Consider the following 72089-nt stretch of genomic DNA (forward strand, 5'->3'; position numbering starts at 1 on the left):
TGTTCCCTTTGCTCCATATCCTCTCCAACCAAGACTGTCATTAGTGTTTTTTGTTTTTTTTTTTTTTTTCTAGAGAAATACGTTTATTGAAAACTTACATTTAGACAATTAGTAACTTGAACACGAGCAAGATAGTTTCAGGAACATAAACATAATATCTCAGAGTGTTCTAAATACTACATCTCCTCTAACATGAAGGGAGATAATATTGTATCTTGCACAGGGGCCTGGGTGCCACTAGCCAAAAAAAAAAAAAAAAAAAAAAAGGTTTATAAACCAAATACTTATTTCACAAATAACACAACTAACCTCAGCCCATTGATGGTAAAATCTTCAAACACCTAGCAAGTACTGTGTTTCACAGGTGCAGGGAGCAGGAGGGGTAACTGATTAACAAGTGCTTCAAGGTACCACACTCCTTAGCAAGGGTCACAGAGCAAGCCAAAAGCTCTGTGAGGGTTACAGTGAGCAGTAATTTGGCTAAGTAAAGTCCTTGCAGCAAATGACTATTTTGTAAAGCTACTGCCATTGTATTACAACTCTCAGGAATTGTTTGGTTTTCAATGACCAGAACATATGCTGTAAGTATAACAAAATGGACTTTCCTTAAGAAAATAACAACGGAGTGATGAGCCGTGCTAAAATGTTTGATGGCTAAGAACAGACTGAATTGTTGCTCAAATATTCTAGGCTTGAAGCACCGTATTTCTCTAGTGTAGGAAGAATATTTGTTTCACAACACCATATATGTTCAAAGACATGAAATGTGACTAACATACCCTTTGCATGTAAGCTTAGTTCGGAAGGTACCAGAAAGAGGTCCTATATACTTTATTAGACCGAGTAGCTAAAATATGTAACACAGCTCCAGTCTACTTATAGTGTTGACACTGGAATCAGGAAGCAGAAAAGGAATATTTCAAACACACCACATGCTAAAGTCAGAGGGGGAAAAGTGTGCACAAGAACTTGCCTACCAGCTATGATGGGATTGGAACACAAAAATGTTCTCTGGCTTTTCAGACTGAGGGTCTGTATTTTAAAAGCTCAGTAATTTAAAGAATTTTTGGTCTCAGATATACTACACACAACTAGGTAACCAAAACATAACTGATGTCAGTTAATCTTAAGTGTTCTTAGCAAAAATGTTACTTTGAACTGGCACAGAGAAGCAAAGCTCTCAGGACACACAGACTAATCATGCAAGTGATGCTCGCTTAAACCCTAAGCTCACGACTGACATTCTCAGTCTAAAGGTAGATAGGAAGGCCCATTAGGATGTGGAAGCAGCCTTACTCAGAGTAATGAATGGACAGTCATTACTTTTCGGTATAATTGAGTCCTCTCTTCCCAACAAAGACAAATAAAAGCACTAAAATAAAGGTTCACTTGAATACATTTAAGCTTTTTAAAAGCTATGTTTTTTTAAACTGTATTCATAATAGAAATTTCATTTACAAAGAGCCATATTAGACTTGTACAATTATCATTATAAATACTGTTATGTCCAGTTTAAAACTTCAGAATGTCAGCCTTGAACAGATTTAAGCAAATCTGGTTTCTTTCCTTCCTAACAAGTTAGTTAGAGTATTTAGGAGACACATGTTAAGGTGGTGAAGCCACACACGTGAATTCACATATGAAAATTAGAAACTTGGTAGTCAGGAAAACCTGCACACCATCATGCAAGGAAGGACTTACCCCTTCATTCAGCCAGGGCCTAGGCTGCCTGCTGAGTCAAAAAAAACAGTGGTTTCAATCAAGTTTTTAAAACCAGATTATACCTAAATCTTAGGAGTTATATTGTCTGCCAAAAGATAGGGGGCGAAAAAAAAAGACAAAAAGATGGCCCTATTAACAACTTCGTGGCGACAGTCCCAAAATACAATTCTGGGACCAAAAAGCCAAAATTAAAATACATGACATTCTCTTGGAGAAAGCTGACTTCCTGAAGAAATACTAAATGACTTGCTTGAACAGTCAGAGACAAAGGCAAGCTTCCTTCAATAAGCTTCAAGGCTATTAGCTGCACAGACTTCTTACAACTAAGGAGTGCTTCTCAGAATCCAAAGGCTTTTGTTATTAAGGTAACTACAAAAAGGGCTGGGAAGCAACCCAGTTGGTAGAGTGTTTCCCTAGCATATGCAAGGCCCTGCGTTCAGCTCCCAGCACTATAAAACCAACCAATTGGATAGAAATTGAGAAAAAGTGAAGGGAAAGGGGGAGGATAATAATAGATCCTTTATGTGGAAAGGACTTGTGGTTCCCAGACTCACTCTACATTAAATGGTTTTAAAGCAGATTTCCAAAATAGTTATTAACGCGTGTCCTGGGCAAGAACACTAATTTGGAAACTTCAAGAAAATTATCAGTACAGAATCCAAGAACATTAAGTGTTATAGCAAATAGCCTAAATTTCTGGTTGTGCTTCTGATATTTATCACACAATAAAAATAAAAAGTTAACTCTGATGCAATGGGGGAAGCATAGATCACTGTTCTTGGACTTTTCTGGAATGATACTCCAGAATGTGTGAGAAAGCAAAGACATTTTTTTTTTTTTTTTTTTTTTTTTTGGTTTTTTGAGACAGGGTTTCTCTGTGTAGCTTTGCGCCTTTCCTGGAGCTCACTTGGTAGCCCAGGCTGGCCTTGAACTCACAGAGATCCTCCTGGCTCTGCCTCCCGAGTGCCGGGATTAAAGGCATGCACCACCACCGCCCGGTGTAAAGACATTCTTAAAGAAACTGAAGAAAATAATGGATTTACAGTACAAACCATCAGGAGTCTTATTTTATACTAGTTATGTACTGTTGCTATCAGTGACTCTTTTGTTGTTGGCTGGTTTGAGGGAGGGTCTCACTATGTGCCCTAACTAGGCTGGTCTTCCTGCCTTTGCTTCCCAAGGGTTCAGATGACAGGTGAGCACTGCCATACCCAACTTCAATAAGAGCCTTTTTGAAATTTTTCTTTTTTTTTTTTTTGGAGCTGAGGCATTAGTGTTTTTGATCATAGCCATTCTGACAGGTGTAAGGTGGTATCCCAGAGTCGTCTTGATTTACATTTCTCTGATGAATAAGCATGTTGAGCATTTCTTTAAATGTCTTTCAGCCATGTGAGATTCTTCTTTTGGGAATTCTCTGTTTGGCTCTGTAGCCCATTTTTAAATTGGATTGTTTGTTATTTTGATATCTAGTTTCTTGAGTTCTTTATATACTTTGGAGATCAGTCCTCTGTCAGATGTGGGGTTGGTGAAGATCTTTTCCCATTCTGTAGACTGTCTTTTTGTCTTATTGACCGTGTCTTTGCCCTACAAAAGAGTCTCAGTTTCAAGAGGTCCCATTTATTAATTGTTGCTCTCAGTGTCTGTGCTACTGGTGTTATATTTAGGAAGTGGTCTCCTGTGCCAATGCATTCAAGAGTACTTCCTACTTTCTCTTCTATCAAATTCAGTGTAACTAGATTTATGTTGAGGTCTTTGATGCACTTCGACTTGAGTTTTGTGCATGGTGACAGATATAGATCTATTCACCATCTTTTACTATGTTGACATCCAGTTATGCCAACACCTTTTGTTGAAGATACTTTTTTTCCATTGTATAGTTTTAGCTTCTCTGTCCAAAATCAGGTTTTCACATGTGTGTGGATTAATGTCAGAATCTTCAATTCGATTCCATTGGTCAATATGTCAGTTTTTATGCCAGTACCAAGCTGTTTTTATTACTCTAGGTCTATAGTACATCTTGAGGTCAAGGATGGTGATGCTTCCAGAGGTAACTTTATTGTACAGAATTCTTTTAGCTATCCTGGGTTTTCTGTTTACCATTTAAAGTAGAGTATTGTTCTTTTGAGGTCTGTGAAGAATTTTGTTGGAATTTTGATGGGGATTACATTGTACCTGTAGATTGCTTTTGGTAAGATTGCCATTTTTTTCTTTTTTTACTTTTTTAATTCTACCTATTCATGAGCATGGGAGTTCTTTCCATTTTCTGATATCTTCTCCAATTTCTTTCTTCAGAGACCTATAGTTCTTGTCTTACAGGTCTTTTACTTGCTTAGTTAGTGTTACCCCCAAGTTATTTTATACCATTTGTGGCTGTTGTGATGTATCATGATTTCTTTCTCAGCCCTTTTATCATTTGTGTATAGGAGGGCTACTGATTTTTTTTTTTTTGGTTGATCTTGTATCCGGCCACTTTCCTGAAGGAGTTTATCAGCTGGAGGTGTTCCCTTATAGAATTTAGTGAAAGATTGACTGCTTCCTTTCCAATTTCTATTCCATTGATCTCCTGCTGTTGTCTTATTGCTCTATGTAGAACTTCAAGTACTATATTGAATAAATATGGGGAGAGTGGACTATTGGTGAAATTATTAAGGCAACTCCACGTAGTTAAAAGGGAGGTTTATTCTGTGGGGTAACTCACAAATGAAGGGATAGGTAATAGGGCCTGGGAAAGGTGTAGTGCAGTCCAGTGGTGTTCTCTGGAGAACTCTGCTCAGGTCTACCTGCAGCATCCAGGGTCCAGGAACCAAGAGAGGTAGCCCATCTGGATCCTGGGTCTTCAAGGGTCTCTCTTGGCTCTGCCATGTAGGTGTGACTATTACCAAGCCTCAATGCGGGTTGGAACTTCCAGATCAAAGCTGGAATGGATACCCACTAAAGTGGACAGCCTTGTCTTGTTCCTGTTTTTAGTAGAATCGCTTTGAGTTTCTCTCCATTTAATTTGATGTTGGCTGTTGGCTTGCTGTAAATTGCCTTTATTTTGTTTAGGTATGTTCCTTATATTCCTCATCTCTCTAGGACTTTTTTCATGAAGGGTTATTAGATTTTGTCAAGGGCTGTTTCAGCATCCAATGAAAAAAATCATATTTTTTTTCAGTTTGTTTATATGGTGTATTACATTGACAGACTTTCTTATGTTGAACCATTTTTGCATCCCTGGGATGAAGCCTACTTGATCATGTTGGAAATTTTTTTTGATATGTTCTTGGATTCAGTTTGCCAATATTTTGTTGAGTATTTTTGCATCAATGTTCATGAGGGAGATTGGTCTGTGTGTGGTTTGGGAATCAGGGTAACTGTAGCCTCATAAGAAGAACTTGGTAAAGTTCCTTCTGTTTCTATTGTGTGGAACAAGGTGAAGCGTATTAAAATTAGCTCTTCTTTGTAATTCTGGTAGAATTCTGCACTGAAACCATCTGGTCCTGGGCTTTCTTTGGATGGGAGACTTTTAATGACTGTTTCTGTTTCCTTAGGGGTTTATTGGTCTATTTAAATTATTTATCTGGTCTTGATTTAACTTTGGTATGTGGTACCTATCCAGAAAACTGTCCATTTATTCCAGATTTTCCATTTTTGTGGACTACAGGTTTTTGAAGTATGACCTGATGATTCTCTGGATTTCCTCCTGTTGCTGTTGTTATGTCTCCCTTTTCATTTCTGATTTTGCTAATTTGGATGATCTCTCTCTTCCTTTTGATTAATTTGGCTAGGGGTTTGTCTATCTTGTTGATTTTTTTCAAAGAACCAACTCTTTGTTTCATTGATTCTTTACATTGTTCTCTTTGTTTCTGTTTCATTGATTTCAGCTCTCAATTTATTTCCTGGCATCTATTCCTCCTGGGTGAATTTGTTTCTTTTTGTTCTAGAGCTTTGAGGTGTGCTGTTAAGTCATTAGTGTGAGATTTCTCCTACTTCTTTATGTGTGCATTTAGTGCTATGTGTTTTCCTCTTAGCACTGCTTTCATAGTGTCCCATTAGTTTGGGTATGTTGTACTTTCATTGTCATTGAATTCTAGGAAAACTTTGATTTCTTTATTTCTTCCTTGACCCATTGGTTCTTCAGTTGAGCATTATTCAGTTTCCAGGAGATTGTAGGCTTTCTGTAGTTTTTGTTGTTGAAATCTAGCATTAAGCCATGGTGGTCTGATAAAATACAGGAGGTTATTCCAATGTTTTTGTATCTGTTGAGATTTGCTTTGTGACCAAGCATGTGTTTGAAATGTTCCATGGGGTGCTGAGAAGAAGGTATAATCTTTTGTGTTAGGGTGGAATGTTCTGTAGATATCTATTAAATCCATGTGAGTAATAATATCTAGTAGGTACTTTATTTCTCTGTTAAGTTTCAGTCTGGTAGATCTGTCCATTGGTGAGAGTTGGGTGTTGAAAACTCCCACTACTAGTGTGTGGGGTTTGATATGTGATTTAAGCTTTAATAATATTTCTTTTACAAATGTGGGTGCCCTTGTATTTGGGGCATAAATGTTTAGAATTGAAACTTCATCTTGGTGGATTTTCCCTGTGATAAATAGGTAATGTCCTTCCTGATCTCTTTCAATTGATTTTAGTTTGAAGTCTATTTTACTAGATATTAGGATAGCTACACCAGCTTGTTTTTTAAGTCCATTTGATTGGAAATTCTTTTCCCAAGTAGTGTCTTTCTTTGAAGTTTAGGTGTGTTTCTTGTATGCAGTAGAAGGATGGATTCTGCTTTTGTATTCATTCTGTTAGCCTGTGTATTTTTGGAGGTGAGTTGAGACCATTGATATTGATGGATATTAATGACCAGTGATTGTTAGTTAATTCCTGTTATTTTTTGGTGGTAATGTTTTGTTTCCCTTCTTTGGTATTTTTTTTTTTTTTTTTGGTGTGGGGATTATCTATTGCCTGAGTTTTCATGGGTGTGATAAATTTCCTTAGGTTGGATTTTTCCTTCTAGTGCTTTCTATAGGGTTGGATTCATGGATAGGTATTGTTTAAATCTGGTTTTATCATGGAATATTTTGCTACTCAGTCTATGGTGATTTGGAGTTTTGCTGGGTAAAATAGACTGGGTTGTCAACCGTGGTCTATAATGTCTGCATAATATTTGTCCAGGACCTTCCTAGTCTCCACTGAGATGTCTGGTGTTACTCTGATGGGTCTGCCTTTATATGTTCCTTGACCTTTTTTCTTTGCTTCTCTTAATATTTTTTTCTTTTTTCTGTATGTTTAGTGGTTTGATTATTACATGGTTAGGGGACTTTTTTAAATTTATTTGGATCCAACCTATTTGTTGTTCAGTAAGCTTCTTTTATCTTCATAGGTATTTCTTTCTTTATATTGGGAAAGTTTTCTATGATTTTGTTGAATATATTTTCTGTGCCATTGAGTTGGTATTCTTCTCCTTCTTCTATCCTTATTATTCATACATTTGGTCTTTTCATGGTGTTTCAAATTTCCTGGACATTTTTGTCCACTTTTTAAAATTTTATAATTAATTTAATTTTGCATATCAGCCACGTATCCCCCTGTCCTCCCTCCTCCCACCTCCCAGCCTTCCTCCCCAATCCTCCTCCCATTCCCACCTCCTCCAAGGCAAGATCTCCCCTGGGGATTCAGCTCAGCCTGATAGATTCAGTAGACTTTTTTGCCTTTAGTGTTTTCTTTGACTGACAAATCTATATGGATTGACTACACTCCTGTAGACTCAATCCTCAGGAGGTGGAAGCAGGAAAATCAGAAATTCAAGGACATTCTCTATAACACTGAGAGCTTGAGACCAGACCATAACTTTAAAAAATCAATTAAGTAAAAATAGCCAAAGGAGATGGGTAAGCTCTTTTATCTCAGCACAGAGATGTAGATCTTTGTGAGTGCCAGGACAGCCAGGGCTACACAGTAAGATTATTAAAAAAATAAAACAAAAACAAATACACACATTAAACAAAGCATAAAGAAACTCCCAGAAACCAAACCAAATCAAAGGGGGCTTGGTAGCCCAAGCCTTTAATCCTGGAGTTGACAATCAGGCATGATGTCCTAAGGCCTCTGGAAGGTGGATCTCTCTGAGTTCTAGATAAACCAGGTGTTCATAAACAGTTCCAGAACAACCTCCCTCCCCACCCCATAAACAAGCTAAATAAAATAAATAACTATCGACAAAACAATACACACAGAGAGAAACTGAAACAGTAAGCTAATTTCTAGCTTTTCAGACACCTACGTCCAGAGATTATTTAACGTCTTAAGTCTGTGGAACACCTGTTGGAACATGGAGCCCATGAAGGTGGATCTCATTTAAAGCAATTAACTCAGTCAAAGGGCCAGGGATCCGATCTCTCAGGTGGCAGCTTGCAGATTCTTGAAATGACTTAGACTATCCTTTGTAGAAAACCTGGTGCTACAATAGCAATAGAAACAATTTAGGGAACTGGTTAATCTTTAAACAGGTAAAGGAAAGAGTGGCCCTTGGGGAACCACTTGGTAGGAGGAAAAGAGAACAGAGATCTGTCTACCTCTGTTCTTCTGGGGGGGGGCATACCTGGAGCACACACATATCTGAAATGAGCTTTTGCAAAGCTCTAATACTAATTTTGCCTTTATCCCATTTAAGATTATCAGAAAAATTGAATAGACAAACAGTATTCTGAATCTTAATTTACTTAAACTAAATCACCTCAGCCAGCAAGGACGGCTCCTGATAAAGGTGCCTGCTGCCCTGCAGAAAAAAACTGAGTTAAACTTTTAGGACCAATACAGTTGGTGGAAGGAGAGAGAGAGTCAGCTCACACAAGTTGTCTCCTTGCCTACACATACAAATTAAATATGTAGTAAACCAAGTTGACTGTCTTATGTCCGGCAAAAGTCTTCCACTAGTCTTAATGGCCTCTAGAGCCACTTCTGTTCGAACACCAAAACTGATCAATTCTAGTAGCTCAGGCCTTTAATCCCATCACATGTGGGACAGAAACAGATGGACCTCTGTGAGTTTGAGGCCATCCTGATCTTTGCAGTTATTTCAGGCCAGCTAGGGGTGAAGCAAATATCTAAGTCGATTCCTCTTGAAGACCCGTGACTTTGATGGTGGACTCAGTGTCCCCCTTGCCCTTACTGACTCTAATGTGATCAGCTTCAAGGCTTTGGTACACTCATCAGGAACAGACTTCAACAAGTTTAACGACCTACCAACAAATGTGAAACAATCTGTGATCTAGAGCTTGAATCAAACATTTCTTTACTTCTTTGGGGCTGAGGAGCCAACCCAGGGCTTTCAATATAATGAGTCTATTCATCAACACTCAGCTTTATGCAAAGCCACTTTTTTCAAGCCAAATTGTACAGTACCATGCCAGCTGATATAAAATGGGCAATATATATCAGTAATCCTTCCCCTAGATTCAGGCCACATAATTCAGTAGACACTTCCCTAAGATGCTCAAACAAGACTCTATCTGAAAAATGGCAATGGACACCCAATTACTGAAGTAAAGACAGTAGAGAGCTTGGAACTGAAATACTGTCCTCAGAAAGAACACATGCTCTTAACCACAAGGCCATCTCTCCTCCTCGTAAATTCAGAGTGTTTTAATTAAACAAAATTAGGTTTTGTTTATTATTTTGGGGTATGCATGTATGTGAACATGCCATAGGAAACGGAGGTCTGCAGACAACTTTAAAGAATTAGTCTTCTAGTAGTGGTGGCACACCCCTTTAATCCTAGAATTCAGGAAGCAGAAGCAGGAGGATCTCTAAATTCAAGGCCAGCCTGGTCTACAGAGTGAGTTCCAGGACTATCAGAGCTATACAAAGAAACCATGTTGGGAAAATCAAAAACAAATAAACAACAAAAAAGAGTCAGTCTTCTCATTCCTCACACAAAAGTCAGGTCCTGGTCCTGATGCACACAGCAAATTTATTTGCTGAGCCATCTCAAACATACTCCATGACTTTTTTGTTTGAATTGTCATACCCATCTGTGAGATGCATGTTGGTCATTCCAGGAAACTCTGAGAAGGAGACCTTAAACTTTACTGCACATGAAGTTTGAGAGTCTCATGTATGAACTTGACATGAGGAACCAGGTAACAGTGGTTCCTTTTCTCTGCAGATGGATTGATGTAGGGCTGACTGAATTGAATTAGGAAATATTTCAATACTTGGAGTTGAGCTATGGAAAGTTCTCTTCTTAGACAACCTATAATGGGTTCTGGATGTATGGAGAGATATGTATTTTGTCATCCATCCATGTCCTCAATGGGATATTCGATCCCTGAGCATTGATATGCTGTAAATAACTTCAAATGTGACTTCCAACAAGGGTTAAATATGGGAGCATTGTGTGTGAAATATCCCTGTCTTGGTATTCACTTTTTACTTCTTGTTTAGTATACTTCCTGAAGATTCCTTTATGCTTCCTGACAGTCAGCACACAACCACAATGATTTCTCATCTCTATTTTTAATTTTAAAAAAGTGAATCCTAGCTTGACCAGCCTCCAGTGACTATACGAACAAAACAAATAGAGCTTGTTGTTTCTTTCATTTTCTATCCTTTGGGGCAGTGGGAAGCCACAAGGTAGGGTAGACCTGGGAGGACCAGGAATTAAGGATGACTGGAGTACACGATGAGAATTTCCCATTTAATCAATAAAAATATGTTTGAAAAAGTGACGAAGGTAAAATAGTGTGATAGCAAAGTCTTTTATTACCATACAGGCAAAAGGGAACGTAAAGGAGTAGCTTCAGAGATAGCAATGCTACAATGCAGACAAATGACAATTCCATGGTTAAGATAGAGTTCTTAGGTTGATTGGGTTCTAGAGGCCAAGAATATGAAACTTATCCATCTATTATAGCTTTTTACTTGAAGGTTACCAGCTCAAAGGGAAATGCTTAAAGAATAAGGCCCCATAGTGAGATGATCCTGTTGTTAAATATTAGTGATCTCAGCACTCAGGAGGACCAGAATTAAAGGTCAGAAGTTCAAAGGAAAGTATGGGTTATGAGGCTATTAAGAAAAAGAAAAATGAAAGAAAAAAAGAGTAGTGTGGAGAGACTCCATTCCCTTTGTTCTATGTTTTAATTTTCCTTCAGCCAACTTTATGATCCAACTGAACATCTTAGCATGAACCACTCATGTACATCTTTGTTTGGGAGAAATACACCCAGGATAATGTAAGAGTATTGGCCTTTATCTGGAATATAAATAAACAGATTTGATAAGTTTACTTATTAGAAGTAGATTTAAAACTAGAAGTATCCAGTGTCACAGGAATGACCCTGTCTCAGAGTTCAAGCTTTCTAGGTGTTCTGAGTGTACTTGTGTGGCTCTATCATGTATGAAAGTTTATGTCCTTTGCACACTGGCTTTGAGACAGTGACTTCAACCCTGTTGTCTTAAGCTAACAGTTTTGCTTCCTCAGCCGTTAAATGGTGCAGTGGGTGAGTACCACCAAACTAAGAGGCAAACTTTGAGAGTAATAAGTGACGACACACTGGGAAGAGACAGCTCGTGGTCCTACTGTGCCCTTCTTACTGTGATATTAGGTTTGAGTGTTGATAACTGCCAAGTCCTACTTCCATCAAGGGCTGCTTACATTGGCATTGTGTCTGAAATGTCCTTGTCTTAGAAATCATGACAGTCTGCACACAACCACAATGATGATGATCAAGTACAAGACTTCTGATCTCTACTTCTTTTTGTTTTATTTTATTGATTTTGTAACCCAACTTCATTTTTCCTTTCACTTCTCTTCCTAGCACCCCAATACCCACTTCTCCATTTCTCTTCAGAAAAAGAGAGGCCTCCCATGGATCTCTAATATCCATGCTATATCAAGTAGAAGTGACACTAGGCACCTCTTCTCTTATTAAGGCTGAGAGACAAAGCAGGAGAAAAGGGTCCAAACTATCTTATACCTGTAGGAATGGCATAGATAAAAAAATCACAAGTGACAGCTCATGCTGGTGAGTATGTGGAGCAAGGGGAACACTCCTCAACTGATGCTGAGAATATAAAATTGTAAAGCCATTATGGTATCAATATGGTGGTTTCTCAGAAAAATGGAAATTGATCTATCTCAAGACCCAGTTATACTACTACTGGGCATATACCCAAAGAATGCTCCATCCTACCACAAGGACATTTGCTCAACTATGTTCACAACATTTTTATTTGTAATAGCCAGAAACTGGAAATAACCTAGATGTGCCTCAACTGAAGAATGAATAAAGAAAATGTGGTACATTTACCCAATAGAGTATTACTCAGCTGTTAAAAACAAATGGATGAAACTAGAAAAGATCATCCTGAGAGAGATAACTCAGACCCAGAAAGACAAACATGGTATGTAAGCATGCTACAATATAGACCCAGAGAAACTAAATAAGAAGAAAGGATCAAGGGGTAATGCATGGATCTCACTGTGAAGGAGAAATAGAAAAGACAACACCAGTGAACAGGGTGAGACATCTGGATAGGGGTGTGAGGATGAGAACAGGAGGGTCATGAGGATGGCAGGGGATGGAGGGAAAGAGTACTGGGAGAAACATTTCTGGGAAGAGCTAGAAATCTAGTGCAATGGAAACTCTCTTGTCTCTATTTTGAATAAACAATTTGAGGAAGAAATATTTGGATACCAATTCTCTTGTTATCTAAATGTACAGGCAAAAGAGAACATATGTTGGTTGGAAAGATGGCCTAGAGGTTAAGAGCACTGGCTGCTCTTCCAAAGGTCCTGAGTTTAATTCCCAGCAACCACATGGTGGCTCACAACCATCTGTAATGAGATCTAGTGTTCTCGTCTGGCCTTCAGGGATGCATGCAGACAGAATACTGTATACATAATAAATAAATGAATCTTTAAAGAGAGAGAGAGAGAGAGACAGAGACAGAGACAGAGACAGAGAAGATATGTCACAGCTTCAGGGACAGCCACACCAATATACAGACAGAAATCACAATTACAGGTTTAAGATTACAGGTTTAAGATCCAGAACTAAGTTTGGAGAGAGTTTTGAGGTCAAGAGTATGACATTTGTTCAAATATTGGAGGGTTTTGTTTGAAGGTGTTCCCTTGTAAGGGCCCCACTCAAGTCTCAGTGGATATCATAATCTGCAATGAATAAAAACTCAGTGCATATTTGACTTTGTCAACCTGGATCAGACTTTGGGGAGTCTATTGCCAGACTGTTCACTGGCAGCCCATTGAAAGCATAGTACAATTTAGGCAAGTGTTCCAGGCAGCAACCAGTCCAATCTGTCCAATTCCAGATGCAAAATAAAGCTCAGGGTGTGACTATATAGAAACTTTCTTACAAAGTACACATGACAATGATGATGGCTTCTATAGCTAAAAGGCCCATATCTGGTGTGATCTTGGACCAATAGCATAGAGGTTAGCAGGCCGTAAAGTATATGTGACCTGTAGTCTGGGATAATCATTCTGAGGAATTTGGGTGAAGTCTGCCTCTATAGCTAAAGCTCTCCAGGTCCTAAACAAAATCCACTCTGGGTTTTCGAGATGGAATGTAGGTGTTTTTTGTTTTTTTTTTTTTTTTATCTCCACTGAGGAGACATCCCTGCATGATTAAAATTCCTGGTATTTGCCGGGCAGTGGTGGTGCACACCTTTAACCCCAGCACTCGGGAGGCAGAGGCAGGCAGATATCTGTGAGTTCGAGGCCAGCCTAGACTACAGAGTTCCAGAAAAGGCTCAAAGCTACACAGAGAAACCCTGTCACGAAAAAAAATATTCCTGGTATTCTTAATGCACTGTGTCCTGAAAAATCACTAACTGTGAAGAACACCAGACAATACTCCTCCAGGTTACTGGGGTCCCACACTACCTTTAAAAGCTACCAGAACAACATGTACAAGTATTAATTATTTCTCTGATGCCAAATCATCACTTAGAAATGCATATAATTTTATCTCTGACTTTACCAGTCTCCTGTCCCTTCATCCCATTGTTCTTCATGTCAACCTGAGTCCCTGTGATCTGAACCATTTGCACTCCATTTTCGTTCCAATATATTAAGCACTGTGAAGCCATATGCTATAGAACCCCTTGATGAGAGACATGTCTGTCACATGCCATGACTTGGTTATGGCGATGGGGAAAGAAACAGATATTGAAATGCTGGGAATAAGTGGGCTGTGCACTCCGATGAATACACACTAGCAACCCATAAAACTCAGCACATTTTATTATAGGCAATCGAGGATGTCCAAAGTATACATACACTCCCAACACTAGGCTTCCATTTTTAGTACCAGAAGAAACCTTATCCTACCTATGGACAAAGGCAAAAAAGTCTGTCCTCCAGGCTATAGAAACAGCAGTGAAAACAGTTCAAGCAGGTTCTTGTAGAGAAGGAGACTTTCTTGGGCTGCCTTTCAGCCCTGAGTATATCCACCAGCTCAGGACAAAGTAGCATAAATTTGTCTTGAAGTATTCTCAGTTCCTCATAGCATTCCAGAGGTGCGGGGTACTTCTCATGGGTCAGCTTGCTCAGCTTGGCTGTGTGACGTAGAAGGTTCTTCAGGACAAGCAGAGAGATGTTATTATTACAAAAATTGACCATAGTAAGCTGGGAGCATTGGCTCAGGGAAGGCAAGATAGCATTGAAATGACAGTCCCTCATCTCACACTCCTCCAATTCCAGGGTTTGCAGGGTACTCGAGATTCTCTCAAGGAGAAGCCCAAGAAGCTTAGGGCATGAATCAGATAGCTCTACACCTATCAGGTACAGATGTTTGAGCTCCTGGATGTTCAGGCACTGGCTCAGGTAGTCCAAGTCTGAATGGGAGAGCCAGCAGTCACCGATTGACAGGGTCTTCATGGGGTTCTTCAGGCACCTAGGGAGACATCAAGAGATTAGTTATGCCAAATAGTATTGAAGGGGATTGGTGGGAATGAAAGCAAGGCATATGATGTTTTCCCCAAATTCAGTCTGTCTATATGATGGAATTATTCAGCTTCATCCTAGCAGTGTCTTTAAGAATCCTCTGATATGGGCCCTGGGGCACAGCCAGTCCCCAGGAACCCCCACCCAACTCTAGCCCAGTTTCTGGCCAGCAGGGAAAACCTCTGAGGCCAGGCTCCTCCTACCAAACCCCCATCAGACCCTGCAATCCACAAGACCACACCCTACCCAAATACCCATCTGCCTGCGACCCCAGTAATTTCCTGAGACAAGGAAACCAATCTGCTAGCTCTCACTGGATCAAGAGTTGAGTGACTCTTCTCCCACCCAGAGAGTCCTGCCTCTAGGACCCAGATCCTGGGGAACAACCAGTCCTTAGGAACCCCCATCCACCTCTGCCCCAATTGCTGATCTACAGTGAAAACTCCTGTGGCCAGGCTCTCCCCACCAAAAACCCCCATCAAACCCTGCAATCTAAAAGACACACACACTACTCCAATACCCACCTGCTCGAGACCCCAGTAACTTCCTGAGTCAAGGAATCCACCAGTTCTCATGTGGATTCCTGAGACACAGGATCTACTAGCTCTCATTGGACCAAGAGAGGCTTCATGAGAAAAAGAATCCACCAGCTCTGACTAGACCAAGAGCCCTGAGAAGACCAAGAAGGACTGAGCCACAGAATCAGCTAGCTTGGATTGGAATAGGAGTAGTTCCCTGATATACAGAATCTGCCAGCTCCAATTAAACCAAGAGCTAAGATTGAGATATAGACACAACCAGCACAGAGTGTACCAATAGCAGCTCATTCTGACACAGGCACCTCTTGCACCTAATAGAGGAAGAGATGAGTAGACATCAGGGCAAAAATACATACAACAACATAAAGAGCAATACGGTATCACCAGAACCTAGCCTCCTATAACAGCAAGACCTGAACATCACAAGGTAGAAGAAGCAGAAGAAAGCAACCTTAAAAATGAAGATGTTAGAGGCCTTTAAAGAAAAAATGCAAAATTCCCTTAAAGAAATTGAGGAAAAGGTAAACAAAAAATTGGAAGAAATCAATAAATCCCTTAAAGAAGGCCAAAAAAAAAACATTAAAAAGCAATTAAACATGTGAAGGAAACAGTCCAAGATCTGAAAATTGAAATAGAAATAATGAAGAAGACACAAACAGAGGAAATGATGGACATAGAAAATCCCGGTAAACAAACAGGAAGCACAGATGCATGCAAAACCAACAGAATGCAAGAGATAGAAGACAGAATCTCTGGTGTAGAGGTACAATAGAGGAAATAATTTGTCAGTCAAAGAAAACACCAAAGCCAAAAAAGTCATAACACAAAATGTCCAGGAAATCTGGGACACCATGAAATGGTGAAACCTAAGAATAATAGGGATAGAAGAAGGGGAAGAATACCAACTCAAAGGCACAGAAAATATATTCAACAAAATCATGGAAGAAAACATTCCCAACTTAAAGAAGGAAATATCTATGAAGATACAAGAAACTAATAAAACACCAAATAGACTAGACTGTCCAAAGAAGTTCCCTTCTCACATAATAATTAAACCACTAAAACACAGAATAAAAAAAGAATAGTAAGAAGAGCAAAGGAAAAAGTCAAGTCACTTATAAAGGGAGACCCATCAAATAAAACCCAACTTCTCAATGGAGACTTTGAAACCCAGAAGGTCCTAAACAGATGTAATGGAGACACTAAGAGACCATGGATGCCAGCCTAGACTAATACACCCAGCAAAACTTCCAACCACCATAGATAGAGTGAACAAGACATTCAAAGACAATACCAGATTTAAACAATACCTATCCCCAAATTCAGCCCTATAAAAAGCACTAGAAGGAAAATTCCAACATAAGGAAGTCAGATACACCCATGAAAACACAGGCAATAGATAACCCCACAGTAGTAAATCCCAAAGAAGAGAAATGAACACAACACTACCACCAAAAAATAACAGGAATTAATCACTGGTCATTAATATCCTTTAATATCAATGGACTTAATTCACCTATAAAAAGACACAGGCTAACAGAGTGGATACAGAGTAGGACTCATCTTTCTGCTGCATATAAGAAACATGCCTTGCCCAGTGGTGGTGGTGGTGTACATCTTTAATTCCAAAACTCAGGAGGCAGAGGCAGGTGGATCTCTGTGAGTTCAAGGCCAGCCTGGTCTACAGAGTGATTTCCAAGACAGGCTCCAAAGCTACACAGAGAAACCCTGTCTCAAAAAACCTAATAAAAAAAGAAAAGAAAAAAGGAAAAAAAGAAAAAGAAAAAGAAACACACTTCAAGTTAAAAGCCAGACACTACCTCAGTATAAAAGGCTGAGAAAAGTCTTTCCAATCAAATGGACTTAAGAAACAAGCTGATGTAGCTATCCTAGTATCCAACAAAATAGACTTCAAACTAAAAATCAAAAGAGAACAAGAAGGACATTATATACTCATCACAGGAGAGATCTACCAAGATGAAGTTTCAATTCTGAACATGTATGCCCCAAATACAAGAGCACTCACATATGTAAAAGAAACATTACTAAAGTTAAACCACACATCAAACCCCACACATTAATAGTGGGAAACTTCAACACCCTACTCTCATCACTGTACAGATCTGCCAGATGGAAACTTAAGAGAGAAATAAGGGACCTGACTGATGTTATGACTCAAATGGACTTAATAGATATCTACAGAACATTCCACCCTAACACAAAAGAATATACCTTCTTCTCAGCACCTCATGAAACCTTGTATAAAATCATCCACATATTCAGTCACAAAACAAATCTCAACAGATACAAAAACTAAAATAAACCTCCTATATTCTTTCAGACCATCATGGCTTATAGTTAGATTTCAACAACAACAAAATTACAGAAAGTGTACAATCTAATGAGAACTGAAGAATGCTCAACTTAAGCACCAATGGGTCAAGGAAGAAATAAAGAAATTAAAGACTTCCTAGAGTTCAACGAAAATGAATTTACTACAGAGACAAACTTATGGGACACTATGAAAACAGTGCAAAGAGGAAAATTCATAGCACTAAATGCCCACATAAAGAAGTTGGAGAAATCTCACACTAATGACTTAACAGCACAACTGAAAGCTCTAGAACAAAAAGAGACAAACTTACCCAGGACAAATAGACACCAGGTAATAATAAAATTGAGAGCTGAAATCAATGAAATAGAAACAAAGAGAACAATATAAAGAATCAATGAAACAAAGAGTTGGTTCTTTGAAAAAAGTCAACAAGATAGACAAGCCCTTATCCATCCTAACCAAAGGCAGAGAGAGAGAGAGAGAGAGAGAGAGAGAGAGAGAACATCCAAATTAACAAAATCAGAAATGAAAAGGGAGATATAACAACTGACAATGAAAAGATCCAGAGAATCATCAGGTCATACTTCAAAAAACCTGTAGTCCACAAAATTGGAAAATCTGAAAGAAATGGACAATTTTCTGGATAGGTATCACATACCAAAGTTAAATCCAGATCAGATAAACTATTTAAATTGACCTACAACCCCTAAGGAAATCGATACAGTCACCTAAAAGTCCAACCAAGAAAAGTCCAGGACCAGAAGATTTCAACAAATAATTCTACTAGATTTTCAAAGAAGAGTTAATTCCAATACTCTTCAAATTGTTCCACGCAATAGAAGTGAAGGAACATTACCAAACTCCTTTTATGAGGCTACAGTTACTGATTCCCAAGTCACACAAAGATGCAACAAAGAAAGAGAATTACAGACCAATCTACCTCATGAACATTAATGCAAAAATATTCAATAAAATACTGGCAAACATACTCCAAGGACACATCAAAAAATTATCCACAATGACTAAGTAGGTTTCATCCCAGGGATGCAAGCATGGTTCAACATACAAAAATCTGTCAAAGTAATACACCATATAAACAAACTGAAAGAAAAAAAAACACATGATCGTCTCATTAGATGCTGAAGAAGCCTTTGACAAAATCCAACACCCCTTCGTGATAAAGGTCATGGAGAGACCAGAAGTAAGGGAAAAAACCTAAATATAATAAAGGCAATTTACAGCAAGTCAACAGCCAACATCAAAAACAATGGAGAGAAACCCAAAGTGATTCCACTAAATTCAGGAACAAGACAAGGGTGACCACTCTCCCCATATTTATTCAATATTGTACTTGAAGTTCTAGCTAGAGAAATAAGACAATAAAAGGAGATCAAGGGGATACAAATTGGAAAGGAAGAAGTCAAAATTTCACTATTTGCAGACAATATGATAGTATATATAAGTGACCCCAAAAAATTCTACCAGGGAACTCATACAGCTGATTAACGCCTTCAGAAAAGTGGCAGGATACAAGATCAACTCAAAAAAAAAAAATCAACTATATACAAATGATAAAAGGGCTGAGAAAGAAATCAGAGAACCATCACCCTTTACAATAGCCACAAATAATATAAAATACCTTGGTGTAACTCTAACTAAGCAAATGAAAGACCTGTATGACAAGAACTTTAAGTCTCTGAAGAAAGAAATTGAAGAAGATATCAGAAAATGGAAAGATCTCCCATGCTCATGGATAGGTAGGATTAACAAAGTAAAAATGGCAATCTTACCAAAAGCAGTCTACATATTCAATGCAATCCCCATCAAAATTCAAACACAATTCTTCACTGTCCAGGAAAGGACAAAACTCAATTTCATTTGGAAAAAAGAAAAACCAGGATACCTAAAAGAATCCCGTACAACCAAACTACTTCTGGAGGCACCATTATCCCTGACATCAAGCTCTACTATAGACCTATAGTATAAAAACCAGCCTGGTATTAGCATAAAAACAGACATATGGACCAATGGAATCAAATTGAAGATTCTGACATTAATCCACATACATTTGATCACCTGATTTTTGTTTGACAAAGAAGCCAAAACTTTACAATGGAAAAAAGAAAGTATCTTCACCAAAGGGTGCTGGCATAACTGGATATCAACATGGTAAAAGATGGCAAATAGATCCATATCTGTCACCATGCACAAAACTCAAGTCCAAGTGGATCAAAGACCTTAACATAAATCCAGTTACACTGAACTTGATAGAGGAAAAAGTAGAAATACTCTTGAATGCATTGGCACAGGAGACCACTTCCTAAATATAACTCAAGTAGCACAGACACTGAGAGCAACAATTAATAAATGGGACCTCTTGAAACTGAGACTCTTTTGTAGGGCAAAAGACATGGTCAAGAAGACAAAAAGAGCCTACAGAATGGGAAAAGATCTTCACCAACCCCACAGCTGACAGAAGACTGATCTCCAAAATATATAAAGAACTCAACAAACTAGACATCAAATTAAGGAACAATTCAATTAAAATATGGATATAGTGGTGGTGGTGGTACACACCTTCAATTCTAGCACTTGGGAGGCAGAGCCAGATGGATCTTTGTGAGTTCAAGGCCAGCCTGGTCTACAGAGTGAGATCCAGGACAAGTACTAAAACTACACAGAGAAACTTGTCTTGACACAAAACACAAAACAAAAACAAAAACAAACAAACAGACAAAAGAGGACTACATAGCTAAACAGAAAATTCTCAAAAGAATAATTTCAAATGACCAAAAGGAATTTCAAATTTAAGGAATTGCTCAGCATCCTTAATCATCAGGTAGATGCAAATCAAAACAACTCTGAGATACCATCTTACACCTGTCAGAATGGCTAAGATCAAAAGCATTGCACACAGCTTATCTTGGAGAGGATGTGGAGCAAAGGGGACACTCCACTGTTGGTGGGAGTGCAAACTGGTACAGCCACTTTGGAAATCAGTATGGCAGTTTCTCAGAAAATAGGGAATCAATCTACCTGGAGATTATAAAATAAAATAAATATTTTATTTTATATCCTAAATAATTAATAGAATCTCTTCTTTGTATTTTTTTAGGAGCAATTTGTAATCCCCAACAAGGCAAATTTTTTTTTACTTCTTTAAACATTTTTTTAAAGTATCTGTATTTGAGTTAGCTAGTAAAATATCATCTATATAATGATAAATTATAGATTTAGGAAATTTTTTACGTATCACTTCTAATGGCTGTTGTACAAAATATTGACACAGAGTTGGGCTATTTAACATTCCCTGTGGGAGGACCCTCCATTGAAATCTTTTAACCGGTTGAGAATTATTATAAGTAGGCACTGTGAAAGCAAATCTTTTTTTGTTTTTTTCTTGTAAGGGTATTGAAAAGAAACAGTCTTTTAAACCAATAACTATGAGAGGTCATTCTTTTGGTAACAGAGTAGGCAAAGGAATTCCAGATTGTAGAGAGCCCATTGGCTGAATTACTTTGTTAATTGCTCTAAGGTCTGTTACCATTTTTTATTTACCAGATTTTTTTTTAATAACAAATACAGGAGAATTCCAAGGGCTGGTTGACTGTTTAATATGTTGAGCATTTAGCTGTTTTTTTATCAGCTCTTCTAAAGCCTGGAGTTTCTCTGTTGTTAAAGGCCATTGTTGAACCCATATAGGCTTGTCTGTTAACCATTTTAAAGGTAGAGCTGTTGGTATTTTTGGAGGATTATCAGTTGTTGTGTCCTGTTTTTGTATAATATGGATGGCTGGTGACCACTCAAAATAATGTCTTTTAATATTTTTCTCAGAAACATGTGTTAGTTTATGATTTGTTTCTGAGATTGGAGGGATTTTAATCTGAGTATTTTATTGTTGCAACAAGTCTCGACCCCACAGGTTTATAGCTATGTTAGCGACATATGGTTTTAATTTTCCTCTCTGTCCTTCTGGACCTATACATTTTAGCCATCTTGCACTCTGTTTCACTCTAGATAATGTCCCAATTTCTAACAGTTGAACGTTTACCTCCTGAAGAGGCCAAGCTGGATGCCAAAATTTTGGTGTAATTATGGTAATGTCCGTACCTGTGTCTACCAGACCAGACAACAAAACACTATTTATTTTTATCGTTAATTTTGGTCTCTGTTTATTAATAGAAGTTTGTCAAAAAAATTTTTTTATGTTTTTTTTTGAATTTTTTATTTTTTCTTTTTTATCATCTTGACCAGCATGATTTATTTTAATAGTCATTTGGTTATTTAATCGCTCAGAGCAGGGATTTCCTCTACAGCTGCAGGAAAGGTTTGAACTGGTTTTGTTATGGGGGCCTGTATGAGGCCCCTCCGGGAGTTTCCCGAAAACTGAGGCAAAGGATTACCCTGTCTGTCCTTTGTTGATCTACATTCGTTGGTCCAGTGTTTTTCCTTACCACACCTTTTGTATACTCCAGAAGGAAGGGGCCTTTTGTTGTCATTGTTTCTTGAAGAAACATTGCTTTTAGGAATGACCTGTTTACAGTCCCTTTTAAAATGTCTTTGCTTTCCACACCCAAAACATCTAACACTCCTCAAACCTTTTGAAATTACTTCTCCTACGCACGTATCATTATGCTCATCAGCCTCAACATTGTTTTTCTAATCTAATCTTTCAAAGGTGTAGATCTTGTCTTTAATGGCCTGATTATTTTTTTGTATGTTGTATTTGCATTCTCAAATGTCAAAGCTTTAATTATTGTCTTACTAGCTTTTGATCCTGAGACCATTTTGTTTACTGCTGAAGCCAGTCTTTCTAAAAAATCTGTGAAAGATTCTTTTGGGCCTTGTATAACCTTTGTGAATGACTCAGGTTTTTTTTTTGGTTCCTCAACTCTGTCCCATGCATTCAAGGCTGTCATTTGACATAAAATTACGGTTTGAACATCATATAAACATTGTGTTTGTATTGAAGCATATTGGCCTTCTCCAATAAGCTGATCCTGACAAACTTGTATTTTTTTATCCGTTCATTGTTTTTTTACGTTTCTAGTTTCATCCTTAAACCACGTTAGAAATTGAATTCTCTGGCTGGGTTCCAGAACAGCTTGTGCAAGGTCCCGCCAGTCCTGTGGTATAATCTTATTATATGTTGACCAAGAGTTTAACATTTGTTTTACATATGGGGAATGCATGTCATAAGATACTATTGTCTCTTTAAACCTTTTAAAATCTATCAGTTTAATTGGAGCCCAGATATTTTGTGTAGCCATTTGATCAGGCATCTGCTGTACGGTTACAGGATAAATTAAGGGTGACTGTGTGAAAACAGGCTTTCTTTCTGTAACCTTATGATCCAAACTTGAACCAACTTTACTGTTAATTTTTCCTGTCTGAATTTTTACAGGTTTAACTGGTTTTTCTAAAGCTGTTATCCTGGCACTTAAATCGACTATCTTTTTAAATAGTAAAATGAGAATAAGCATGGTGATAAACTGCATAATTTTCATAATACTAATCTTTTTATATAGTTGTTCCATTGTCAGACTGCCTAAAATTTTAAACAAAACCCAATTTTTTTTTAATGTACACAGGAAACCCATTTTTTTAAATGTGGAAAAAATTTGTCTTTTAAATAGTTTCCTTTATGACTTACCAAATCTGTGTAGAACAGTAGAAATCCGAGCGAATTTCAAAACAGCCACCTAGAGTCCTAGGTGTAAATCCAGAGAGAGAGAGAGAGAGAGAGAGACAGAGACAGAGACAGAGAGACAGAGAGACAGAGAGACAGAAACAGAGAGACAGAGAGACATTGGGTAATAAAAAAAACTACAGAATTAAATCAGCCTATATACTTTAAGGATGTGCTGACCTCAAAATGGAAACCAGGTATGTATTACGTTGGGGACGAGGTTTTGCTTTTGTTTCTACAGGAGAAGATAAGCTGTGGGTACCATCAAAATTGATAAAGGTCCGATTTGAACAAGAAAAACCTCTTAATTAGAGGAGGTGATAGTTCATCAACCAGCATGAACATCCAATTTAAACTAACTTGTACCTGTAACACATGTCTTTTCATTTAATCAGATAATAACTTGCCAAAAAGAAACATCCCCAAAATTAGTCTTGGGGGAAGGTTTTTGTTTTTGTCTTTTAGGAGAATGAAGGTTAAGGAATCTAAAGAACACAAGACAAATGAGACAACTAAAAAAAAGGGACAAATCATCTATCCCAGGAAACAGAGTGAAACGGTGTATGGGTATATATTATCTAAAAAATTTTATGTCTTCTTAAATGTTTGTTTCTGCTTTTCTCTAAAGATTTAACACTATTGGTTTTCTAATAGTCCCAGTTCAATTAAAATTTAAAGATGACTTTGGAGTTGGAGAATGGCTCTCTCCTTCTTTAAACTCAAACATGTTGTTAAAATAAAAATACAAACTCCCTGTATCATGCCAGAATAAAAGAGCCATTTTCTGCTATGGGACAGGACAAAAGCCAAATTAATTAGAGGACTATTCTATTACTAATCTCAACTCTTTGATTCTATTCTGATTCTTTAACTTTTCTTAAAGTATAAATTTTATATCAAAATTTACAAGATTAATATATATATATATATATATATATATATATATATATATATACATTTTAAACTTTGTTAAGATATAAATGGTCATATAGAGTACTAACTAATTCTAAAAAAAAGGCTTCAATTAGCTACATATATATGTCTTTGTGTTCGAGTCTCTTATCAGTTTTCTGCAGGAAATCACGGCCAGGCCTAACATCAACTGAAGTCTCCGGAAAGAAGATGGGGCCCCACAACAACAACAATTCCACGTAGACAATAATAATATCACTAAACTGACAAACATCATCTACAGATCAGCTTTGAACTACAAGGTGCTCAGAGCAATTTTGAGATGACTAGCTGAGATGATCCAGTCTCAAAGACTACTTAAATAAGGACTTGAGATAAACCCTAAACATTGGCTTTATACACAGACTGGATAATAATAAAGGATATAGTTACCTTTCCTAGAATTTGACAATTAACCTAAATTTTTCTTTCAGGATAAAGATAACTTCGCCCATACCCAACAGGAAACAATTTTAAGAATATGACACCCACATTGCCAAAGAAGTGGTGTGGGGCAGGTGGTTTTTTGGTTCTTTTAATGGGTTTTGGGTCTGGGATAATTTTCATTGTTTAGGGGGGTTGGTTACAAGTTGTTGTCAAGGGTTAAGAAAAAGGCTAAGCAAAGGAGATTAGATTTAAGGTTCTTGTTTAAAAAAAAAAGGGAAAGAAAAAAAAAAGAAAAAGATAATTACTACTTTTAAATACTTTACATTATTACCAACTATTAGGATATAAAAAAATAAAAGTTAGTAGTTATAGACATTACAATAGAAATTGTAGTCATATTAGATATGTTTTAAAAAATTGAACAGATATATTTTAGACAGGTCATCTTCAAACCCTTCAGAGATCTACAGAATATGGCATTTAAAATGTTTTAATAACTTAAAAATTTTTCTTTTTTGAGACATGTCGGCTCCTGGCAGTACCAATCTACTTCAGAGAAAATATGGGCATTAAAGAAACTGCATATGGAGTTAACTTTCATTGTGGCAAAAGTTAGCCACTGGACAACAAAGTATCCTCAAATCAACAGGACAAAATGGACAGACAGAACACAAAACAAAGGACTACCGATTCCTGCCAAAACAAGTGTGGTTATGGCTTTATCAGAAGGCATCTTCTGAGGCCAGGACAATATGGCACCATCCCTAAAGTGGACTTCACAATCTGGAAAAGGTACAGTGTCCTTTTCTTTGAAGGCAGCTGAACAGGCAGTGGGCCGATGGCTTCTGTTGTGCAATGGAACAACAACTGAAAGCTCATGCCTCTCACTAGTAGACTGGCATTTAATAGAGGGATGTGGAGAAGAAGGGGATGCTGAGATGAAGCCATATATACACAGCCAAGAAGAATGGACAGCTGAATTAAAAAACTGTCAACAATTTCCAAAATTTAAAATCCTGAATCATGACAGGACACTAGTGAAATTCAGGTGTTTCTGGTACATGGACTGCTCTCACCCAATGTGAGGTTGAACTGTTGACCTTGTGTACAGCCTACTTCACAGATGAGTCTGTCGGATACGATAGGCCTATAGGCTGAAGATGATGCCCCAGCGCTGTGAAGAAACCTCAGGTGACTGTCCAGGCAGCTGGCTGTTTCTGTCAACTCACAAAATTTTTGGAAGTTGCTTTTGTGCACTTCCTGTTTTTATTTTTGTTAGCTAATATTATTTCCTTCTTGGGTCTCTGAGGGAGTTGAAGATTAGTTAGTTATAGTTAAAGATTAATTAGGATAGAAAGTGAATTAGATACATTTTAAACTTACTAAAATAGGATAGATAAGGAAATTATTTTCTCTGATTTGTCAAATACAAATGGACTAGACATCGTTTAGGTATTTGTTACTTGTATATATTGTATATAGTTATTGTACTTTTGTATATAGTTTTTCTTTTGTTAGTTATAACCTTTTGCCTTTTTTCTTTTTATTAAAATAAAAAAGGGGAAATATGGTGATATTTTATTTGTACTGAAATGTGATTTTAATTTTATATTAATAAATAAAGTTGCCCTGGGGTCAGAGCTATTAGAGCCATAGCAAGAGCGTGGTGGTTAGAAGAGCTAGGTAGATTTCTGTGTGTTCAGGGATACAGCCAGTATTGGAGACATACTCCTTTAAGACCTGGAGGGCGGTACTTACAGGCAGTGATGAGGCAGTCATGTGGTTGGGTTTACAACCAATGAGAAGGCAGAACAGAAAGAATATTTAAACACGGAAAAACAGGAAGTAGCTCTCTCTCGGGGAAGCTAGGAGCACTGCAGGAGGTAAGATTTTATCTCTGAGCTCTGACCTCTCGGCTTTCTCTTTTACCTTGGCTCTGTGTTTCTTATTTTAATAAGACGATTGGTTACATCTACACCCAGCTATACCACTCTTCGGCATATACCCTAGGAATGCTCAAACATACCACAAGGAAACATGCTCAACTATGTTCATATCACCATTATTTGTAATAACTAGAACCTGGAAACAACCTAGATGCCCCTCAAGTGAAGAGTGGATTAAGAAAATGTGGTATGTATACACAATGGAGTACTACTTAGCACAGAGAAACAATGACATCTTTAGTGGGTAGCTGTTCCAGCTCTGTCCAGGAATTACTACCCCAAATGATGCTTCTGGTAACTGTCACGCCTACAAGGTAGGGCCAAGACAGGAGGCTGAAGACCTGAGATCTGGAAGTGCAGGCTCTCTTGGTTCCTGGATCCTGGATGCTGGAGGTAGACCGAGCAGAGTTCTCCAGAGAACACAGCTGGATTGTGCTTCACCTTTCCTGGAACCTGTAACCTATCCCTTCACTTGTAAGTTACCCCACAAAATAAACCTCCCTTTTAACTAGGTGGAGTTGCCTTAATATTTCAACCAATAGACATCATGAAATTTGCAGGCAAATGGATGGAACTAGAAAATATCATCCTGAGTGAGGTAACCCAAACTGAGAAGGACAAACTTGGTATGTACTCACTCATAAGTGGATACTAGATGTAAAGCAAAGGATAATTAGACAACAATCCACAAATACAGAGTAGCTAACTAACAAGGAAGACCCAAAGAGGGATGCATGGATCGCCCTGAGAAGGGGAAATATATATTTCCATGAGTAAAATGGGGATGAGGAGTGGGCAATGGAGGTTAGGAGATAGGGGATGAGAACAAAAAGGAATGGGATGGATGAGCTGGAACAGGGATGGATGGGGAAAGCAATGAAGAAATACCATGATAGAGAGATATCATGGGGATATAGAGAAATCCAGTGATGGGAAAGTTGCCTAGAATCCCCAAGAATGATCCCAGATGGGACTTCTAGAAATAGTGGAGAGGGTGCCCGAACTAAACTGGCTTTCTCCAGTGATCAGATGGGTGAAAACCCTAACTGTCATCATAGAGCTTTTCTCCAATGACTGATGGAAGCATATGCAGAGATTCACTGCCAAACACCAGGCAGAGCTCCAGGAGTCCAGTCAAAGAGAAAGAAGAGGGATTCTATGAGCAAATGCATCAGGACCATGGTAGGGAAACATGCAGAGACAACCAAACCAAACCAGTGGGAAATCATGAAAGGTGGATCAACAGCTGTGGAGCCTGCATGGGACTGAACTAGGCCCCCTGCATGGTGAGACAGTTGCATAGCTTGATCTGCTTGGGGGGCCCCCTGGCGGTAGGATCAGAATCCATGTCTGGAGAATGAGCAGGCTTTTTATATCACCCTACCTATGATGGGACACCTTGTACAGCCTAGAGGCAGGGGAAGGGCTTGGAATTGCTTCTACTGGATGTGCCTCCCCATGGGAGGCCTTGCCTTCTTGTGGGTGGGAGTGGAGGGTGGGTTGGGAAGGGGTGCTGAGGTGAGGAGAGGAGGGAAGAGGGGGGTCTTTGATTTGTGTGTAAAATGAATGAAAAATTTTTCTTAATACATAAAAAAAGAGTCACCTGATATGTGTGTTCCCCACCACTGCTGTGTCCAGTTTCCCCAACTTCAAACCCAATACCACCTTTTTCCCATCTACTCAACCCCTTTTTGGACCCTAAACAACCTTTTATGCATGAACAATTACAGGTGTGCTAGTGCCTGTTCACACATGTCTGAGCATAGGGCTCATCTGCCGGGTTAACCTATGTCTCCACCACTGCTAGGTTCACAGTGGTCAGACCATCAAGGACCCACTAATCTGTAGAGAAAAGGCTATGGTTACTATGTTCTGGAGGAAGCTCTCCATCCTTCCTTACCTGAGCCACTTTTCAAGGCAGCCTGTTAAAAAGTAGATATTAGATACAGAGAGATTCTGGAGACAAGGGAATCTGGAGATCTGAGAAAGCAACATGCTTATCCATTCTTGTTCTGCAGAAGCAGCAGATCTTAAGGGCTTCTGAATTCCCTTTAGCTCAAGGGTATGAAGATTTCTCATCTGCTCCAAGTAAGGAAAAAGCTGTACCATGAATTCAAGTGACCACTGGGTCAGTTCCAGCTTCAGGATACAGTCTAGATTTATCAATTTGAAGATCTGTACAGCAGCAAGGACCGGTGAATCCCAAATCTTCAGCTTTCTACAGCATAGATGAATGGAATCGTTTCGCTGCTGGGCCCACCGTAACAAGTACCAGTCACATTGATTGAACCTGGCCTTTATGAGTTCAAGATCAGTTACTACCTTAAAACGTTTCTTCACCTCAGAGTTAGGACTGATTTCCACTGGTTGCTCCTGCCCCTCGGCTTGTGGTGAGCAGTCACCTTCATGGGTTCCTGCCCTAATGCTCCAGAAGTCATGGTCCACATCCGTCAAATCAAGCACTCTGAGTTTTGACCTCCTGTTGGTAAAACAGGTAGAATTCCCAGAAGACAAGACAAGATACATCTTACAGTCTACTTCTTGTCCACATCTCATATCAGCTTCCCTTCCAAATCTTTGCTTTCTCAAAATCAAGCCTCATGCTCAGTGAAAATGGATATTTGCCAGCAAGGCATCTATCTCACCTCCCTCCATTCCATTCCCATTAACCCCAGCCTCATTCCATTTTTAACTGTGGAGCTGGCAGGGAGAGGCCTATTCCTCAATGGCTGTCTACTCTTGTGCCCTCCACATTTGCCATTAATTGCCCAGACGCCTGAGACCTGGCCCAATCCTCTGCAGTTCTCTACGCTGATGCTATAAGAATCCTCTGATCCACCTTTGGCCAAGTTCTCCCTGTCCCCAGTTGTTCCTTCTCTGCACCCCCACAGCCTTCCTCCACCCTAGCTGGGCCCTGATTACCTGGGATGAACCTTGTCTGCAATCAGCACATCTAGTCCAGCAAGCAGAGCTTTCAAATTCTCCAGGTGGGGGTTCTTTATCAGGGCTCCTACAGAAAGGTCTGGGAATGGCCATATAGGGACCATGGCCCTCACAATGTTTGTACGTCTGTCATTGAAGGCCTCCTCAAACATCTCCGGGAGCAGCCCCACAGGCAGGTCCTCCAGAATAGAAATGGTCAAGTCCTCCTCCCTCAGCATCCTTTGTCTTGCCAGCTGCTTGAGTGTGGGTGGGGCCTGGTCTCCCATCATGACTGGTTTTCAGGGATAATAATGCTGAGGAAGCATGAAAGAAAAAACACCATTCAGAAAACTTAGGAGGCCCTTCTTCCCACACAAGAACCTCTCTGTGGTGATGGTGGACATCTCAGTTTTCACATTTTGTTCACCATGTGATGGTTTTAAAGCCACACTTCTCCTGTCTGCAGTGTGAAGCCTCTCAAAAGCATGCTCTTTCCCAAACACCCCATCCTATTCCAACCACATTTCAGGTGAGTCCATTTCCACTAAGGGCTCTCCAGGAAGCCTGAAGGCTCACCCATGTGGTCAGTTCTCCAGGACCTCAAAGAAAGCAAAGGAAACATCCAGTTTCCAACCTTGCCAGTCTCTGTTCACCTGGCTGACCCAGCCTGGAATAATTGAGGGAATCTGTGAGATGGACATCGTTAGTTATCGAATTCACTTGTTGGTTATCACTTGTCCTGATGTTTCAGGAGGCTTGCAAGCTTGTGTTCTCTGTGCTACAGAGCTGAACAGAGTAAGAAAGAAACAGCCTGCCAGTGGTGGCCCATGTCTTTAATCCCAGCACTTGGGAGACAGAGCCAGGTAGATCTCTATGAGATGGAGGCCAGCCTACTCTACAGTGCAAGTTCCAGGACAGGCTCCAAAGCTACACAGAGAAACCCTGTCTTGAAAAACCAAAACAAAACAAAAAACCACTAAAAAGTAAAAAGTTGGTCAATAAACCTTCAGTAGCTACTGCCTAGGTCTGTAATGTTTGTAAAGCATCTGGGAAGGACTCTGGAATGGAAATGATAATTTACATGTCACAGTCAAGAAACTCACTAGTCCAATATCATGGTTACTTACTCCTAGAGTTCTAGAACATCCTACTTGAGGTCTCCCAAAACTAATGGAACATTATAATTTGAACATTGAGACCAGGGAAGCAGGCTGCTTCCTGCAAGATTCAGAACATCCTAGTCTCCATGATGGGACCATGGATCAACCAGCAGAGAAAAAGGACTTCTTGCTATTGTGGTTGTTGTTACAGGATCTCAGCCTAGGCTGTCCTTGAACTCAGAGAGCTCTGCCTGCCTCTGCCTCCCAAGTGCTGGGATTAAAGGTATACACAACCATTTCTAATTTAAATTGACCTAAACATCAGCACAAGCTGGGCGTTCGTGGCACATGCTTTTAATCTCATCACTTGGAGACAATTTCTATGAGTTCAAGTCAGCCTGTTCTACAGAGAGATTCTGTGACATGTCAAAATACCAAAAAGAAAGAGAGAAAGAGAAAGGAAAAGAGAAAGAAAGAAAGAAAGAAAGAAAGAAAGAAAGAAAGAAAGAAAGAAAGAAAGAAAGAAAGAGAGAGAGAAAGAAAGAGAAAGAGGAAGAGGAAGAGGAAGAGGAAGAGAAAGAAAGAAAGAGGAAGAAAGAAAGAGAAAGAGGGAAAGAAAGAAAGAGAAAGAGGGAAAGAAAGAAAGGATGAAAGAAAGAAAGGAAGGAAGGAAGGAAGAAAGAAAGAAAGAAAGAAAGAAAGAAAGAAAGAAAGAAAGAAAGAAAGAAAGAAAGAAAGAAAGAAAGAAAGAAAGAAAATGAAAAAGACTAGCAGTCAAATCTTTTGACTGATTCGTGTGTAACTACCCCCCAGAATTTCCTGGAGTTCAGGTTCACCCTGATATTCACAGTGGAACTGCCTCTAAACAGAGACACTACAAACAGACTCAAATAATGACTTTGACATAAACAAAACTTGCTGGCTCTGATTATTATCCAGCAGAATCTCTGAGAACTTGAGGCCAGGCAGAGTTATATAGGAAGTTCTTGTCATAAAAACAAAAAAATTAGCAACTAAAAGAGATAGAAATAATACATTGAGGTGAACCTAAGGCTAGACTCTGGGTGAGACAGGGTGACTTGATGGAGGTAAAGGACTTACTTACCTGATCTGAACACTGGTAACAGATTTCCAGATCCTAGCCCTGGGAGACGATGACTCCAAGAGGCTCCTGGCTCCAAGACTGAGGATATCTGATGGTTCTGACCCTTATACACCTTTCGACACACCTCCCAGATGAAATCTGAAGTCTGATTGAATGACTGAGGCTCCACCCACTTCTTTTGGAATTTTGATGTTGTCTGTGTGGAGTGGATCAGATCTTCACCCATGAAAAGACTTAGACTAACTAAGGCAAAAGTTACTTACCAATTCATTGACCCAACTAAGGCACAGTGACTTGTTAGTTATGGTTTGATGGACTTAGTTTCTGAATCGTTTGAGATGGGGTTTTACAGTGTACCTAAGTTTAGCTGGAACTCAGTATGGTGTTAGTATGGTGCCTAGACTGGATTCCAACACTCAGCAACTATTCTGTATCTTACTGCCCTGTGATATGTGTGGGAGCCCATTTTCAGGTTCCTCCTGGCTTTACCCAACAGGTCCTCATAGAGGGGATGATCAGGACCATGGGCCTGAGTGCAGGTGTCTGAGATGGTCTGCCCTTGGCTGTGCTGGGGGGAGGTTCTTTGCTCCACACCTTGGCGTCTCTATAAATACCCTGGGGCAGAAACAGTCGGCCATTGGGAAAGGTTCCAGGCCCTACTCAAGGCTAGCCTTTATTTTCCATCTGTTTATCTTCACAATCTAAACCTTCTATCTAATATTTCCTGCTGCTCACACTCAAGAAAACACTGGGCATCTGTGGGGTTGGTGGGTAAACGTCCCACTTAATGGCGCCATGAACGGGGACTAAAGAAAAAAGAAAAGAAAGGGGAAGGACTACAGACAAAAGTGGGGGACTACAGACAAATCAACAAGGACTAAAGACAAAGTAATGGGGACTAAAGAAAAAGGAAAATAATAGTTTCATTACAGAGTTTTTGACGAAAGTATATATATTATTGTGGGGCAGGGGTTTTATCCTTGAGAGAAAAGGAAAATGGACTGGAAGGATATCCAATGCTGCAGCGCAAAATTCTCTTCTGTCAAAATTTTCTATCTTCTGTGATACCTCAGTAAAACCCCCCACTCTATCCCCTACAGACAAAGAGAAGCTTAAACCAGGATTCCTAAGTGTAGATAAGAACTTAGACCCCTTTTCCCCAGGTGGCTGTATCTGCTAGAGGGACTTTGGAAAACACAGTCAGGATATTCAACCAAAAGACTAAAACGGGAGGCAGGTTAAAATAAATTATATGGTCTGTGCCTTTAAGAACTAGCCTCACAAAGAAAGGGGAGAGCTCCTTCCAACCTCCCTGCTGTGAGTGAGAGATTTGGAAGAGCCTCCCTGGAGGCTTGTAAACTTAGAATACACCTTACTTTTGCATTCTGTACCTAAAGTCTCCAGTGGCAGCTTTGGGGATGCTATCTAGGCACAACAAGACCCTCAAAAAGGGGGCCTTAGACAACGATATCTCTATAGATAGACCCAGGCCAGTTTCAAGTCCCCAGAAATGATGGTGCCAGCCCCAGGAACTCAAAAGAACAGAGTCAGGATGTCTGATGGTAACCAATTAACCACAAGATGCCCCTCTCCGGAGACAACATGACCAGACCCCAGAGAGGTAAAACTCCTGACAGGGCAAGCAGATAAGCTAGAATAAGATAAAGTCCAGGCCAGGGAAAAGCTGGACCATTCAAGGATGGACCCCTACTAACCCCCTCCCCTCTAAGAAATTTTATGGGTTTCACCTATAAAAACTGACTTCCCCCCAAAAGAGTTACTCTTCCCTGCCTCACTTGAGATGGTTTGAGATGAATTTCCTGTCATGTCTTGTAACAGATAAACCTTGCTTTTGCATTCTGGTATGCTCATCCTTGGTGGTCTCTCTGGGGGTTACGATCTGGGCACAACATCTTCTATCCCTTTCTCTATTTCTATCTGAAAAATAAGTTTAAGATATAGTGTAGTAATATAGTGTAGGAAAAACTTAGAAGTGTAAGATCGTTTAGAAAAAAATAAGTAAGGCAACTAGACAGAAAAACTCTTCAATTTTCTAACTTTGGGGGCTATGAACACAAACTGGGGGAAAAAATCTTTTTTTATTTTAGCTTTACAGGTAGTAAAAAAGCTCTTCTTTGAGCTTATGGGGAAGAAAAAGTTTCCTATGGAAGCTTTTGACATGGGGACAGCTGAAATGCTAAGTCCAAGCAGCAGGAGAAAGTGATTTCTCCCTGAGGCAAAAATGGGGGTGTAAAAAACCAAAGTTTAAAGTTTAGAAGTTTTGGGAAAAGTTGGTCTTTCTCTCTTGGGAAAAAAAAAATCTTTCGCTTAAACTAAAAAGCTTTCTAGCAAGCACAAGGCCCTGGGTTCGGTCCTCAGCTCTGAAAAACAGAAACAAAAACAAAAACAAAAAAAACTAAAGTTTTTCTTGGGAAATTTGGGGAAAATCTCTCTAAAAAGTCTTATTCTTTCTTTCTTAAACTAAAAGCTCTCTTAAAAACTAAAGCCTTTCAGAACTCTCTCTCTCAGGAAGACAAACATTAGAATCACCTGAAGATATTAGTATAGGAGTCACCTGTGATTAGTTCAAAAGGAAAACAACAAACCTCTTAAGAGGGCAAAACCTCTCTAAGTTCTCTTTCAAGCTTTAAAAATCATCCCTGCAATGCAGGAAGCAGGGACAAGTTCCTAAAAACCTCTTCAAAGCTCTGTCTCTTCAAGCTAATAAAAGACAGTGGGTCAGAGTACCCTGAGGGAAAAGCTTGGGAGAGTAAGGGTAAAGAGCTACAGAGAGCCCAAAAGGGCAGGAAACTTTACTGGGAAAAGCAAAAAAAAAAAAACAAAAAAAAACAAAAAAAAAACCCCAAGCTTTTCAGTTACAGCTGAGCTGAGGCATCAAGTGTTTTGTTTTTGAGTGAGCCTTTTCAGAATGAAAAGGTGCTTAATCATACTAAAGCAAAAGTCCCCTGAAGCAATGCAAACTCCTTTAGCATTGCATCCCTGCTTCAGACCAATAACCCAGAGGCCACTGGCCAGCCTCTGAGTTGGAGTGCATTTCAGGGATACTAGGATTCCTGCAGTTGTAAACTTCCTGGAGCACAGAGCTGAGGCAGGAAGGTACAGGACCCAGGGGAAGATGGCTAAGCAAGCTAAAGCCAGTGGGAACGGCACAGTTATCCGCTTTCCTACAAGTCCCGGGTTGATAGGTCCATAGCTGCAAAAAAGAAATCTGAGGAAAAAGCTTTTCTATCAGAGTAAGGACCCAACCTTTCTGGGGAAACAGTAAAGCTGAACTGTGTCTGAAGCAATTGTGCTGCTGAGTCAGAATGCTGTCTGGGGAAAGAGCCCAGGCAGGGCAGAACAGAACTATCCAGGAGTAAAGCTTTCTTTCTATCAGAGAAAGCATCTCTTTGAGAAAAGCTTTGTTTCAACTGACTCCCTGTGAGATGAGGGAGTGTAGCCCTAAGGGGTGATTGCCTCTGGCATAAACTCTGTCCTTGAGCACCCAGACAAGCAAATGCAACCCACTGGGGGACTGGGCCAGGTGAAGGCCTGATGAGGCAAAACACCTGTCCTAATGGGAGTTTAGAGATGGCAAAAACCTCCCCTGTTAGAAAAGCAGAAGCTTGATTTATGAACACAAACTCCACAGACCCCGAAAACAGAAGCGGACAAAGAGCCCCTGTCTTCAGTAACAGGAAAAGCTGCCACTTTCATGTCAAAAACTGTTTCTGGGGCAGAGGGGATAAACTGAGACCAAACTGGGAACTGTCAGAGAAAGACTCTCTGAAGAAATGGAGAAGGGACAGATTCCTCCCCAGAAAATGCATGACCTGACAGCTGCTAGTTTGAGGCAGATTTGGGGGTGGGGGAAGCCCCTACATTCAAAGGCAGCTAGCAGAGGTACAGAGCCCCAGACAGATACCTGAAGCTCTGCATCTGGGGGGAAAGGAACAAGCAAAATGAGAATAAAATCAGTGGGAGAAAAATCTCTCTGAAGGAGCTATGGAAAAGTTGTTGTAAATGTCTTTGTTTTTCACTGACTGGCTAAGGCAAACACAAGCCCGGAGGAAAGTTGCTATCAGGAATGCCAGCCTCAATGCCAGCTAAGGAGGCAGGTTGGGTTCTGATCTGGGGCCAGAGTCTAAGGAAGGCAGGACTCCTGTTAAAGCCAGATGAGGAAAGAATAAAAATCTCTCAATGTCCCATAACTGAAAACTTAAAACTCTTGGTTCAAACCTCTTGTTGCAAAAGCAAAAACTTCTAAAGCAAGTCTGGTAAAAGAGAACTGGAGGTTGACTCCTAGACCCCAAAATAACTATAGGAAATGGAGTCCATAAACTAGCTCCTAACAGTGAGCTGATGAAGAGAAATGATTTCTGGGAAATGTAGTATTTCAGCTAAAGATGGAGGCTAAACATGGTGATATGTTCAAAAACTTTATAGCTCAGAATGAAGTTTCTGAAAGCAATGCTAGAAAGCTTAATCTTACCTCTTGAGAACTCAGGTCAGACAAAAAGCTACCTATAAGAGCAAACAAGCCACTTTAAAATCCTTGAGAAAGCAGTTTATACACTGAATGTTGTCTTAGATATGAGGAAACTTAAAAATTCTTTACCTCTTGAACAAATAGCCTTCAATGAGTGATTCCTTTGCAAATCTAATTAAGGGGATAAGAAACAGGCATTCAAAAAAAGCAATGACTGCTTTATAGACTGGAAACAAACTTCAAAAAAGCTGTCTTAAAAAAATAGTTGCTTCCCTGCATAAGTCCCAGGTTTCAAACAGCTAACTCATGCAAGGAGCCCAGGACCTGGTACCACAGCCTAGATGCCTCACAAACAGATCAAGCCAATCAACTGTCTCACCTATTCAGAGGGCCTGATCCAGTTGGGGGCCCCTCAGCCTTTGGTTCATAGTTCATGTGTTTCCATTTGCCTGGACTGAGTCTACCAGGTCAATCTCAGTCCTCGGGGGAGGCCTTGACCTGGAGGAGGTGGGAATGGGGGGGGGGGGCTGGGGGGAAGGGGAGGGGGCAGGAAGGGGGAAAACAAGGGAATCTGTGGCTGTTATGTAGAACTGAATAGTATTGTAAAATAAAAGAAAAAAAATTCCAAAAAAAAATAGTTGCTTCACCTGAAAGTTCCTTATAAGAAATCAACACTAAAATATAACAGCTGCTAATAATATCAGGAGTTAAAGCTAATGAAGTGAATCCTGAAAATGCTTTTTCTCAGAGTAAGCTAATGAAGGATATGTTTCATGAAAGAATGTCTATGTTCTTGACTCCTTTGAATAGTAACAGTTTTGGTGGAAATATTGGAACTAACAACCATCAAGTCAAAATGTTTCAATAAATTCAAGACGCTATTCCACAAAAGAAAGCTGTTTTGCTTTGTGGGCCATATTAGAGCTCACTCCAATCTTCCTGGTCCTTTAGCTGAGGGTAATGCAGTGGCTGATAAGTTAACAAAGAGAGTAGCATTATCCCAAGTGGAAATGGCTCAACAGTCACATGCTCTTCATCATCAAAATAGCAAAAGCTTAAGAAAGCAATTCAATCTTACCAAAGAAGCAGCTCGTCAAATAGTTAAACAATGTGGGGTATGTCCAAAATATTTTCCTGTCCCTCACTTAGGGGTAAACCCTCGAGGTCTTCTTCTCAATCACCTATGACAAATGGATGTTACTCATATTGCAGAATTTGGCAAATTAAGATGTACATATGACCATTGACACTTATTCAGGATTTTGAATGGCTAGTGCACAACCTAGGGAAGCTACAAAACATGTAATTATGCACTGCTTGAAGTGTTTTTCGTATATGGGTATACCAAAAATTATTAAAACTGATAATGGTTCTGGATATAGTAGTAAGGCATTTCAACAATTTTGTACCCAATGGGAAATTGTACATAAAACAGGTATTCCTTATAATCCTCAGGGACAAGGTTTTGTAGAAAGGACTCATAGCAGTCTTAAAATACAACTTCAAAAAATAAAAATAAAAAAGGAAAAAATTGACCCTCAATCACCACATAATACATTAAATCATGTTCTTTTTGTTTTGAACTTTTTGAATATGGATGTCCGTGAGCAGTGTGCCGCAGATAGATTTTGGCACCGTGACACCCAAGCACCGTTTTGCTGTGGATATCACTCTATATAAATAAAACACTGATGGCCAGTGACCAGGCAGGAAGTATAGGCAGGACAAAGAGAGAGGAAAACTAGGGAAAAGGGAAGAAGGAGGGAGAGACACTGCAGCCACCACCAGAACAAGCAGCATATAAAGACGCCGGTAAGCCACCAGCCATGTGGCAAGGTATAGATTTGCCACGAGCCACGTGGCAAAGTAAAGATTAATAGAAATGGGCTAAATACAAGAGTAAGAGCTAGACAATGATAGGCCTCAGCTAATGGCCAAGCAGTTTAAATAATGTAAGAGTCTGTGTGTTTATTTTATAAGTGGGCTCTGGGATTGGTGGGATTTGGCAGCCGGAGCTGAAGAGAAATTCTCCAGCTACACATTTCCTTTTGACATTTTTGACAAACCTTCCCAAGATCAGATCCTCTGTCTAAAATCCCTTTGAGACAGGGAGTTGGGGGTACTCACTTTTAATACCACCAGTGGGGAGGCAGAGGCAGGAGGATCTCTGAGTTTGAGGCCAGCCTGGTGAGTAGTAATGAAAGACCCTAACCCTTCATGCTTACACCCTCCCCCCAACCCCCAGGAGAATGAGGAAGTAAAGAGCTAGTTCCAGGGGCAAACTGACTCAGCCATTACTCAACCACCCTTACCACAATGTAAAGAGATTTCTGTTAAGAGATGCACTCAACTGTGACTGGGATAATTGCAAGTGTTCCAGGAAAGACCACTGTAACCTTTGTGTAACCTTCACTCCCACCCTGATACCACCATTGAGGTTCCGGAAAAAAAAGTGCACATGGACGTGATTGTACCTACCCTGTGATTAGGCCATGATCTTCTGAAATTAGCCCTTAGACATGAACCAATCGAAACGAAATTGCGTGGGAATTATAATCTTATGGCTTTTGTGGTTTTTTTTTTCCCTTTAAAAGTACCTAAAAGACAAAACACAAATGAAAAAAAAGAAAAAGAAAAGATATTATGGGACTGGAGAGATGGCTCTGGCACCCAGGCAACTTTATTTATTAACATACAAATAAAATCACTATTCAGCACAAATAAAATATCACCATAAGTGGTCTTGAGAATCTCTGGGGAAGGAGCCGGGTTTAAAGGGACTTTCAGAGTGGCTGGGTCTAGGCAGAGAGGTGGTGCTTCCACTAGAACATTCCAGATTCTTTGGGTTCGGGAATGCCAGGGCGCCAGGGGCTGAGGTGGATCTTCCACCAGAACAGTGACATTACAGCTATACAATTCTGAGCCTCATTAGTGGAGTTCTGAAATTGAACCCAGGCTTCATACATGAGAGTCAAGCACACCACCAGTTGAGGCACATCCCAGCATTTTTGTTGAAGGGGCTGAAGTCCCAGGTATGGCTGTGTAAGATATCTATAATCATGCCACTCTCTAAAGACAGAAGGTACTAAGTTTTGTATCCAGGTGTTTTAAGTTATTAACAAGCTATTGGATTGTTTATTTATGTAATATTTATGTAATTTTGGTTTTCTGAGGCTCGCCTGGAGTCAAATGTGTAGCCCTTTTCGACTGGAATTTTTTTTCTTCTTTGTCCATACAGGGTTTTTCTTTTCTTTTTTTCTTTTCTTTTCTTTCTTTCTCTTTTTTTTTCTTTTTTTTTTTTTTTATTTTCCGAATGCCGATTACTGAAAGAGGGAGGAGGTCTTAAATACAGGCTTACAGCACAATGGGAGAACCCCAGAGGGCAGAAGTTTGCTACCTATGTTTTACCATCTTGCATCTAAGCTCAGACAGGGTTTTTCTATGAAGCATTCCTGCTGTCCTGGAACTCACTCTGTAGCCCAGGCTGGCCACAAACTCACAGAGATCTGCCTGCCTCTGCCTCCCGAGTGCTGGGATTAAAGGTATGTGTCACCACTGCCCAGCTACTGAAGAATTTTTTATTATATTGGGATTAGAAGTCTGCAGTACACAAAGTCTTCTCATTTCTTTTTGAGTCAGGGCCTTGCTACATTGTCCAGACTAACTCACTCATTCTAAAGACAATTTTTCCTGCTTCAGATCCTCAAGGGCTGAAACTATTCGTGTGAGCTACTGAGACATTTTTGATAGCCTGTTTACTTTGTTTACTTCCATTTATCAGTCTCTTTATCTGGGGCATGGTCTCCCCTCATGCAGGATGGCCAGGGACTAACTAAGTGACCAACCTTCTTTCTAGAGGCTCAGGCAAGCATGGCTCTTGTTTGTGGTTTTTGTTTATTTATTTTATTTTCATTCTCATTTACAGGGACATGAGTCTCTGAATGAAAGGTTTACTTGTGAGCATAAACTGGTCACAGACAGGCAAAATTAACACCAAAACCTGCTGGGCTTAAGAAAATCCCAGGGGACAAAGAAGACTACATGGAAGGCCACATACCAAGTAAAGTAAATATGCTGCCCATTCAGGCCCACCCTCAACTCTAGCATGGGTCCCAAAATTATGGCATTCCCAAGACTCAAGGGATTTCCATCTCTCACTCTCAAGACATTAATAAAGCTGAATTCATATGGCAGGCAGGACACTCTTGCTAACAATATAATAGTCTATTATGTATATGTTTAGATTTGGGGTAAATTATACTATAGGTTATTTCAAAATGCAGTAGCCTTCTCGAAGTTCCAGGTCACCAGTTTCTAAGAGCTATGGTTAAAAACTATAATTAAGATGGGGAGGGACCAGACCTGCAGAGACAGAGGGCTCAGAGATTAAGAGAGCATGCTGTTCTCTGGAGGACCTGAGTTTGGGTTTCAGCACTCAGGTTAGGTGGTGGCTCTTGTAACTGCAGTCCCAGAGGACCCAATGCCCTCTTTAGACCTCTATGGGAACCATATGTACATACACACATGGACATACATAAAAGCAAAGTAAATTATTTTAAAACCTGTAACCAGATCCTGAAAGCCTCTGAAAGGATGAGTGTTCCTTGTGGAGACAGGGTGTGCCTCAGCATTTAGGACACCTGGCCTGCGCTTAGGGTCCTGAGAGGATAAATCTCAGCTGCAAAAAGCGTTTGCTGGCCGGGTGGTGGTGGTCCATGCCTTTAATCCCAGCACTCGGGAGGCAGAGCCAGGCCGATCTCTGTGAGTTCCAGGCCGGCCTGGGTTACCAAGTGAGTTCCAGGGAAGGTACAAAGCTACACAAAGAAACCCTGTCTCGAAGAAAAAAAAAAAGCGTTTAAGCAAAAATTGGGGAAAATAAAGAATTTGGGAGGGGATGACCCCTGCCTGGATGACACCGCATCCTGGATTGAGAGGAGCGGGCAGCTGCAGAGAAGGACCTGGCAGAGAAGCAGGTCAAGCTACTAGAGGAGATGGACCAAGAGTTTGGTGTGAGCACTCTGGTGAGGAGGAGTTTGAACAGAGGCTACGGGACTTACATAGTGCCACGGACTTGCAAGGTCTCACTGTGGAACATGCCATCGATTCCTTTCGAGAAGGGGAGACTGTGGTTCTCACCCTCAAGGACAAGCAAGTACTACAGGAGCGGGAGGATGTGCTGGTGAATGTGAACCTGGTGGACAAGGAGCGGGCAGACAAGAATGCGGAGCTTCGGAAGAAGAAACCCAACTACCTGTCCTATGAGGAAGATGAGAGTGTTGATGATTTGGCACAGCAAACACCCCGCTCTGTCCTGGCCAAATATGATGAGGAGCTGGAGGGTGAGCGACCACATTCCTTCCCTTAGGAGCAGGGTGGCATGGCTGATGGAGTGAGGGAGTGCGAGCTAGAAGAGATCCGGGCCAAGCTAGTGCTGCAGGCTCAGTCTCTGAGCTCTGTAGGGCCCCGGCTTGCCTCTGAGTACCTAAGTCCTGAAGAGATGGCAACCTTCAAAAAGACCAGGCGAAAAGAAAATCCGAAAGAAGAAGGAGGTGGTAATGAGGGCAGATGACTTGCTGCCTCTTGGGGACCAGACTCGGGATGGGGACTTTGGATCCAGGCTTCGGGTCTCAGGTCGGCTCTGAGTTCCCAAGGTGGAGGACGAAGCTCTGGAGGATGAGGAGAAGGATCCTGTGGCTCAGCCCCCACCATTAGATGATACTCGAATAGAGAACATGAATATCAGTGAGGAAGAGGATGGGAGAGACCTTCCATCAGGGTCCCCAGAGGTGCTGAAAGAAGATGAAGCAGAACTGGAGCTGCAAATGCACCTGGAGCAGGGGCACCATCTGCAGCAGCTGCAGCAACTCTAGCAGCTTCGAGACAGAGGTGAGAAGGTGGTGGAGATTGGAATGAAGCTGGAGTCTCGCTCGCAAGGCTGGGAGGAGGGAGAGGACCCTGAGCGGAAGGGGGCCTTGGTGTTCGATGCCACTTCGGAATTCTGCAGCACACTGCGGGGAAGATCCCCACCTACGGGTTGGCTGGCAACCGGGAGGAGCAGGAGAAGCTCATGGACTTTGAAAGGGATGAAGAGCTCTGGCAATGGTGGCTGAAAATCAGATGGGGAAGAGAACCTTGGCGGAAGCACCATCAACCTGGATGAGGAGAAGCAGCAATAGGATTTCTCTGCTTCCTCTACCACCATCCTGGATGAGGAGCCCATAGTGAACAGAGGGCTGGCAGCTGCCCTGCTCCTGTGTCTGAACAAAGGACTGCTGGAGACCACAGTACAAAAGGTGGCCAGGGTGAAGGCTCCCAGGAAGTCAGTGCCCTCAGCTGTGTATTGCATCGAGGATAAGATGGCCATCGATGATAAGTACAGCCAGCACGAGGAGCACAGGGACTTCACCCAGGACTTCAAGGAGAAGGACAGTTACAAGCCTGATGTTAAGATTGAGTATGTGGACAAGACCGGCAGGAAACTGATGCCCAAGGAGGCTTAAGGCAGCTCTCCCACCGCTTCCACAGGAAGGGTTCAGGCAAGATGAAGACTGAGCGGCAGATGAAGAAGCTGGATGAGGAAGCGCTCCTGCAGAAGATGAGTTCCAGTGATACACCCCTGGGCACTGTGGCATTGCTCCAGGAGAAGCTGAAGACCCAAAAGACACCAAACCTGTGCTCAGTGGAAGCAGCAAGAGCATGAACACAAACACCATCACCAAATGAAGCCGCCTTCCTCCCTGCCCTCCCATATGTTAAATAAAGTCCCCTCATTTTTTCATAGTTTTTTTTTAAGTCTTTTCATTTACCAGAGGGATAAATAAAAGAATTTAAAAGCTAAGACAGGAAGTCACATAAATAAAAAGGAAGTGAAATACTGTCATGGCTTTTGCCTATACCGAGCACTAGGGAGGCTGAGGATGGAGGATTGCTTAAAGCTCAAGACAAGCTTGAATCACAGACACTGCTGTATTTACAAAAAGTTGAGTCATTGGGAAGGAGTCACACCATACAACTGGCCCACATGGGAGGTTTATTGAGGGGAACAGAGGGGGCAGAGATGGGTCTCTGGGGATAAGACTGAAGGAAGAGAAAGAGGCAAGAGGTGTACACGGCTCGTCCTATGTAAGGAAACATAGGAAATGTGCACAGGGGGTGCTCTTAGCGGCTGTAACTGAGATATATCCTGTCAGGACACTGAGGGCAGGCAAGGTGTCCTAAATGCTAATAACAGCCTGTCTCCACAAGCAACACTCCTCCTTTCCGAGGCTCTCAGAATCTGGTCCAGTTTTCAAAATAATTTACTTTGCTTTATGTATGTATTTGTGTGCACGCGCATATGGTTCCCATAGAGGTCTGAAGAGGACATTGGGTTCTCTGGGACTGCAGTTACAAGATCCATCACCTGATCTGAATGCTGAAACCCAAAGTCAGGTCCTCCAGAGAACAGCATACTCTCTTAATCCCTGAGCCCTCGTTCTCTGCAGGTCTGGTCCCATCCCATCTTAATTATACTTCTTAACCATAGCTCTTACTTAGGATCTGGTGACCTAGAACTTCGAGAAGGGTATTGCATTTGGAAATAACCTATGGTATAATTTACCCCCAAATCTCAACATATACATGATAATAGACCATCATATAGCTAGCTAGATTTCCTGCATGCCATATGAGTTAAGCTTTATTAATGTCTTGAGCCCAAAAATGAAATCCCTTGAGTCTTGGGAATGCCATAATTGTGGGACCAGTGCTAGAGTTGAGAGTGGGCCTGAATGGGTAGCATATTTACTTTACTTGGTATGTGGCCTTTCATCTAGTCTTCTTTGTCTCCTGGGATTTTCTTCAGCCCAGCAGGTTTTGGAGGTAATTTTGCCTGTCTGTGACCAGTTTATGCTCACAAGGAAACCTTACATTCAGAGACTCATGTCCCTAGCATATGTTGGTGATGATGTTAGGCTGGCCTAGAACTCACAGAGATCTGCCAGCCTCTACCTGCACAGTGCTGGGATTAAAGGTGTGTGCCACTATGCCCTGCTGATGCTGGCAGTTTTGAGTTACTAAACCCACAGCCACCACTGGAATACTTATGCCTCAGAAGATGTTCATAAAACAATAAACAAACAAAGATGTTCCTGCAGGCATGGTGGTGGTGCACACCTTTAATGCCAGCATGCACGATGAAAAAGCCGGTGGTTCTCTTTGAATTCAAGGCCAGGCAGGAACTTGCCTCAACATAGGTTTTCACCACTATATCTGATTTAAGGGTTCTTTCCTTTGTTTTTGGAGATGGGCTCTAATTCAGCCCCGCCTGGACTCACACTCACTACCTAAGAAAGGACAACTTTGATGTCTTTCATTTCTTTAGTTTTTTTGAGACAGGATCTCTCTATATGGCCCTGACTGTCCTGGATTTCACTATGTAGACCAGACTGGTATCAACCATACAGAGATTTTCCTGCCTATACATGGTGGTGCACACCTTTGATCCCAGCACTAGGGAGGCAGAGGCAGGTGGATCTCTATGAGTTCTAGGCCATTCTGATCTACAGAGTGAGTTCCAAGACAGACTCCATAGAGAAACCTTGTCTCAAAACAAAACAAAACAAAAAGGCATGAGTCACCATGCCTTGTCCTCCCTATTTATTTTTGGTTATATTTGTTTATTCTGTGTGCTTATCTGTATGAGTGGGGGCATGTGTGGACCACAGCTTCTGTATGTGGAAGACAGATTCACTGGTATGCTGAATTTGCTATAATCTTATTCCTAACGACAATACAAAGAGTCTGACAAAGCAAGCCAGAACATTGCCCAGGATTCCACCTCAGTCTTAAGGTTCTCCATGCACAAAGGTAAATGGCCTGAAATGAAACCAAGGTTCACCAGAGGCCACCCTCTGCTTCTCTAGCTCCCTCCCAGTGCCAAGTGTCCTGTCAAGGATCCAAGCCTTTTCTCAACCCAGCTTCCTGAATTGTTCTCCAAATGTGTGTGAGAGCTGCTTCTGATTCTATTCTTCCCATTCATCTTTTGATAAAAGATTATTGGATTCATTTTTGGGGGTGGGGACTCTGTGTCTGCATAATGTGCACATGGAACTTGCAGGGCCTGGTTCCTCCTTTCAGCATGCGGGTCCTAGGGATTGAACTCAGGCTTGATGGTAAGACCTTCCCCCATGGAGCAGTCTCTCACCAACCCCAACTCCTGACTCCAGATCTTCAAGCACATCCTGCCACCCTGTGCTACCAGAGACAGCTCATTCATCTTAAGACATATGGAGACCATAATTCGTGTTGCTTGGGTTACTGAGTGACTATAACTTAATAGTGAACTATGGGATGTTCAGTTGAACAGAAATAAAAGCATAAGTTTGAATACTTTAGTGCAAAACAAAACCAATTCTTGGGCCTGGTGTGATGGTACAGGCCTTTAAACCCTGGAAGGCAGGACCAAATAGATCACTGTGAGTTCTAGACTAGCTTGGTCCATATAGTGAGAGCCTGTCTAAAAATACAAACAAAACAAAACCTATGTGAGATAGAGTCTTGTTTGAGCATCTTAGGGAAGTGTCTATTGAATGATGTGACCTGTATCTAGAGGAAGGCTTACTGATATATATTGCCCATTTTATAACAGCTGGCATGATACTGCACAAGGTAGCTTGAGAAAAGTGGCTTTGGATACAGCTGAGTGATGATGAACAAACTCAGTATATTCAAAGCCCTGGGTTGGTTCCTCAGCCCCAAAGAAGTAAAGAAATGTTTGATTCAGGCTCTAGGTCGCAGATTGTCTCATATTTGTTGGTAGGTCGTTATGCTGGTTGAAACCTGAGGAGTGTACCAAAGCCTTAAAGATTAGTATTAGAGCCAGGAAGGGCAAGAGAGACACTGAGTCCATCATCAATGTCACGAGTCTTCAAGAGGAATCCACTTAGATATTTGTTTCACCCCCAGCTGCCCTGAAATAACTACAAAGACCAGGATGGCCTCAAACTCACAGAGGTCCACCTGTTTCTGTCCCACATGTGATGGGATTAAAGGCCTGAGCTACTAGAATTGACTAGTTTTGGTATTCGTACAGGAGTGGCTCTAGAGGCCATTAAGACTAGTGGAAGACTTTTGCCCAACATAAGACAGTCAACTTGGTTTACTACATATTTAATTTGTATGTGTAGGCAAGGAGACAACTTGTGTGAGCTGACACTCTCTCTCCTTCCACCAACTGTATTGGTTCTAAAAGTTTAACTCAGGTCTTTCTGGAGGGCAGCAGGCACCTTTATCAGGAGCCATCCTTGCTGGCTGAGCTGATTTAGTTTAAGTAAATTAAGATTCAGAATACTGTTTGTCACAACACAGCCACAAAAAATAACAGGAATTAACAATCACTGGACATTAATATCCATCAATATCAATGGTCTCAACTCACCTATAAAAAGACACACGCTAACAGAATGGATAAGAAAACAGGACCCATCCATCTGCTGCATACAAGAAACACACCTTAACTTCAAAGACAGACACTACCTCCGAGTAAAGGGCTGGGAAAAGGCTTTCCAAGCAAATGGACCTAAGAAACAAGCTGGTGTAGCTATCCTAATATCTAATAAAATAGACTTCAAACTAAAATCAATCAAAAGAGATCAGGATGGACATTACATATTTATCACGGGAAAAATCCACCAAGATGAAGTCTCGATTCTAAACATTTATGCTCCAAATACAAAGGCACCCACATTCATAAAAGAAACACTACTAAAGTTTAAAACGCACATCAAACCCCACACATTAGTAGTGGGAGATTTTAACACACCACTCTCACCAAAAGATAGATCTACCAGACTGAAACTTAACAAAGAAATAAAGGACCTAACAGATGTTATGACTCAAATAGACCCAATAGATATCTACAGAATATTCCATCCTAACACAAAAGAATATACCTTCTTCTCAGCACCCAATGGAACCTTCTCAAAAATTGACCACATGCTTGGACACAAAACAAATCTCAACAGATACAAAAACATTAGAATAACCTCCTATATCTTATCAGACCACCATGCCTTAAAGTTAGACCTCAACAACAACAAAAATTATAGAAAACCCACAAACTCATGGAAACTGAATAATGCCCACCTGAAACATCAATGGGTCAGGAAGAAATAAAGAAAGAAATTGAAGAGTTCCTAGAATTCAATGAAAATGAAAGTACAACATACCCAAACTTATGGGACACTATGAAAGCAGTGCTAAGAGGAAAATTCATAGCTCTAAATGCACACATAAAGAAGATGGAGCAATCCCATACCAATGAATTAATAGCACAACTGAAAGCTCTAGAACAAAAAGAAACAAACTCACCCAGGAGAAATAGACGCCAGGAAATAATCAAATTGAGGGCTGAAATCAACGAAATAGAAAACAAGAGAACAATACAAAAAATCAATGAAACAAAGAGTTGGTTCTTTGAAAAAATCAACAAGACAGAATACTGTTTGTCTATTCAATTTTTCTAATAATGTTGAATGGGATAAGAGCAAAATTAGTACTACAGCTCTGGGCATAAAACACAAGGCTAGGCCATCATCTTGCAATCCTCCTGCTTTGGCCTCTCTGGTTTACAACTCAAGATGGCTTGGCACCAGATCTCAAATACGTTCATCTGAGAAATCAAGAAGAAATATCAATGGGCCACCTAGGGCTGCTTGAGTGCCTGAGGGCATACTGAGTGGCATCTCCCTCTGGTCACTGACTGAAGATGTAGACCAGTTTCATAGAGCTATGAGATCCACAGGAGGTCAAGCAGTGCTCCCTGTCTCCCCCACCCCAGCTTCAGGACACTGGACCTTGTTATGCCCAGATTGCAGGGATCCCCAAAAGACCACCATGGAGAATCCCTTATGTAAAACCAAAGAGCCTTTATTTATTTATTTATTTATTTTTGTGATATATATTTTTTATTTTACAATACCATTCAGTTCTACATATCAGCCATGGGTTCCCCTATTCTCCCCCCTCCCACGCCCTCCCCTTACCCCCAGCCCACCCTCCATTCCCACCTCCTCCAGGACAAGTCCTCCCCCGAGGACTGTGATCAACTTGGTAGACTCAGTCCAGGGAGGTCCAGTCCCTTCCTCCCAGACTAAGCCAAGTGTCCCTGCATAAGTTCCTGGTTTCAAACAGCCAACTCATGGAATGAGCACAGGACTTGGTCCCACTGCCTAGATGCCTCCCAAACTGATCAAGCCAATCAACTGTCTCACCTATTCAGAGGGCCTGATCCAGCTGGGAGCCCCTCAGCCCCAAAGAGCCTTTATTATTTCAAGCTCACAACTTAGAGCCTCTCTCCAATTCAGCAGGGAGGGCAGAAGCCCAGAGCCCAGGCAGTGTGGGGGAGGGGATTTCCAGAGCTCAGGGTCCTGACTGGCTGACTTTTGTCTAGGTATGGGGAATGTTTGGAATGTCAGGCATTTCCTCTTAGTTGCAGGCCCCACTGGGTGGGGTCAGCTTACTGCTTCTCTGGGTTCAGAGATTGCCTGCCAGAAGCTGTGTCTGGGCCTCAGGTATTTCCCCTTAGATGCAGCACCATTGGGTGAAGTCAGCTTATGGCTTTTCCTGGGTCCAGTTGTTTCCTGCCAGAAGCGATGTGTGGGCCTCTAAGCCTGTCATGGCAGCTCTGTGATCAGGCTGTTTTGGGCCCCCCACAGACCTCATCTTGGCTGCTCCTCTGAGGCTTTTTGATGCTGTTGTCTAGACAGGTCCTGGGTGTATCCTACTCTAGGTAGGAGGGAAGGAATGAAGACAGGAAGGGAGGGAGGAAGAGAGGGGTGGAGAAAGAGAGGGAGGGAGGGAGGAAGGGAGGAAGAAGCAAGCCCTAGTGTTTGTACAGTGACTCTGCATTTGGGACATTGTCTTCAAAGTGGTGTCAATTCATTCTCTATTCTGCATGGAAATCTAATCAATCTTGACACACCTTATTATATGTGGTCTACTGAGACAGGAGGATTACTGAGATACATAAGTGGGCTCAGAGTACAGTAAGAGTTCCAGATAGGCCTAAGATATAGTATGAGATATCAACTGGAAAAAAAATTCTACCAAAGTAATAATGTAAATTAGACAATGAATCCCAGAGCTCAGAGTTTGAGGAGGAGTGTTATGAATGAACCTGGGACCTTGACCATCATCTCAGATTTCATCCATTACCAAAATAAGGTCTGATTCACTCAAATTACAAATGCAAAATCCCAAATAGTAAGATTAAATGGGTGAGAACTTCCTCATTTAATCAGGTGGCAGCTTGTGTCTAAGAGGTGGGGCTCCAAAGGAAAAGCCAGGGGGAAGTGGATATAAAGGTCAGAATGGCTAGGAAGGACGCTGACCTTTAGAACCTGGAGTGACTGACTTACCCTGCTGGGATTGGAAGACCTGTAACCAGTTTCCAGATCAGACAAGTCATTCACCCCCATCAGGATGCCCCATCTCACCCAGGCTAGCCCATCTCTCATTTCATCTTAGTTTTTTCTTGGTTGGTGTGGCTACTGTGAAAGAGAAAATTTCATTAAGCCCAGACTTAATTTACACCTCTACATGTAAGCTTTTATACCATGTTACTGAGAGACTCCAGACACAGGCTACAAACTTCTCGGGTGGGCGCCCCAAGAATCCAGACTCCGGTGCTGTTGATGCAAACAGCAAGAGGTTTATTGATGCCGCTGTACAGTGGGGCTCCTCCCCTCCCAATACCAAGAGTTGCACCCTACTGCAGTCACATAGGTACTTTTAAAGGAAAAAAACCCACACAAGACATAAGATTTTAATTCCCATGAAATTTTGTTTTGATTGGTTCCTGTCTAGGGGCTAATTTCAAAAGATCATGGCCTAATCACAGGGTAGGTACAATCATATCCTTGTGTACATCCCCCCCCCCCCCCCGGAATCTCGGGGGCGGGGGGATCAGGGCAGGAGCAGGAGTGAAGGTTACACAAAGGTTACAGTGGTCTTTCCTGGAACACTTGCAATTATCCCAGTCACAGTTGAGTGCATCTCTTAACAGAAATCTCTACATTGTGGTAAGGGTGGTTGAGTAATGGCTGAGTCAGTTTGCCCCTGGAACTAGCTCTTTACTTCCTCATTCTCCTAAGGATTGGGGGCAGGGGGGGGGTTAAGCCTAAAGGGTTAGGGTCTTTTATTACTACTCACTAGGCTGGCCTCAAACTCAGAGATCCTCTGCCTCTGCCTCCCCACTGGTGGTATTAAAAGCCAGTGCCCCCAACTCCCAGTCTCAAAGGGATTTTAGACAGAGGATCTGATCTTGGGAAGGTTTGTCAAAAATGTCAAAAGGAAATGTGTAGCCCAGGCTGGCCTCGAACTAGTGATCCTCCTGACTCCTCTTCCTTCAGCAAATCCTACCAGCGTTCCAGGCCAGCTTGGTCTCCAAAGAGAGTTTCAGGAAAGGTGCAAAGCTACACAGAGAAACCCTGTCTAGAAAAACAAAAAACAAACAAACAAACAAACAAGGATTAAATCCCTTAATAAAATTAGATCTAGATCATGATGAAAGAAAAGCCTGGTTCTCTGCCTCTCCCACCAGCACCATGAGCTGCAGCGGATCAGGCAGTGACACCGAGGCAGCAGCAGCCTGTGCAGCCTCCGTCACAGGTCGGGTGCCCCAGGTATGGGCTCCTACCGCACTGCCCACCAGCACACCCTCTGAGAGCAAGGCCAGCCAAGGAAGGACAGCAGGGGGACCTGCCCCATCTCGGGCTCCAGTGCGGGCCGGCCTAGGTGTCAGCAGCTGACTTGGCTCCCCCTGAAGAGCAATGTCTAAGGGCCTGTATGCCCTGCCGAGAATGGCCAACAGAGAAGGGAAGCCCGTAGTGTCCAGCACGTCTCCTGCAAACTTCTTGATGCAGCTGGAGAATTACACTCCTAGGATCCCAGATGCAGTGACTGCTTATTACCTGAACCCTGCTGGCTTTGAAGCTTCAGACCCACACATAATTCGGCTCATCTCACTAGCTGCCAAGAAGTTCATCTCAGATACTGCAAACAATGCCCTACAACACTGCAAAATGAAGGGCACAGCCTCTGGCAGCTCCCTGACCAAGAGCAAGGACCGCAAGTACACCCTTCCCATGGAGGACTTTCACCTGCCCTCAGCGAATGTGGTATCTGAAAGACCCTAGCCCTTCAGGTTTACACCCCCAAGCTTCAGGAAAAGAGAAACTTCAAGTACCAGGAAATGAGAAACTAAAACTCTAGTTCCAAGAGCAACCTGACTTAGCCATTGTTCAATCTCCTCTGCAACCATATAACAATGTAAAAAGATTTCTGTTAAGAGATGTGCTCAACTGTGACTGGGATAGTTGCAGGTGTTCCAGGAAGGACCACCATACCTGTGTATAAACTCCACTCCTTCCTTGATACCCCCCTTGAGGTTTCAGGGAAAATGTACCTGTTGACATAACTGTACCCCCTCTGTGATCACTCTGTACACAGACCATGATCTTGTGAAATGAAATTATATGGGAATTGTAATCTTGTGGGTTTTGTGGGTTTTTCCTTTATAAGCCCTTATTGGGTTGCAGTAAGATGCAGCTCTTGCTCTTAGGAGCAGAGTTTGCCCTTCTATATAGAAGCTTAATAAATCCTCCTGCTATTGCATCAACTGGACTGGAGTCTGGGTTCTTGGGGTGTCCACTTGAGACCCCCAGATTTGGGGTCCAACAATTGGAGGTTCCACCGAGATTGGGGTGCCATCCAGACCCCCACTCTGCCAGTTGGAGGTAAAAAACGAGCTCGATCTATGTTGTATGTTATTGTGTCTTGTCTTTTGTCTGGTTGATTTGGCATTTGTATTTGGTGCCTGCAGAAGTGAGCAGGACTTGTGTCTGGGACTTATGTGGGAGAGCAGACATGCTCAAGGGTCCCCAGGTCCCCACTCTGGAGGTCTCCTCCGGAGTGATCTGAAGAAGGAGATGAGTCTCTCCTTCCCTGGGGGAGCAAGGCTGTTCACAGCAGCCACTCCCATTTGAATTTGAATTTGTAATTTGTACTTTTGGTTTTGTAGCTGAATCAACTACCGCGCGGATTGTGTCTGTCCTTGTCCTCTTTGTGGTGTTTTTTTTTTTTTTTTTTTTTTTTTTTTTGGTGTCTGTCTTTTGCCTCTTCCTTTCTCTCTCCATATGGGCAACAACTAACTACCCCCTAAGTTTGAATTTAGATAACTGGAGAGATGTGCTCGCCCCGGGCTCACAACGCCTGTCTGGAAGTCAAGAAAAAAAAAGGATCACCTTCTGTTCCTTGGCCTTTGGGGTCGGCTGGCCGGGGGATGGGACTTTTAACACTGACATCATTTCACAGGTGAAGGCTTGGATCTTTGACCAAGGACCACATGGACACCCAGATCAAGTGCCTTATATTTCGGTCTGGGAGAGTTTAGCTAGAGATCCACCTATCTGGGTGAAGCCGTTTCTCACCGCTTCACCTGCCCCAGCAACGCTGGGACCCAGACCTCCCCCTCTCCCTTCTCAAACTCCCCTTACTCCCCTTGTCCCTTCAGCCCCTGCTGCCCCCCGACCGTTCCCCCCCTTTACCCTCTTAAGGAAATCAAGCATGAAAACCCCGGTCCTTCCAGCGGACCCGGGAGACTAAAGATGGAATCACTTGCCTCATGCAGATCCACCCGCCGGTGCAGGGGAAAAAAATCCCCCAAAACAGCTTGGGACACTGGCTAGGCAGCCTATGAGCGACGGAGCAGAGAGGAGCTAGCAGGAGTCAGCTGGAGCCTTAAGGAGCTCAGAATGTGGGGGCTGGTGGAGAACTAACTGCCCTTCCAGGGTCATAGCTGACAGGTCTGAGGGCCCTGCTGGGGCATGGAATCTCCCATGCTGTTGGGTGGGACTCCCAAGACCTGCCCTGGGGCTAAAACGTGATCAGGATCTGGCTCCAAGAATGGAATGTCATTCCCTATGTGAGGCTAAAGGACAGTTTTTTGTCTATGATTACTGAGGAAAATCACAAGAAAGACTTTGATATAAAAGGTTATAAAAGGTCAGTAAACTGTTTATACCTGCAAATACTGAATTTGAAAGTTAATTCTGGTTGGTTTTCATCTTAAAAATGGATAATGATTCTGCAAACTGCTTATGTGTGTATATGAACAGGTATGTGACTTGGAAATGTAAGCAAGCTTTAACTGTATGTATGCATGTATGTAACTTGGATCCAACTATGTGTATGTGTGCAAGTAATTATTGTTATACCAAATGTTCAACAAGTTTCTAAAAATCTAAATAGATAATAACATGTTTAAGATATTTGATAAATACTAAAGCTACACATCAATGCTTTTATTCACAGGAATAAACCTTGCTCTGACAGCTAAACTTTGTAATTTAAAATTTACCCATGTAAAATGATAATGATTTTAAAGACATAAAGGGATCATAAAAAAAAGCTGAGATTTTCAAATATATGGCAGGACTAAAGTTTTTAAAAGAGTCTGATGGACCTTAGCATTTTAAAAATTGCTAGTGTCAGATGATGATCACCGAAAGCACCAGCCATAATAAAATAGAACAGACAGGCTATGTACGTGCTGCCAAAGGTAGGGTCAAAGAAATCATACAAGCCTCTGAATAAGGGAACCAAAAAGATTATAAATGAGTCCCAGATATTAAACTTTGGGATTGTTTGTACTCTGGAGCTTGGTTTTACTTTATACAGATTATGCTCCCCCTTAAAGTAAAAAAAAAAAAAAAAAAAGGAACTTTATTGTTATTACAGAAGACATTTGAGAGATCTTAATCCTTTAAGAACAGTTTTTATAGTTAAAAAACCATGACTTAAAAATGTTTTTCCTTACTCAAGGTACATTCAGGCTTAAGAATGTTGTCTAGCCGGGCGGTGGTGGCGCATGCCTTTAATCCCAGCACTTGGGAGGCAGAGCCAGGCGGATCTCAGTGAGTTCGAGGCCAGCCTGGGCTACCAAGTGAGTCCCAGGAAAGGCGCAAAGCTACACAGAGAAACCCTTTCTCGAAAAACCAAAAAAAAAAAAAAAAAAAAAGAAAGTTGTCTAGCCTCCTTATGTTTGCTAAGTTTGCTAAGCTTAAGTTATTTAGATAAGCTGATATATTGATATTTTGTTTTGGCTTCTTTACTGAACCTGTATTTGATGCTAAAAGAAGCTTCAACTGAAAAGCATTGTTTTTAATTATCAGTCATGAGCAATCAAGCTTCTTTTTAATTATAGTCAGGATAAATAAGCGCTAATGTAATATTACAGGAATAAATTTACTCATTTATTCAGTCCCTTGCATATGTTTTCAGGGTTGAGCTTAAAACAAGTAGTTAGAAACAAAGTTTGTCTATTCAGACATCTGGACAGCCCTCATACTTCAGAGATCTGCAGAATATGGCATTTAAATGTTGATCTAAAAGTTTATTATATCAGACAGGCTTCCAGACCCTAGCAATGGCCCAAGGTCTCCGAAGAAGATTACGTATGAGGCACCACAACGTCTCTGCCTGGATTATGACAATGCTGACCACAGGGCAAGATGCCCCAATGCAATGCCTGCCGCCAGGACCCAGCACAGACTGTGGACAAGCAGTAGGACACTGAGACTGATTCCTGGTCAAGGTCAGTCTTCCGTGTCCCTATTCCACAGGAAAAATGCTCTGCCTTATGGGCCTGATGGCGGGAAAAGATTGATGCTGTTCTGATTGGTGCCTCCAACGCTATGGAGACCTGGGAAGGGATTAATCCCTGTAATTTATAGGATTGGATGCTTCTTGGTCTGCACTCAGATATAGTTTATCCTTCTCAGATCTCTGACAGTACTGATGGCTAGGCTAGCTCTAACTTTGTCAGCATGGCAGAATCAGACAACCAGATCCTTCTGCAAGGCCATAGCTAGCTTGTTAACTCACTTTTAAAAAATGTTCTAAGATATAAAAGTTTAAATAAGTCATAAAGGTTCAGATATAAGTCTAAAATAAGATATGCTTCAGATTAATCTCGTGTTCTGTGGTTCAGAGTTTAACATTTAAGAGTCCTGATAAACTGATAGAGCAATGACTACTTACTATTCAGTCACAAGCTCAACATTTTAAATTTGTTTTAGACGTCATCTAAATATGTCTAAATATAAACCTAGAAGTGCTTCTCACCAGGCCAAAAATCTCTGTTCAACTTATACCTGGCTTTCTGGACAGAAGCAAAATGCCCAAATCTGTAGTTCTTGTTGGGACTCAAAGGTATGAGTCCACTTCTGCTGTTTTACAGATACCCATTACCTGCTTTGTCTACAATATAGATTTCAGTACAGATTGGTTATACTAATGTATATAAAACTTTTGTGTCATTTAATAAATAGGTCTCAAGTGATCAAAAGAGTCATAAAAATATAGACCCACTTCACAGAGGTCAAAAGGACCCCAGATAAGTATTCCTAAAGATGGTATTCTTCCTCTCTCCTGGTCTTGGAACTACTGCTTTTCCCATTACTAAGGGTGTGGACCTAAGGGTTCCAAATAAGTTCATAAATTAACTTCTGTTCCTAGTTTAAATTTGACTCAACAGATTTCTACTTGGCTGGCAGACACCTCCAAGTTTCAGTTGCTGACTCCACTGCTCCAGATGAATGTGGGCTCTGGACATGCTAAAGGCCAATGTGGACCAGCCCAGCGAACATGATTCTTCTCTGTCCCTATGGGGTCAGGCAGCTACATGCTGCTGACAAATGCCCCCTGCCCAGTCTTTGACCAGCTTTTCAGCCTTTAGGGGAAGGGGCCCTGATAACGGTGCCCCAATGCCAGCCCAAAGCAGTTCCAGAAGAGAATATGTCATCCCAATTCCTTGTTCAAAAGAGGCTGAAATACTGGGTCAAAAGAAAACTCCGTGGCATAGAGACAAGAAGGCTAACTATACATGGACTATGCATAGCCATTACAGGCCATGAGTTACTAAAATAGGCCATGAGTTACTAAATGTAATACTATAATTTTAAGATTAAAATTTGCCAAAAAGAAAATGGGGGAATGAAAGACCCTAGCACTTCGGGTTTACACCCCAAAGCCTCAGAAAAGAGAAACTTCAAGTACCAGGAAATGAGAAACTAAAACTCTAGTTCCAAGAGCAACTTGACTTAGCCATTGTTCAATCTCCTCTGCAACCATATAACAATGTAAAAAGATTTCTGTTAAGAGATGTGCTCAACTGTGACTGGGATAGTTGCAGGTGTTCCAGGAAGGACCACCGTGACCTGTGTGTAATCTCCACTCACGCCTTGATACCCCCCCTTGAGGTTTCAGGAAAAATGTACCTGTTGACATAACTGTACCCCCTCTGTGATCACTCTGTACCCAGACCATGATCTTTTGAAATGAAATTGTATGGGAATTGTAATCTTGTGGGTTTGTGGGATTTTCCTTTATAAGCCCTTATGGGGTGCAGTAAGATGCTCTTAGGAGCAGAGTTTGCCTTTCTATATAGAAGCTTAATAAATCATCCTGCTATTGCATCAACTGGACTGGAGTCTGGCTTCTTGGGGAGCCCACTTGAGACTCCTAGATTTGGGGTCCAACAATTGGAGAAGAAGCCCCACTACTTCACCTGAGCCACCTAACCCAGACCTATTTGTCTTTTCCTCTAACCCTGCACCAGCCTGTTTCCATAATAAACTTTATTGTGAAAAACAGAAAGAGAGAGAGAGAAACAAAGAAACAAAGAAAAAAGGAAGGAAGGAAGGAAGGAAGGAAGGAAGGAAGGAAGGAAGGAAGGAAGGAAGGAAGGCAAAGCCTTTTCATTTACCAGAGGGATAATTAAAAGAAAAAGTTAAGACAGGAAGTCACATAATAAAGGAATTAAAAGGCTGTCATGGCTTATGCCTATAACTAGCACTAGGGAGGCTGAGGCTGGAGGATTGTTTAAAGCTCAAGACAAGCTTGGACCACAGACACTGTTGTATTTTACAAATGGTGAGTCATTGGGAAGGAGTCACAACATACAACAGGCCTACCTTGCAAGATTATTGAGGGAAGGGGGAGAAGAGGCAGAGACTGGTCTCTGGGGCTGAAAGTGAAGAAAGAGAAAGAGATGACAGGTGTGCAAGGCCAGCGTTTTATAAGGAAACTTAGCTAATGCCCACAGGGGATCCTCTTAGTGGCTGCAGCTGAGATATATCCTGTCAGAACCCTGAGGGCAGGCCAGGTGTCCTGAATGCTAATGAATACCCTATCTCCACAGGCAACACTCATCCTTTCAGAAGCCTTAAGGATCTGGTCCCAGGTTTTAAAATAATTTATTTTGCTTTATGTATATACATGTGTGTATATACATATGGTTCCATTAAAGCATCTGAAGAGGGTGTTGGGTCCTCTGAGACTGCAGTTACAAGAGCCACAACTTAACTTGAGTGCTGAAACCAAAACTCAGGTCATCCAGAGAACACCTGTCTTCGGTTGGCTTCTGCCTTTTGGGTGTCCATCCTAAAAAAAAGATTTATAATTTATGGACATACGTTTCTTTCTTGAACAGTAAGTTGTTGGAACTCTGAACTGGTGTTGGGCATACAGCATTCTCACCGTTGAGCTGTGATCTGTCTTTTTCTTGCTTTGGAAGGCTTGAGGAGCTGGATATTATTTCCCCCACCACTTTTAGCATTACATTTTCCCATAGGATTCCAGAAAACCCTTTTGCATGAGAGGGCATTGGATTCTTTTAATTTACTGAGTCGCTTTCATGGACAGTTTCATAGTTCTTCATTATGCTAACCGTGTTTGCATATTCTCTTCTCCTTGTCTCTACACTTTCTGCATCCTGGAACTTTAAGAGAAAACGATAACTCAATATCGTGTTCTTGGACATTTTATAAACTTCATCTTCATGAAACCCCAGTCAAAAAGCTAGAGAGAGATTCTCTTGGAGAAAAGGCTCAGATGTAAACAGGGCTTGCTGTTCTTTCTGGGGACCAGCGTTTGATTTCAGCACCATGAAACTCTTGGAACAGTTCCAGATTATGTGACACCACCCTTTCTTTTTCTGTATTCTGGGAGCACTTGCTGTCTTTTACATCTACATACACACCCCACATGTAATCTGGATACTCCCTCCCTCCCTCGGTATCTCTCTCTCTCTCTCTCTCTCTCTCTCTCTCTCTCTCTCTCTCTCTCTCTCTCTCTCTCTCTCTTTCTCACCTCTCTGAGATGTGGTCTCATACACAGCTCTGGCCATCCTAGAACTCATTATGTACACCAGGCCAGCTACAAACTCCCAGAAATCCACATGCCCCTGCCTCCCATGTGCTGCCTCCCAAAGACACTTGTCACCATGCCTGCCTTCAGAGGATGACTTTCAATGGTCAGTTTCTTTTTCCACAGGAGATTCTGGGCATCACACCAAGGTCTTTCGGTTGATGTAGCAAACTCTCATGCATTGAGCCACCACAGTGTTCCACAACCTGACTGTCTGTCTAAGCTCAAGATTAAATGAAGCCTTTCCCAGCCAACACTCTGAATGCTGTGGCCACATGTCAGTAATAGTCCCAGCTCATGGAGTGGGTCATCAACATACTCCTGGATTTACTAAATCCCTGACATTCATCGCTTCATGATGGTACATTTGATGCTATCCATTCCATGGACCACCTGGAACTCCATGTGAATGAGCATGTTGGGGATTGAGAACACTGATTCCTCCTCCTTGGGACTGGAAGTCAGTGGTGGATTAGAGGACCTGTGACTCAAATGGTCCATTTGAGGCAGAGTCTCAGAGGAGTCACTGAAGCCCTCTACAGTGATGGAGGCTGCACTCACTTGCTGGATTCAGTGTCTTGCCATCTGGTCCATAGATGGTGATTCAGTGACCCCTAAGGAATCTAGTCCATCCTCTGCTAATATCCAGGGCTAAGACCAGCCCAGGTGACACAATAAACATTCCTTTATATTCTCTAGATGAAAACTATTAACTATTTGTTTGGGTGAGATATGGAAAAATGGAAATAAAACCAATGTTGACATTTGGATTTGAGATGAGTATGATTGTGTAGGCTTGTAAGATGAAGCCAACCGGATCAGGTACTCCACGCCAGCTGGGACAAAATTGGGAGGTCCAGGCAAGTTTGGGCTATAGTGAGAATGGTGTCAAAGGGCAGGACAGCAGATTCTGGAATAAGAGAATTCCAGCTAGAGAATCTTGGATCAATGCTGAGCCTCTCTGGAAGAGGGCTTCCAGGTGTGTGGAACTGCTCCTGGGGCATGCATGCAGCAATGATTAAAGGAACCTTTCTGCTTCCCAGAGGGATGGGAAGAAAGTCCAATCTGTATCTCAGGGTGAAAGACGCTAAGGAGTAAAAGTGAGCTTTGTGGCTGTCTCTCTGAGGAAGTGGAAGTTCTATTGTTTTGTTTGTGTGTGTGTGTGACGTGATACTCTTTATGTAGACTAGCATGACCTCGAACACAGGACATCTAGGTATTGTGCCTCCTGGGTACTCGAATAAATGGTGTGCATGACCACACGTGGCAGAAGAGCTCCTGCCAAGCACATGGGAAGCCCTTGATGCTGTCTTTAGCACCATGGAATGGTACCCAAAGAAAGGATGGAAAGAAAGATCCCAAGACGGAAGCCAAGCTGGTGTCTGAAGTACTGAATAAGAATAGTCTGAGTGCTGGGAGCGCCTCTCTAATCTCAGACAGTGTGGGAACTACAGGAGCTGACTGGGGGAATATGCATCAGAATGTCTGGGTGGAGCTAGACTTAGGAGAGCACCACCAACACTCCTCAGCTAGGAGTACTAGAATTCAACCTTAGCCAGGGCTCCATGGTCAAACCTAAAATCAAAAATCAAAGAAGAAAGGAAACAAACCCAGTGTCTGGAAAATCCACAAAAGCCAAAGGAGTGAGCATATACTACACAGGCCATTGTATTAACAGGATAAAATTTATTTTTTAAATACAAAATAACCACATAGCATTTTAAATATAAACAGTCAGTCACATTGTGTACATTCACGACAGTGTACAATCGCCTCCCTCCAGTTGTAAAATATGGTCATGTTCCCGAAAAGGGATCTTCCTCGAAGCACTCTTTCCCTCTCCCCTCACTCCCTAGTCCTGACAAGCATAATCCACTCTCTTGGGATCTGCCTCTTCTGGACAGTTACTGTACACGGAATCACAAAGCACAACTTGGTCGATCTGTTTCTCTCGCTTTCTATACTGTAATCAGAGTTTACCCATGTACCAGTGTGTATCATCACTTCACTTTGATGTCTAAACTTTGTCTCATTGTAGGGAAATGTCATGGCTTATAAATTATCTGTCAAACACTGATGGGCATGTGAGTCCACAGGCCATAGAAAACTCATTTTCATGTAGGGTAGGAGCAGGAGGGGTGAACACAAGAATCTAAGGTGTTCTATCGACATTTAAACATTATCGACAAAGTGTTTAAAAAAATAATTAGAAAGGTAGCTATCAAACATCACTCCTTACTGTGTAAATATATAAAAAAGTTCAGAAATCAAAGTTCTAAACGATTCATTTCTATTAAAAAATTTTTTTTCAACATTTACAAAGATGAGGATTCATTCTCACCAATGTCCTTATCTGGATCCTATTGGGCAGCTTCTTTTTCTTGTTGCCGTTTCTTCCAAAGCTTGGCCATTGCCAGAAACTTGAGGTTCGGCTGGTTGGCAGCATCCTCTGGAAAGATGTAACCATGGTATTCTTCCCAGCCGGCATCAGACCCATCTTGGGCCTGGACATTTCTCTTCTTCTTGACCTTTTCTGGCATGAGTTTCTCTACTCTTTCCTTGTCTGATACTGTTCCAAATTTATCTTCAAACCCTCGCCAGGATTCCAGCAACATAAGTCTCTCTTCTTGCTCTTCTCGGTTTCTCATGGTTCTGTTTGCCTCTTGATAAATCTGTCTGCATTTAGTCACACTTGCTTCTTTTCCTGAGGAAAACTCAAATGAGCCAAACTGATCCATACCTTGACATCCTGTGTTCGCTGAAGCAGTTGTTGGTAAAGGTTTCGTGCCCTTTCAGTTTCTTCCTGCTCAATCTCAAAATGGATATATGATGTCCAAAGGACCTCTGGCATGTCTAAGCTTGGCTGGCTGATGGCTAATTCGTAGATGGCCCGGGCTCTATCGATATCACCAAGGATTGTCTCTAATTCTGCAAACTTAATCCATGAGGTACAAATTTCAGGTCCAAATTCCAAGAACTTGTCATAAAGCTTGCGGCATCTGTCAAATTCTCAAAGCTGTAGTTCCAGTTCTATATAGCCTTTGAATAACTTGTTCTTTGTACATTTGCCTATGGAAGTCCCCAAAGCTCTTCTGGCCAGTGGCAGATTTTTGTGTCATATTTCAAACTGTGCGTAATATAACCACATTTTGGCAAAGGTGAACTTTTTGTGAGGAATTAGGGCCAAAGTGGCTTGATAGACCTGTCTTGTCCTCTCAGGATCCTTGGCTTCCAGCTCTTCGTAGAATGCATAGTTGATCCAGAGATAGATGTAGCGCTTCCAATGCCTCTTCTCCTGGATGGGCGGCACGTTGGCAATGGCCCTCTCATAGACTTCCCGCACTGTGTCGGCCTCCGCCTCACTTTCCTCCAAGCGCAAGTAATCAAACCAGGCATCGTAATTGTATGGATCAGCCTTCACTTTTTCATACTGGCATCTCAGTTTGCTCACGATGATATCTTCAACAGCCCTGCGGTCCCCAAACTTCTTCTCAAAGACGGTATAGTTTTTCCAGAGTTCTTGCGCCCCTTGTTTTGAAATTCTACCCAGGGCATATTTGTAAATAACTCGTACCCTTTCCAATTCTTTCTGGTTTTCCTCAAATTTGGCAAAGGCCGCATACAGGTGTGCGTCCATATGCTCCTCTCCAAAGAACTCCACTGCTCTCTCGTAGACTTGCCGCGCATGGGCAAAATAAGCATGCTTCTCTTCGAATCGGGCATACTTGACCCAGTTCTTCACAGCAGGGTGCATGAGCACCAAGCGTTCGTAAAGGGTATGGGCCTGCTCCACCTCTTTGTGTCTCAGCTCGAAGCTGATGTAGGAGTGCCAGGCCTGCTCCTCAGGCCACCATTCCATCCAGCGCTCAAACACTTGACGGGCACCGGCGACATTGCCCAACATCTCCTCCATGGATGTGTACCTGTGCCAGAACTCACTGACTCGGGGCAGAGTTGTTAGGGCTCGCTCCCAGATATTTCGGGCATGGTTCACCTGGCGGTTCTTCATTTCCATTTCTCCACACTTCAGCCAGAGTGGAATACTCCCATAATCTACATCCAAGGCACGCTTGTATATGGACCGAGCCCTTGGGATTTCCTTGAGACTTTCTTCCCACTGGGCATATTTGATCCAGTTACTAATCACAGTCCTGTTTTTTCTTATGTTATCTTCAAAAGTCTTCCTCTTCCCAAGTTTGTAATCATTGAGCTCCTCTTCATCTGTGATCTTCTGCTGAGGCGGGGGTGGAAGGAGCTCTTTAGCCTCTCTTAAGAGCTGCTCTGCAGTTAGCTGTACCTCAGCTGGTGCTTTGTTTTTCACCTTGGCCACTTTGGGAATCCTCTGTTTCCCTGCCGTTGTAGAGGACACTATGTCTGCGGCCGCTGAACCGGATTAACCCCGACACCAACACACACACACACCACACCGCTGGACCTCAGAAATGGGCTTCAAAAAACCAGCCAACACCAGAGAGCCGGCTCGGGACAAACTACATCCCCAAACAGAGGCACACACCTTTAATCCCAGCACTCGGAAGGCAGAGGCAAGAGGATCTCTGAGTTTGAGACCAGCCTGGTGAGCAGTAACGGGTTGTAAAAGCTTCAGAGGAAGCAGAGAAGACTCTGTCCGAGAGCTTAGAGTCACACCTGGCCCTGTAAACGAATTTCTAAACTGTCTTATTAATTTAAAAAAAGAGAGCCAAATATACAGATGAGAGCCTTAGAGACCAGGGAAATACGGGGAGCCAGCAGCTACCTTACCTCACCAGCTCTGCACCTTCCAAAATGCCCTGACTTCCCGTCTACCTAGTTTTTATTGCCTAGGTTTGGATTGCCTTGCTGTTCTGCCCTCTCATTGGCTCTTAGCCCAGCTAACTCACTTCCTTGTCACCGCCTGTCTGCACAGACCTCAGGTCTCTATGTTGGGTCCCGGGATTAAAGGCGTGTCTCACTACACTTGGCCGTTCCCTGATGTGTCCTTGAACACACAGAGACTCTGCCTGACGTGTGTTCGGATTAAAGGCGTGTGCTACCGCCGCTTGACTTCTGTGTTTCCTTAAAAATGGCTGGCCTTTTTCCCCTTGATCTCCAGACTTGCCTTATTGATTAACGTACAAATAAAATATCACCCCATTTTGGCACAAACAGATTATCACCACATTTCCCCTGTTTTGTCTAATGAAAATAAAAAAAATAATTTAAAAAGTTAAAACTAATATAAGAAAAACTATTTACAATAAATACAATAACTATATACACTATATACAAGCAATAAACAAGTTAAAACTTTCCTTTTAATTAAACAGAAAAGGAAAAGATTAAAAAACAAATAAAGGGGATATGATATGGAAATACAGGATATAGATATGCTTGGATGAAAGGGTAGATTAATATATCTGCTTTTAAAGAGCAACAATTAGTGTAAAGTCTTTTCCACTGCTGTAGATTTTAGTTTATTGATACAAATTTAAAGTTAATTTTGTTATACTGTATGTATATTTCTGCTCTCTTTTAAGGTATTCAGTTTATGTAACTCATTTAAATTGTAATGGATAATTGAGAACTACAGATGAATAATTAGTCTTCTATGAGAGTCAAAGTAATGGGCATGTTAAGTTTTCAGGGTATACATAGACATAATTCAATCAGGTAGGTAATCTTCAAACCCTTCAAAGACCTACAGAATACGGAATTTAAACTGTTTTAAAAACTTGGACTTTCTGGACAGTGAGATGTCTGCTCCTGTCAGCACCAATTTACTTCAAAGAGAGGATGGGCGTCAAAGACATTCCATGTGGAGTTGATCTTCTTCTTGGCAAAAATAGCCATTTGGCAAGAAACTGTTCTTGCCTGGACTGCTTTTAAAAAATGTTGTGTCGACTGGACATGCAGGACCCATTGGAAGGTGACCACCAAACTTTGAAAGGCAAATTGTCCTTTAGGACCCCAGACTCGAATGGTACCTAAAAGGCAAGACCGTGTCTTAATGAATATTCCAGCATTATGTGAGGTCGGCCCTGAGGAGAGTGTGCAGGCTCCTTTGAAGCACAGCTCGGGGAGTTTCAGGGACAGTTAGGTCATCTCATACATAATTGGTTAAGCAAGCAGCAGTAACAATAGTAACTTTGAATTGGCTGAGATTTAGTCTTATCCTTTTTGGACTCACTTACCCAAGCTTGGGCAAATCCACCCGTGACTCGGAAGGGGAGCTTCAGGATTTGTCTTTGAGACATTGTGAAGCTGACTTAGGCCTTTATTTGTTCCCTCTGTTGTCCATAAATATAAAGGCCTCATGATATATGGCTCTTTGTAGAGAGAGATACCTGTTTTGCCTGTTGGCTGGAGCATTCAGAATTCAGAGTGCTCTTGCTTGCCCTGAACTAATGCTCCCAGCTCACCAAGGTCAATTTCATTGATAATAATCTGTCTCTGCCTCTCCTCATGCAACTGCTTCACAACATAGCCAAACTGAGCAAGCTGATCGAGGAGCCATACCCTGCACCGCTGGAATGCTATGATCATAGGGGCCTTGTAGATCAGTTTGACCAACTTTGCCCCGAACTCTTAAGTATAATAAAGACAAAAAAAAAAAAAAGCGACTTTTGCTACAAGACAATGCTATAAATGTTTCAATCATTCTATCTATGAGCTGGAGAGCAGGCATTGCCTGTGCTGGCAATAAACTGGGAAAGGTTACTGCTTGGTACTGTTGTATTGTTTGTTGGTGTTCTGACAGATCAAGCTTGCCCTGAGACCAGGGGGCAGAGCTAGCCAGTACTTAATCATGGATTCCAGTCAGTTCTGGAACATATCCTTAATATCAGCACTTGGGAGGCTGATGCCTTAATTCCAGTGCTTGGGAGGTGTAGACAGGATCGTGGCCCCTCATTAGCTCAGAGTAAATGGAGAGGTAAGAAGTCACTTGTGGTTGTTCCTTTGCTTCTCTGGTCTTCCACATTATTACCCCATACTTGACTCCTGGGTTTCATTGATAAGACTAAATAGGATCATGCGTGAGGTCTGAGCTATGGAATCCTACTGAGGGTAGTGTGTTGGGATGGATGAAATCCTCCCTGGGATCATTGCAGCTTGAAACTGTTCCTCCCAGAGATCCCATAGCATGAGTAGCTGTACCCTTTTGCCCATTGCATATAATAATGTTCTGTGTTTTGGAGTTCCTGGTGTGGCTCCTTCACAGCACCCTGACCACTCATCCCCAGCATTTCTCTACCTGTGTCTGTTTTTTTTTTTTCCTTTCCCCATCACACTAAGGTAGTCACTCTCAAAGCTGTGCAGGACATGAAATCCTAGGGAAAGATCTCAGAAATGGACTCAGAGCACATGGCTCACAAGGTGCTCAATGCTTTCGAAACCAAGTGGTATGAAATGAGATCTAATCAGTTGGCAATATAAGAACTTGGTATCACACTATTTTTTTCATCATGTTTCTTGTTCTTCGAAATAGAGATAGGAAGTCCTAAACTTGATGTGTCATGGTTGTTATGTGTTTGTTGCCCTCAACCATGACTAATTGTGAAGGAATGTCCATCAAGAATACTACACACACAAGTAATAGTGGGAACTCTATTGGCTATAGACAGCACCTTCCATAGCTCAAATCAAACTAGAGGGAATTCATGAAAGCTGGATCAATGGCTCTGGAGCCTACATGGGACTGGACTAGGCCCTTTGCAGGGTGAGACAGTTGTGTAGCTTAATCTGCTTGGGAGGCCCCCTGGTGGTATGATCAGTATCCATCTCTGGTGCATGAGTGGGCATTGTGGAACCTACAGCCTATGATAGGACACCTCCTGAAGCCTTGAGGCAGGGGAAAAGCTTGGACTTCAGTGTCTCTCCTAATGTGCCTCCACATGGGAGGCAATGCCTTCTTGTTGGAGGGAGTAGGGAGTGGTTTGGGAAAGGAAGCTGGGAGGGGGCAGGAAGAGGGAAGATGGGGAACTTTGATTGGTATGCAAAATGAATGAAAAAATTTCTTAAAAAGAAAGATAATAATAGGAGTTAAAACAGTTTTTTTTTTGTAGTTCGTGGTGGTGCATGCCTTTAACCCCAACCATTGTGCAGTTGAGGCAGGCCAAACTCTGAGTTCACCCCTAGCTGGGTCTACATGGAGATCTCCAGGACATCCAGGTATACAAAAAGAGAGACTCTATCTCAACAAACAAATACCCACAACAAAAATAATCCCTGTGTTTTCAGGTCACATACTTTACTTCCATCAGTCTAGAGGAAGAAAGAAGCAGGGAGATCTTCATGTGTTTGAGGCTGCCTGTATAAAAAATTTTTCAGTATCTAGATGAAAAGAGTTTCTTTTGGGAGAGACAAAAAGCTGAGATTGGCCTGAAAGACAGGAGCCCATTATACTGAATTGTATTTGTTCATTAATTTAGTGGCTGTTTATGTACTGCATTTTTTTTTTTTTTTGGTTTTTCGAGACAGGGTTTCTCTGTGTAGCTTTGCGCCTTTCCTGGAGCTCACTTGGTAGCCCAGGCTGGCCTCGAACTCACAGAGATCCGCCTGGCTCTGCCTCCCGAGTGCTGGGATTAAAGGCGTGGGCCACCACCGCCCGGCTATGTACTGCATTTTTATTTCTTTTTCTGATGAAGAATCTTGCTCTGTAGCTTTGGAGATCTGATACTCCAGTTCCCGACAATCCTCCTAATTCAGCATTCCACCTAGTAGGTGACTCCTGTGAGCCAACACACCTGGCTGAGTTTTATTCACATGTGACCCACATGGTTCTGAGTGTTGGCAGATTGACATTACTACCTTTCCTAGCAAGAGACATACACACAAAATCTCCTAAAAATATCCTCAAAGAATTTTGTGACAAACATTGTCACAACTGTGCGATCTTTTCTAGAATATATAACCTAGTTGCATGTTCTCTCATTCTTCAGTTATGTTAGCTACTCAGAATGCTGAGGCAAAAACATGGCTTGCATCTGCTCCTGTTAGACAATGGTTCTGAAGATATAGCCAACTGGAAATGTGTTTGCCAGCATCACAAACCCTAGGCTTTTTCTAAAGCATTGCATGGACTAGACAAGCTGGAATAAACCTGTCATCCAGAACTGAGGTCATCTCTGGCTATCTAACAAGATAGAAGCCAGCATGGCTACATAAAATCCATTTCTTAGAACAGTTTTAAATCTGTGTCATGGAAGGAGTTGGTGCCCTTGGCTTTTGGACAGACAAGGGTGTTTCTGTAAAGACCAGTCCAGCACAGTGAAGAGAAACAAAAAGTCACCAATAATGGGAGCTGAACCAGGCATGGGTGAACACACCCTTAATCCCAGTGTCTTGAATGCAGAAACAAGCTGGTGTACATAAAAACTTACATAAAAGGGCTGGGGAGATGGCTCAGAGGCTAAGAGCACTAGCTTCTTTTCCAGAGGTCCTGAGTTCAATTCCCAGCATCCACCACATGGTGGCTCACAACCATCTATATGAGATTTGGTGCCCTCCTCAGATGTACAAGCATGCATGCAGGCAAAACAGTGTACACTTAATTAATTAATTAACAAACAAATAATTTTTTTTAAAAACAGTTTCAGGAAGGCTAGAACTACATGATGACCCTCTTTCAAAAACAGAGAGGGGTTTGGACAAGAACCTGCCTCACACTTTTCACAACAGGAGACAAAAATCGGATTGTCACTTCTTCTAGGCAAAGAAACAAATAGTCAATGACTTTGAACCCCTTTAACTTCAGTGCTCAAGAAAGAAGGGGGCAAGCGGGGCGGTGTTGGCGCTCACCTTTAATCCCGGCACTCTGGAGGCAGAGGCAGGCGGATCTCTGTGAGTTTGAGGCCAGCCTGGACTACCAATTGAGTTCCAGGAAAGGTTGCAAAGCTACACAGAGAAACCCTGTCTCGAAAAACAAAAACAAAAAGAAGAAGAAGAAGAAGAAGAAGAAGAAGAAGAAGAAGAAGAAGAAGAAGAAGAAGAAGAAGAAGAAGAAGAAGAAGAAGAAGGGGGCTGATCTCTGTGTACAGGGCCCACCAGGTCTATATGGTGACTTCCAGGCCTTTCGTGTCTGCACAATGAGACCATGTCTTCATCAACATTTGTGAGGTGGATGGTGGCTCAGGCTGTGTTGTAAACTAACCTCATCTGAAATACCCTCCGCTTGCTGGGGTAGACAAGGCTTCATGTCCTTGCCTATCCCTCCTCCATCTGCCCCATCATCTGTTTGCATGCAATATCATGATGGGTTTAAGATTTCAATTTCTTTTTTTTTTTTGGTTGTTTGTTTGGGTTATTTGAAACAGAGTTTCTCTGTGTAGTTTTGGTGCCTGTCTTGGATCTCACACTGTAGATCAGGCTGGCCTCTAACTCACATATATCCACCTGACTTGGCCTAGGGAGTACTCAGATTAAAGGCATGTGACACCATTGCTCATCCTTCTTATAAAAATTGTAAAGCCATGAAACTGGGCAGGGTGGTGGTTGTGCATGCCTTAAATCCCAGCATTTCCGAGGCAGAGGAAGGTGGATCTCTGTGAGTTAAAGGCCAGCCTGGTCTAGAGAATGAATTCCAGGACAGGCTCCAAAGCTACACAGAGAATCACTGCCTTGAAACAAATAACAAACAAAAATAAACAAATGCAAAAAGCCATGAAACTACCTGAGAGCATCTGGAAAGAGGGTGGGCTCCACAGGCTGTCCTGCACTACTGCAGATCAGGTCTCTGAAAAACAGAGACTGTTAAGTGGAAGTAATCAAAAAGATGTCCAAGATGTCTCAGTAACTCACACCAGTAGTTTCAGCCATTGGGAAGCTACAAAAGGAGAAATAGTCTGTAGTGTGAGTGAGAGGCCAGTCCGACGTACATAGCAAGAGCCCACCTCAAAAACAAAAACAAAAGAATGAGAAAACCTTGTGTGGTACACGATTGTAAGCCCACTATCCCTTTGTGGAAGGTAAGTGGATACAAAGTCTTTGGCCAAGTAGGGCTAAATATTGACTTCAGGCCAGCCTGAGAAAAGGAAATTACATAAATAAATGAGCCAAGTAGCTGATTAATAACTTAAAATGACCTGGACACAAACATGAGTGACCATCTTTCTTTGAGGAGTTGGATGACTCTAGAGATGGTACATGGCCATCCTTGTACCCCAGCCTCTTCAAAAATTCTGGGATGCACCTCAGCTGCTGGAATGATGGTCTCCCATGCACAAAGCCTGCCTAATATCTCAGAAATCCCAAAATAGGACACAACAATGCACATCTGCAATCTCCTGACTCTTGAGTGTGAAAGAATGTACAAATGCATCTGTGTTTACCTAGAAGCCAAATGTGCTAGCAGGTATATCCACTCTAGAATGTTTTTATTGTGTTTTATATTTCTAGTTTAAATTTTTCAAATTTTGATTCCTAGTAGCAGTTAGAATTGAGTGGGATGATGGCAATTCTAGCCAGATAGATGTGAAAGGGGCTTGTCATGCTGAAGGGAGTGGATTGGAGGCTTTGAGAACAACACACAAGGAGTAATGTTACAGAATGCAAGATTCCATGGCTCTCTGCCATGCTGTTCTCCGACACTGGGCAACAGCTCTCAGTGTTGTCCATTCCTTGGGACAGGGTTTTATCATGGAGCAGGCTAGACTCAACCTCGCAGCTATCCTCCTGTTCCTGCATGCTGCTATAACAACTGTGAGCACATTAGAGAAAGACTCTATCAACTGAGCTGATCACCAGTACTCTCATCACAAGAGGAATGCACTCACACCATCTTCCTGCCTCAGTCTTCTGTGTAGCTGTCCTAGCAACCGACTGCCACAGCATCCAGCTCAACCCCTGATCAGCTTCATGAAGACCTGGACAAAGGTCCTTTAACAACGAATGACATTCTCAGCTCTATGGTTCAGGTCGATCATGAGACACAGTCCTGTAAATGATGGTCCAAATCACTTCTGAACTATGTTGTTCACACAAGAATAAAACTCAGGTGTAACAGCTCACACCATAACAAAAGGCAGATGGAGACTGGAGGATTTCTGAGCATTGGAGCTCAGCCTAGGCCACAGGAGTTCCAACTAACCTTAGCTACACTTTAAAACTCTGATCAAAACATTTACAACATAAATACATAGATCAGCAATTAATGACTCAGTGTTTGTGTTTGGATCAATGAATGAGTTTTGTTGTTGATGATGTTCCAGCTTTTTTTTTTTCCTTTTTTAATTTCTTTCTTTCTTTCTTTCTTTCTTTCTTTCTTTCTTTCTTTCTTTCTTTCTTTTTTTTTTTTTTTTTTTTTTTTTTTTTTTTTTTGGTTTTTTGAGACCGGGTTTTTCTGTGTAGCTTTGCGCCTTTCCTGCAACTCACTTGGTAGTCCAGGCTGGCCTTGAACTCACAGAGATCGCCTGACTCTGCCTCCCGAGTCCTGGGATTAAAGGCGTGAGCCGCCACCGCCCGGCTTCTTTTCCTTTTTCTAGACAGGGTGTTGAAGACGAATTTCTAAACAGTCTTATTAAATAAGAAACACAGAGCCAAATACAGGGGTGCAAGCCATAGAGATCAGAGTAATCGCCACCAACTCACCTTAGCTCACCACTTCACCATAGCTTCCCAAGGGAGCCTCTTCCTATGTAACCTTAGCCTTTATTGCCTTCCTGTTCTGCCTTCTGATTGTCTCTAAGCCCAGCCACATCACTTCCTCATCACTGCCTGTATATACAGACCTCCAGGCCTCTATGGTTGGTACTGGGATTATTGGCGTGTGTCACCAAGCTTGCCTGTGTCCTTGAACACACAGAGACTCTCCCTGCCATGTGATAGGATTAAGGGCATGTGCTACCACCACCTGACTTCTGTTTATCGCTCGCTATGACTTCTGATCTCAAAGCAAACTTTATTTATTAACATAAGAATAAAAAATCACATTTCAGCACTTATAAAATATCACCACAGAGTATCTCTTGATATCTGCCTGTCTCTCTTTCCTAATGCTAGGATTAAAGGCATGGGCCACCATAACATGGCTTCAGTGACTATCAGCTTCAGTGACTGAAGCTTTTTTCCTGGATTTAGAGTTGATCCTACACCATGTAAATCCCAAAAGCATTAAGTGGGTGGAGATTCAGTTACTGATTCAGACTGCAGACTTAGGATGGGAGGGTGTGGCCACAATGGGGAGGGGTCAGTTGAAACCTATATAAAAAGTTAGAGCAGCCAGAGAAACGCTCAGTCTTGGATCCTGGAGTCACATCCTTCCCTTGCTGGGTTTGGAGGCCTCTCACCAGTGTTCAGGTCAGGTAAGACCTTCATCTTCACAGGAAACCCCATCTCCTGCAGCTTAGTCTAGGCTTGTCCTTATTTCAAATATAGTTACTGTATTATTTCATCGTGCTGGGGGGTGTGTGGGGGTTAGTTGTTGTTTGTTTATTTGTTTGTTTAGTGTAGTTGATTTTTTTAAGATAAATTCAAACAGATTCATCTACCTCAGCCCCTTAAGGTCAGGATAATCAGAATATGACATTGTGCTTTCATTTATATACAGTAATGAATTTGGTCATTTATGGTTTCTGTATTTATTGGTTCAGAGTCTCACTAAGAATGTGAGGGTATTATTCCCAGCACTCAGGGGGCAGAGGCAGGCTGATCTTTGTGAGTTCCAGGCCAGCCTGGTCTACACAGCAAGTTCAAGAAAAGGATCCAAAGCTACTCAATCCACTCCCCCATCCAAAAAAA

General features: G+C 41.7%; 2 protein-coding genes and 2 pseudogenes across 2 annotated transcripts; 2 read left to right on the top strand and 2 right to left on the bottom strand.

Annotated features, from left to right (window-relative positions):
* Window positions 1-13945: 13945 nt before the first annotated feature.
* On the bottom strand, window positions 13946-30022 carry LOC143271714 (oogenesin-3-like). The gene is made up of 3 exons (XM_076563583.1): window positions 29435-30022; window positions 28413-28991; window positions 13946-14615 (listed from the first exon to the last, which is right to left on the bottom strand). The coding sequence occupies exons 1-3, from the start codon at window positions 29722-29724 to the stop codon at window positions 14051-14053; spliced, it is 1434 nt and encodes a 477-aa protein (XP_076419698.1). The 5' UTR covers window positions 29725-30022; the 3' UTR covers window positions 13946-14050.
* A 10502-nt stretch (window positions 30023-40524) lies between these two features.
* LOC102922465 (U4/U6.U5 tri-snRNP-associated protein 1 pseudogene) lies at window positions 40525-42851 on the top strand (annotated as a pseudogene).
* A 7862-nt stretch (window positions 42852-50713) lies between these two features.
* Window positions 50714-51304, top strand: LOC143271769 (transcription initiation factor TFIID subunit 10 pseudogene; annotated as a pseudogene).
* Window positions 51305-60736: 9432 nt separating this feature from the next.
* Window positions 60737-64898, bottom strand: LOC143271770 (crooked neck-like protein 1). Its single transcript, XM_076563636.1, is given in 4 exon segments — window positions 60737-61098; window positions 61101-61465; window positions 61505-62726; window positions 64775-64898. Coding segments are annotated over 4 exon segments (2073 nt in total).
* Between the last annotated feature and the right edge of the window lie 7191 nt (window positions 64899-72089).

This window comes from Peromyscus maniculatus, chromosome 2 (assembly GCF_049852395.1).
Source record: "Peromyscus maniculatus bairdii isolate BWxNUB_F1_BW_parent chromosome 2, HU_Pman_BW_mat_3.1, whole genome shotgun sequence".
Lineage (NCBI taxonomy): Eukaryota > Metazoa > Chordata > Mammalia > Rodentia > Cricetidae > Peromyscus > Peromyscus maniculatus.

Coding starts and splice junctions, on each gene's coding strand:
- LOC143271714 (XM_076563583.1), bottom strand. CDS start 29,724: ATGATGGGAGACCAGGCCCCACCCACACTCAAGCAGCTGGCAAGACAA. Junction 28,992..29,434: donor GCAGACAAGGTTCATCCCAG/GTAATCAGGGCC, acceptor TTTTACCAACAG/GAGGTCAAAACTCAGAGTGC. Junction 14,616..28,412: donor TGCCTTGAAAAGTGGCTCAG/GTAAGGAAGGAT, acceptor ATGTCTCCCTAG/GTGCCTGAAGAACCCCATGA.